Source organism: Nymphaea colorata, chromosome 2 (assembly GCF_008831285.2).
Source record: "Nymphaea colorata isolate Beijing-Zhang1983 chromosome 2, ASM883128v2, whole genome shotgun sequence".
Lineage (NCBI taxonomy): Eukaryota > Viridiplantae > Streptophyta > Magnoliopsida > Nymphaeales > Nymphaeaceae > Nymphaea > Nymphaea colorata.
The window spans coordinates 5,977,290-6,033,785 of NC_045139.1; the positions used below are offsets into that span (position 1 = coordinate 5,977,290).

General features: G+C 39.1%; 5 protein-coding genes across 13 annotated transcripts; 4 read left to right on the forward strand and 1 right to left on the reverse strand.

Moving 5' to 3' along the window:
* Positions 1–368: 368 nt before the first annotated feature.
* On the forward strand, positions 369–8,720 carry LOC116247959 (uncharacterized). Of its 4 annotated transcripts, XM_031620451.2 has the most exons (11): positions 369–914; positions 994–1,701; positions 1,780–2,063; positions 5,646–5,735; positions 5,838–6,077; positions 6,272–6,493; positions 6,565–6,808; positions 6,884–7,116; positions 7,212–7,342; positions 7,542–7,658; positions 8,309–8,720. In XM_031620451.2, exons 1-10 carry the CDS (start codon positions 629–631, stop codon positions 7,648–7,650), a joined length of 2,547 nt encoding a protein of 848 aa, XP_031476311.1. In that variant the 5' UTR covers positions 369–628; the 3' UTR covers positions 7,651–7,658; positions 8,309–8,720. The 4 variants fall into 4 exon arrangements, with proteins under 4 accessions (XP_031476311.1, XP_031476308.1, XP_031476309.1 ...); XM_031620448.2 differs by having other exon boundaries at positions 994–2,063; XM_031620449.2 differs by having other exon boundaries at positions 994–2,063; positions 7,545–7,658.
* Positions 8,721–9,810: 1,090 nt separating this feature from the next.
* LOC116248395 (ATP synthase delta chain, chloroplastic-like) lies at positions 9,811–10,887 on the forward strand. The gene has a single exon (XM_031621165.2). The coding sequence runs from the start codon at positions 9,884–9,886 to the stop codon at positions 10,601–10,603; it is 720 nt and encodes a 239-aa protein (XP_031477025.1). The 5' UTR covers positions 9,811–9,883; the 3' UTR covers positions 10,604–10,887.
* Positions 10,888–17,973: 7,086 nt separating this feature from the next.
* LOC116249231 (salt tolerance receptor-like cytoplasmic kinase 1) lies at positions 17,974–20,753 on the forward strand. The gene is made up of 2 exons (XM_031622443.2): positions 17,974–19,084; positions 19,698–20,753. Exons 1-2 carry the CDS (start codon positions 18,490–18,492, stop codon positions 20,387–20,389), a joined length of 1,287 nt encoding a protein of 428 aa, XP_031478303.1. The 5' UTR covers positions 17,974–18,489; the 3' UTR covers positions 20,390–20,753.
* Positions 20,754–24,239: 3,486 nt separating this feature from the next.
* On the reverse strand, positions 24,240–37,310 carry LOC116249122 (uncharacterized). 6 transcript variants are annotated; one of them, XM_031622264.2, is made up of 10 exons: positions 37,150–37,310; positions 35,310–35,939; positions 32,966–33,145; positions 32,248–32,646; positions 30,966–31,160; positions 29,124–29,453; positions 28,429–28,794; positions 27,299–27,679; positions 26,266–26,327; positions 24,240–25,031 (listed from the first exon to the last, which is right to left on the reverse strand). In XM_031622264.2, exons 2-10 carry the CDS (start codon positions 35,527–35,529, stop codon positions 24,597–24,599), a joined length of 2,568 nt encoding a protein of 855 aa, XP_031478124.1. In that variant the 5' UTR covers positions 35,530–35,939; positions 37,150–37,310; the 3' UTR covers positions 24,240–24,596. The 6 variants fall into 6 exon arrangements, with proteins under 6 accessions (XP_031478124.1, XP_031478125.1, XP_031478126.1 ...); XM_031622265.2 differs by having other exon boundaries at positions 35,310–35,943; XM_031622266.2 differs by having other exon boundaries at positions 32,248–32,637; positions 37,150–37,309.
* A 6,267-nt stretch (positions 37,311–43,577) lies between these two features.
* On the forward strand, positions 43,578–44,918 carry LOC116249138 (receptor-like protein kinase HERK 1). The gene has a single exon (XM_031622299.2). It carries the CDS (start codon positions 43,578–43,580, stop codon positions 44,916–44,918), a length of 1,341 nt encoding a protein of 446 aa, XP_031478159.2.
* The last annotated feature ends 11,578 nt before the right edge of the window (positions 44,919–56,496 follow it).

Here is a 56,496-nt window from a genome sequence, read left to right on the forward strand (position 1 = left end):
GGGATCTTAAGTCCCTTGCTGAAAGATCCCGAATATACAGTTCTTGCATCTTTACTATGGATGTGAAGCAGAACTAAAGATCTGTCAATTTGTTGAATAGCAAACCACTTAACTCTGAGATTCCAAAATCTGCCTATTGATAAAATCATGAATTTAGAGTGAGCACCACATGAATATACTCTTTGAATTTCAGATACGAAGGACCAAAATAGATTATATACCATGATATTGCATGCATAAACTGCTGTGACATATATTCTCAACAATGTACAAGGAACAAATAAGAATGGAAATAAGAATGAATGAAGTTAATGATACCAGAATATATTATATTAGGGCTGAGCCTGAACGGAGGGCCAAGATGCACGTTAGCAGCTTAGCTTAGCACTGTGGGGAGAGAGAGAGGGAGAGAAAGGTTTCTTTGCCCATCAAAAAACGAGAGAAAACACGAGAGGGGTTTCTTTTTATCCCCGAAGTGCAGGGAAGAAGGGCTTCTGAGTCCCTGAACGAGTTCCCGGCGAGCACCTTCTTTGTTGCCTCCGGCCTTTGGGCCCTTGGTATCATCGTTGCCCGCGTTCAGTCCCACTCTTTCCCGTCATTTGCCGCATTGCTGGCCACCGCCATAGCGATGCCACCAAAGAGGAAATCCGCCACCACCCCGAGCCCGAGGGTCGCAACGCGGGCTTCAACCAGATCCTCCGCCAGGAGGCAGAAGACGTCGCCGGCCGTGCCCCCGCCGGAGGAAGAGTCTCCCAAGATCGTCCCACTCTCCCCAGAGGCGGCCGAAAATCCGTCCCAACAATCGGCCACGCCGCCAAGGCAACCGCCTTCTTCCGAGCAACCCGACGTTGCCATCTGCGAAGTAACACCTCAGCCTAAGCAGTCGGAGGATGTCTCCCCGCTAGCTCAGCATGGTATTCACCTATGGCTGTGCGTGCGTGCGTGCGTGCGTGCGTGTGTGTGTGTGTGTCTGTGTGTGATAATCTTGTTTAGTTTTCGTCCCAGGTCTAGAAGAGGCGGAGCCGATTGAGGTGGTGAAACCCCAACCCGAAGCCGTTGGAGCTGCACAAGAGGTCGTTCTTGAAACTGTGGTTGTGGAAACAAAAATGGAAATTGTAGTAGAAGGAAATGAGGGAGGTCATGAACTGGGAAGCGTTAATCAGGACGAAGAAGAAGTTAAAGAAGGGACTAGAGAAGCTCAGCAGGAGGGAGATGGGAAGATGGAAGTAGAACAAGTGCAAGCGCAAGGCGAGAATAACGAAAGAGAAGAGACCCAAGGAGAAGTTGGGAATAGAGAAGAAGAGGCTGAAAATGATGGTATTGAAGATGTCGAGGTTGAAAGAGAGGGTAGGGATGGAGAAGTGGATGCTCAAGAAAAAGGGGCGGATGTTGAAGTAGAGTTTCAAGAAGAAGGTGGATATAAGGAAGCACAACAGGTCCGAGGAGAGGATGAGAAGAAAGAAGCAGAAGAGGTTGAAGGCGGGGTTGGAAATACAGAAGCAGAAGAGGTTCATGGAGAGGAAGGAAATGAAGAGACAGAAAAGGTTAAAGCTGTAGATAGAAATGAAGAAGAAAATGAAGAAGCGGCTAACAAAAGAGGACATGGGAATGGAGAAGTAGGGTTTGAGGAAAAAGCGGGGGGAGAAGAAGCAGTTGAAATGGACGGTGGGCAAGGAGAAGTAGATGGAGGAGAGGAAGCAGGTGTTGCTGAAGCAGGAGGAGGGACGGGTGGAGAAGAAGCGGTTGAAGGGGAGGGTGGGCATGGAGAAGAGGAAGCAGGTGATGCTGAAGCTGGAGAACGGGAAGGGGAGAGAGAGGCCGATGAAGCACCAGTGCCAATCGAGGACCGGAAGAAGCAGAAGGAGTATGAGGTATTCATTGGAGGACTTGACAAGGATGTGGTTGAAGATGACTTGAGGAAAGTCTTTTCCGACGTTGGGGAGGTTGTCGAGGTCCGGTTGGTGAAGAAATCTCAGTCCCAAAAGAACAAAGGTTTCGCCTTCGTGAGATTTGCTACTGTTGAACAAGCTAAAAAAGCAACAACTGAACTCAAGTCCCTTAAGGTTTTTTTTCCCCTTTGATTTGCCGTTTATACTAAATATATACTCCTATGTTAACATCGATAGACTAACTTGTACTATTTAACATTTGTCATTCTTAGATTCTAAGGCGGATGTTATTTGCTAAATGTTGGTCTGCATTTTGTTACTAATACTTACAAAATGATCTCTAGAAGCTTATATCCAATGAGTATGGCTCGAGGATTTATCAATCGATCTATTTATCTTGATTAAAACATTTGATCCTTGGCTGTAGTTTACTGCTTGTGTTCCTTTGTCTTAATCTTGACAAAGATGCAATCTAGTCTAAGGGTAGCAAAAGGGAAAAGTGCGTGGAAAAGGATTCCTCTTGGTCACAGTAGTCAGTAACAACTAAGATACATATCATGCAGGCGTTCTATCTCCTTTTTACAGCTGTCCTCAAATAATATGTACTAGGTTATCGATGAACTCTACTAACTACTGTGGTTTATATTTTCTTCCATGTCAGTTTCTCCCCATGTTAATTGCTGTTTCTTGCCTCTCCTGTTTCACGTAGTCTTATCATGTGTCTATTACATTATTTATTTTCCCTGGAAAACTATATATGCATATGTATGCTTTCCTTCAAGAAAGAAAAACAAGAAAAATGGATGACTGCGTATGAAAAGTATGTGTTACTGTTATCTAGTCCTCGTCTAGTTCACACCTGCAATTGGTGATCAAGAACAGCAGTTTCTTCTTTATACTGTTTTGGTTATGGTTCTAGTTCTCGGCACTAGGTTGGCAGGGGGTTGTTCTGTTAGGTTCAACTTCAGTTTGTCATATATATATATTTATCTATTTTTTGCTTCTTCACTAATAGTCTTAAAAACTTAAACGTACTATGTCATGTCTTTGCTTATCAACATGTAGATAGATGCTATGCCTTGTTCTGCTCTATACCCCAAGTCTCTGTTTGTTCGAATGAGCATAATTTGGTGACTCCCACTGTCATACATGAAAATGTACAATGTTTGGAGTTGACAGCCAGCATTCTTGAATGAAATCAGATAGAAATAATATATCTAACATGAACCTATTATACAGAAGCTTATTGGAAGTTATTGGGAGTTCTACATTCTAATAGGTTAGAGTCATATACTTGAAAACATAAAGGGTTACACTTAAGGGTAAGGTTTAAGCATGCTATAAATGTTTTCCTTTTACAAATAAATGAGGTATGGCATAACTAAGGCATATAGATTACATGATGTGGAGCAGGAAAGGTCCTTACTGTGAGATGCATAAATTCATGCAAGTGAAATATACTTTCTTCTGGGCGTACAAGAACTTAGCTTTTTATGGAAAAAATGGGGCCTTCCGTTTTGATTACTTCCCAAGCCAAGGGTTTGTTCATATGCTGATGTGCACAAGCAACAGTTACTGATGCCAAGTTTGATGTGTACCATACTCATTTAACTCAAATTATCTAGAAAAGGAGAAAACAAGATTGTGATAAATAATGAGATTGAGAGAAAAAAGGAAGTAAGTGGCTATTTTGTTTGCTGTAGCATCCTGTGGCCAATTCCCCATATGTGCATAGTGTGGTAAAGCCAAAAGGGGAGCTTTATTAGTTGGCATGGGATATCACACTTGGGATTATGTGATCTAACATGACTTTATGCATCACACTGTAAATCGAAAAGGAGAGCTTTATTAGTTGCAGGGGAGGTCATACTTGGGGTCTTGCTTATCTAAGAAGGCCTTAGTCCTGAAGTACAAAGCTTCACTTGGAGTGGTTTTGACACCAGGATAGCTTACTATGGAAAGGGACAATGTCTCTGCAACCACACACCCCATCCCGCCCAAAGGAAAAAAAGGAAGAAAAAATCTAACATGGGATAGAATCAGAAATTTTCCTCATCAATTCTGAAACGAGCACAGAAGAAGGCAGGTGAGAAAATAGATAAATTTAATGTTTCTTCAACTCAACCACCAAGATATTGAGGTACTTAGGATTCTGAAACCAGTTCTCCAAAATAAATTTTATTCGAAATTAAGTTTATAAAAGATGATAATTTATGAGTCTCATGCATGAAGCTGCATGGCCACAGAATGCACATATATGCTGCAGTGTACATAATTATATATATTCTAACAGAGGAAGGAGATAAAGGAGCTGTCAAGTCAATGTCTTGTTCCAACTTCCAAGCTTCAGTTGAGCAACTTATTTTGTGTGTGTATGTATGTGTGTGTGTGTGTGTGTGTGTGTGAGAGAGAGAGAGAGAGAGAGAGAGAGAGAGACCATAAATCTATCCACTTGGTTGGTCCTTTCATTTATTTCTTCATTGATCCTATTGAGAGACACCATAAATCTATCCACTTGGTAGGTTCTTCATCGATCCTATTGAAAACGAAATCTTTCTCTTATTTATGCTTAAAAAATTCAATGATTTAGTAGTAATAAAAAGTTATTAGCATCTCTATCCCCCTATCTAGGTAAAATTTGGGTTAAATATGATTCAATGGACTAAAAGAGGTGGAGGTCTATTAAGACTACAGTTAATATATGTGCTTATGGGACTCTCTCTCTCTCTCTCTCTTTCTCTCTCTCTCTCTACACACCCACACACTCTATAACTGGATCCTAACAATCAATTACTATGATAACTCAAACAGCTTCCTCTATCTCTCGCTTCTGAGAGGATTGTTTCAGTTGTCCCAAGCATCAGTTTTCCTTATCTAGTTTCCCTATACATATCCTCAATAACAATAGATATAAACAAGTCATGGATGGGAAGGTAAAACTAAAAGTATATGTTACATTTTGGATCTACATTGACCATTTTGTCAAGTTTAAATCTGTTATTTATCCTTGAAAATTATGGTTCTTATAAATGCACATTCTCTCTCTCTCTCTCTCTGTCATGCTCTTCATCTTTGACGGTTAATCAATGTGCATTCATGAAAAGTTTAAAATATTTTAGGATAATGAATTAGTACTGTTAAATTTTGCATTATCTATCAATGATCAATCAGATTTTAGTCATGGATGTAACGTGTGCTTTGATCTACCTTCCTTCTTTCCATATAACTTATAAATTATGGTTTTTAGTTTTTATCAAGTTAAGGCTTTTGTGGTTATTATGAATTATTAAGAAGCACAGAATTCTGTTGGTAAAGCTTTGAGGGGGTTTGCTTCACCAAGAGTTTCAGATTATTCGCTTTATGCGGTTACTTATGTTTACCTTCATGCATTTGAAGCATCGATTGTGAACTTTCAGATTATTTGGTCATATTGGATGCTCTATTAGAAACTATACTTTCACATGTTTGAAGCTTCGGTTTGTGAACTATGTTGGCCAGACCTCCCCACATGGTTTGTGTAAATCTAGGCCACTTGTAAAATGAAAGTTGCTCAACGGTCTCATGCTTCAGGTTCTGTTTGAAACCACTCTGTTCTATGGTCTATTGCTGGACATCTTCACATGGTGGTGTCAATATTGTCATATCTAGATCTTGAAATGTATTTCCAATTTTCCAGTTTATTCATGTTAGTGCAGCATTGTCTTTTTTGTTCGGTTGTTCTTGTTGGTTGTCTTAAGCAACAGATAAATTTTGCAGATTAATGGCAAGGTTTGTGGAGTAACAAGAAACAATGACAATGAAACACTGTATTTACGCAACATATGCAAAACATGGACCACATCTGATGTAGGTTTTCTCCTTCTCTCTGCATCTTTTATCCTACTTTATGGCTCGAGACTATTTTATGCTGAGTTCTCTATATGTAGCTAAAGTTTTTCTTTTATGCAGCTGCTTGAAAAACTTAAATCTTATGAAATTGAGAACCTTGTGGATGCTCACCTGATTGATGATCCTGATAATAAAGGGAAAAATAGAGGCTATGCATTTTTGGAATTCAGTACTCATATGGATGCAGTTTCTGCATGTACTAAACTACAGAAAAGAGGGATTTCTTTTGGAACAGATTCTCCTGCAGAAGTAGCTTTTGCAAAATCTGCTGTTCAGCCAGACGAGGAGGTTATGGCTCAGGTATTGCTTTTATTTTATTTTAAACTGCATGTCCTTTGGTATTACTTGCTCTTTAAGTGAGGCTATTTATATATGGAACTGTGGATTACAGAACATGCTATTTTCTTGCTGCTATGTTCTGTTCAGTCTCTCATCATCATATTTCTCTGAAGAAGTATACAGCTAGGGCATGATTTGATAAGTTGATGTTTCAGGTAAAATCTGTTTTCTTAGATGGATTGTCTGCTAACTGGGACGAGGAATATGTAAAGGAACAGCTTATGAAGTATGGTGAAATTGAAAAGGTTGAACTTGCTCGTGATATGCCTACTGCCAAGCGAAAAGATTTTGCTTTTGTTTGTTTTACAACACGAGATGCGGCATTGGCTTGTATAGATGGGGTTAACAAGGATGGTATTTGTAATGATGGTGACAAGGTAGGGCATTTATTGATCAACTGCAATGCATTTAATCTGCCTCTTTTCGTCACATTTTTGGTTTCTTCCAGGTAATGGTGAAGGCCTCACTCCGGAAACCTTTGCAGAACCGAAAGCCATCTGCAAGAGGTGGATGGAAGGGAGTTAGCAGAGTTCAGGAGGGACAAAGAAGAAACTACGCACCAGTAAGGTCCTCTGGTTATGGTGGACGTGGCCACTATTACACGGGAGAAAGAGGATACAGGAAAGAATTTCCTCCCTCTTCTGGAAGGGCTGGCTCATGGCAAGGAAGAGATTTTGAGAGGAGGGCACCAAGTACGTTCCCTTTTCTTAACAAAAGTTTTTTTGCTAGTTCAATCTACCAACTTGTGGATTGAATTATTTTTGCAGCATATCCATATGGTGGTGGCAGATCAAGACCTAGATATGTGGAAGAGAACAGACCTGAAAGGCACATGTCAGGTCGTCGGGAGGAATATCCTGCTCCATATCCTGGTTTTTCTTCTCAGAGGCAATACCCTGAAAATGCATATGGTCCTCACTATCAGCATTATGAGACCAGCATGCCAAGCGGACATGCATATCCACAACTTTCAGGATCTAAGCGACCTTACTCTGGTGTTGTAAGTTTGACAGAAAAAGATACTCTTTGCTGAAGTTTGTCTGCAATCTGCACGTCCTAATACTTTGGCTAAGGCCTTAAACTTGTCTTTTTTAGAGCGAAGAGGCATTATATGGAAGGCGTAATAGGGGGCGTGCAGATACAGGAGTGGAACCTGTTCAGCCTCAAGGGAGTATGTCACAGTCACAGTCACAGTCACAGTCACAGTCATACGGCTCATATCCCAGGTGCGCATTCAACTTGTTGCATCCCTTCACTCGTTTATCTGTCGTTAGAACAACTGCTTGATCAGCATAAACTGAACATAACATTCTCATCCCCATTTACCAAAGTTCTATCTTAGGTTATCTGAAATTTCTTTGGCCTTCGTTTGCAATTTTTTTTATGTTGTCAACTCTATTGTTTCTAAATCTATTGAGAACTCAGCAGGATTATTCCTGAGGATCATCATGCTTATGGAAATACAACCCAGAGTTATGGAAACCAGTCAAACCACTACTTGTCTGGAAGTGGCAACTCCAGATCATATTACTGAACTGCAAGGTTTGTCACATTGCTTCTCCCTTGCACCCCCATCCACAAAATTCATCTTTCTGTTACGTGCTTTCATGCTTGTTTGTTCGTCTCTTATTGTTTGTTCGTCTCTTATTAATTGTAAGCTAGTTAATATGATATAATGGTCAGTTTTGGTTGGCCATCTATTATGAACAAGGACGGCATCTTTTTGAAAAATAAAATCGGTCGATATTCACATTCACATTGATTGATGCCAACGGTTGCAGCATTGCACTAACTGGAGAAATTTTCCTGATTAAATTACTCTACATTTTTATGCAATGGCTAGTCTAAACGGCAAACGCAAGCCCACTGTAACTTTGCTTCAAAAGATGCTTCGTACCTTCTTTTGGACTAAAGAAATATCCGTCAAGAGCTGCGACCGGTGAAAAATGAATGTGGTAGAAACTGGTTGGCCACCAGTCGCTCCTAGCAATCACTGGCTATTGTTTTTTCTTTCAGTTCACTTCAGCGGCAATGAATCAGAGGCACTCCTTTAACTCAGATTGTCTGTGCTGTTCCTCGAGCTATATCTGAAGCTCCTCTGCATCTGTTGCCTTCATATTGTGCTTGAAGATTGCATCTGTTCTCAATTGATTCGGTATTGCCATATTCACCGTCGTCTTTGTTGGTTTCAGGACACTCTCATCATAGGGTTCATTTGGCAATCCGTTTGTGGCGTATCACATGCTATGGACGTTGTAATGAAGATGGAATCTTGAGCACCAGACGGGAGAAGGCATTATATGATTTATCAAACAGGAAGAATCCATCCACTCCTCAACTCCAATCTCGTGGTTCACATGGCTTGATCACATTCCACTGTTCAAAATTCTGTCTTCTATGACCTGCTTCTACTTCTTCCTTTTCTTGCTCCATGTCAACATATTTACAGTGGATGTCCGGTAGTTAAGATCAGTTTTGAGCTGTTATACATGAACAGTTGACCGCTGGTCCATGCGGATATGTTTCGTACATGGATGAGCTAGCGTGTGTGTTTTATGTGCGCATGTGATGACATCAGATTAATAATAACACTTTATTATACAATTAATTGTTCACATTTCTGTAAAAATGAACAAGGACACATGCAATTTAATGTATTTAAAAATATATATATATATATATAATACCCCTAGCATCAATGTCAAAAGCTGATTTTAAGGGCTCTTAAGATCCGTGAGGGTCGTTCCCTAACTGAGTTGCATAACCTATTTCCCTATCTCTTTGACAAAGTGTTGTGTGCATTAAGGCTTAATGATGGTACCAGTGCTGGTTCTGGAATTTTACCGTCAGGATCATCATGGCAATTTACCTCATAAAGAAGAATATAATGTATGACAATTCTCGAGGCAATGGCGCTAGCCCTCAAAATTCTGCAACCAAGATGGTTATTCAATAGCAAAGCCCCTCTCAAAATTCAGCCCTCGATGGCACCAAATTGTTTCAAAGCGGACGTTCTGTTTCAAAGTGGAAAATGGAAGGCCGTATTCATCGAAAATGGATGCTTCCTTTACAAGTGGTGTTATTGCTGATGAATCAATTACCAATGCAATCTCTCCGCCCTTCGAGGACGTAACCAATGCTTTGGACAATCTTTATTTCTTATGATCTTGTCGGGCTGTAAATTTGTTGTCAATAAAAAATCTGATCGGGTCAATGGTTCTAATGAACCCAAAGTTGCGATTGCCAACATGATATGTGAGCAGGTGAGGTTCAGAATCAAACAGGTTCCGTGTAAGAAAATATTTGTAAAATTATCATACGTCAAGATTGTGCTAGCTAAGAACGTGTAAGTGTAAGTGATTTCCTCCTGAGTTACCAGTTGGATACAACCTACAGATGACACTAGTTTGACGCTTGAACTTTGTACATGATATAAAGAATGTTTTTATTCTGGAGTAAAAATGATTTTTATGGATTGGTGTCGTTTTTCCAAGGTCTTCTACTTGGATTTATCAATAAAAATTTACTCTCTCTCTCTCTCTATATATATATATATATATAGAAATGAAGGCCTTGAAATTATATAACATGTGACCATAAGAGGAATTCGAGAGGCTGAAATTCATTGGTGACCTTATCACTTTTGCTGGCACGCGCATAACTCTGTGGCCATTATATCCTCAATACTAAAGCAACAAAAGTTCTAACTCCTAAGAACATCCACTTCTCCCTCGTTCAAACCAGGTGAGAGAGAGCAGAGGTCAACCATGGATGCCCTCCCGTCCTCCTCCACCCTGATAGGCACAGGTATTCGATCCTCAATCTTAGCTCCAAGACCTAATGAGCACACGGTAGTAAGCCTAAGGCCCTCAGCCTTTGTGTCACCCTCCTCTCACTTAGCTTCTACAGCTTCTTCTTTCCACACCAAGCCCTCCTCTGCCACCAGAGCAGCTCAACAACCGGTGAACAATTTCCCTCAATCTTCCTCTCAATATTTCTTACCAAGTGCTCGCGGAATCCACTGCCATAGAGCTGCCACCGGCTATGCCGCTGCCCTCGTCGATATTGCTCAACTGGACAATGCAATTGACAGGTTTGCAGATGATGTTTCCAGGCTCAGAGGCCTGCTTAGAAGCAGTGGACTGCATGCCATCTTGGTCGATCCCTCCATTGAAGGCCCGGCGAAGAAAGGTTTGGTGAGAGCGGTCGCCGGTCTCTCAGATCTTCACAAGCGTCTAGTCTTCTTCTTAAACATGATAATTGACAAGGGCAAGGTCGGTTTGGTGGGGGAAATTCTGAAGGAGTTTGAGAAGATTTATGATGAACTGAGTGGCACCATGGTTGTAATGGTTGCATCAAGGAAGAAACTGGAGGAGGAGGAGGCTCTAAAGATAGCACAAATGGTGCAGAGGAGGAATGGTGCAAAGAAGGTCAAGGTAAAGAATGTAGTAAATGAGATGCTCCATGAAGCTTATGCCGTCAACTAGGGACCTATAAAGGATTTATGGCTACACAATAAGCATTGGGGTTCCGCAACCACAATGATGGTCTTCATCAAATTGGAGTAGCTAAAAACACTTGTTTTCGATTTTGATCAAGTCATGATGCACGACTGCACGAGTGTTCATGTATGAAATGCTTACCAGATTGAGCTTTCTTATTCGATTTATCCTTTTATGCACAGTTAGTGTTACATTATTACAGGAAAGTTTGATCAGGCACATGATGATCAAGTTCTAATTTTATTGTCTTCCATTTGATGTTTCTTTAATCTAGATTATCAAGCTTTTAGGGAAAGTAGTAGATGTGGTAAGCGTTTTCTCGCCAATCCGATGACGGGTTTGCACGAGTGCTCTTAGCAAACAAGTACACACTTTATGTTGGCTAAACAGTGTCGACGTTGCTTCAAGGATCATTAGGCCGTGAAAATATTAAAAAAACTGACAATAAATAACACGTTTTAGCAAATCTTACAAGAAAATTATGACTCTACCTTCCAAAAACATCTCTCTCTATCTTTCTCTCCATTTTCACTAATATTAAATTGAAGCTCACAGAACTTCAAACCATTTTCAACACGTTGGTAGCCCTGCAACCGATGATTCAATACATTTATCTAATTCGTTTAATGTCTTTCTAAAGCCATGGTTTGTGTCCACATTGAAGCTTCCATGAAGTTTGTTGGTCGTACATGGATCGAAGCTTTATATATATATACTCTTTGCTACCAACCTCCAATAGCAGACAAGGCACCACAAAAGAAACCGTGTTCTCTATACCAACCAAAATGGTGCATATGATGGAGAACTTTGTCCTAGAGTGCTGCTGACTGGTAATAGACACGCCTATAATTATAAAAGCGTGATTTTGATTCTCACAAATATCAAATAGCAGACACAATGTTCCCACCAGAAATCCATACCAAACTTCAGATTTCATTCAGGGCCCCAATCTATATATGGATCCTAATCAAAAGAAATTAGTTCTTCAGGAGAGACAATTCCAAGGAAACCTCCTTCTAATATTTTTTATTTTTAGAGTTTCTAGATAATGAGGAAAACCGTCGGTGAATCGGTGCAGGTGTTTCAAGATAAGACCCATCATGATTCTCTTTCTTCCAAACGCCTCTGGATTTAGAATCAGTAGTTATTCAAATGAAGCAAGGGAAGAGAAGAGAAAAGCAAATTTAAAGGGAAAATTCCATGATGAACATCAGCAACTGATCACAAACTGTGTAAAAAAAGCACAAACTTGATGTCATACATTAAGGGATTTTCATGGCAAAGTGTGACTGGTGAAGTAGTTATCTACCCAATGCAGTTAGCACATCTATTCTTGGTGATGTATCACTGCATGTCAGATTCAAAGCATGACAAGAGGAGGTGCGTGAGTAATTTTGCAACCAGACGTGTCTAGGAGAAGTTTCTGGGAAGGATATGATGGGGGCCATGAAAAATTTCTTTGATAAAATGTCATGGCATCTGGAGACATCCCTTCCCATGTCTACCACATTTTTTTTTAAAAAAAAATTTGTCCTAATATGAGGTGAGAAATAAGACCAACCGAATCAAACAATTATTTTTAATTGGGCATGACAAATATTAATGTGCAAGACATTTTTTGCCTACCCTAACTTTGTTTGCTTGTTTATAAAGATATGTCGAGACATGACATGAAGAAGCAAGATCTTGTCCTTGCTTACCGAACCACGTATCTTTCAATCGATCGACCAGTTTGATACCACAATGGCCTCAAAAGAAATCGGTTCCCCAATATCTTCTAATTCATACTTGGTTAATAAGAACCGTCTCGCTTTTAAAAACAATGTTTACAATCTATTATTGTTGCTGGATGATATAGGGAAAGGTCAACGCTCTTCATGTTTATTAGATTTTATGTTCTTCTTCCCTCTGAGAGAGAGAGAGAGAGAGAGAGAGATCAGGTTATAATTCAAATGTCTCTGAGAATCTTATTGGTACACAAATTTGACACAAATAATTGTTTATCATCATCAGGCAATGTGTCGTCATATATATATATATATATATATATATATATATATATATATATATATATATATATATATATATATATATATATATCTAGAGAGAGAGAGTACACGTGCGGCAGTGGAAGTTCTAGATTTGGTTTTTTCAGTTTGAGGCTATTAAAACGAAAGTGAATATCACAGCTAACGTTGCCAACAAAATGCTAGAAGATGGTCCGGACGAGGTCCTTCTAGACCACTAAGAAAGAAAACTTGTTGATCTAGATTCAATAGGAAAAACAAGCTTCATTGGACCATTGTGTGTTCATAATTATTTGAGATTTTAAGTTGAAAACTGTGCAGTCAAGCAGAAACAGATTGAACATAATTGAAAACATACAAATCAGAGTAGATAGATTCAACCATGCATGATTGAAAAAAAATCAATCAACTCTTTGTTTGTGTTTTTTTACTTTTTCTTTACCATTGAAAATTTAATGCATTTTCACTTTATGGATCACAAAAAAGGCTATATATATATATATATATATATATATATATATATATATATATATATATATATATATATAGAGAGAGAGAGAGAGAGAGAGAGAGGCGTGTGTGGTTTTCAAGTTCAATTTTTCAGACGAACCATCTTCTCTGCTTCCGCAACAAAAGGGCCCCACCTTCCAGACAGAACAGCGGCAAATTTTAAAACTAAACATGGGAGAAATAGAGTGATTTTTCCTCACTCTAAAAAGAGAACAGATGACTGAGAGGTTTGGCGTTCAAAATTAAGAAGCTTCTCAGCATGTAAATGGCCAATGCTCATAAAGTTGGGCACCGACCGGGGTCGCCGGCAGATAACCCTAGGTTCGGGCTCGGAAAAAAGGGGCATCCGGCCTGCCCGGTTAGACCCGATAAGCTCGGATGGGCCTGTCGTTTTTTTTTAATATTTTTTATTACTATATATATATAAATATAATATTTTATTATGATTAATTACATTTATATATTATTTTATATTAAAATATATTTTAATTTAATCAGGTTGGACTCGGGTTTGAATGGTCGGACCAAACTCAGGCCCAAGTTTCGAGTGTGGGGCTAGCCTCGAGGTGTTGGGCCGGGCTCGACTCCTTATCGGGCAGGGCTGGGCCGGCCCGATGCCCAGGCTTAAATGCGCAAGCAAAGCATCTTGCAACTTGAGAACATTAATCCCCCCTAACTGAAAATCTTTAAATTGAATATACAAAGAATTATGGCAATGCAATTACTTCACAAATAGTAATTTAAGTTACAATCTCAAACATTTCATTTATGTTCTTATTTTTTTGAAATAAAAAGGAATTAAAATCAGAATCGTCCCTGTACATGCTATAGTCATTTTGTGTAATCCGGAAGACAAGTTCCAATACTTACTGTAATTTCTTTGTTCAAATTTCAGATAATAAACGGTTGTTATAAGAACCTTAGAACCAACTCTATGTTCTTGCTTTGATCTCTGTAAAACGGAGGACCTTCAACTTCTTCCGTATTTTCTTCCTTTTTTTTCTTTCAAAAAGCGGTAACAAAGACAAATAACTACCCTAGAGAGGCAAGACTCAAATGGGCCAGCTGGGATTAGGGGTGAACACGAGTTAAGTCGAGCCCGAGTTCAGTCGGCTCGAACTTGGCTTGACTAATGAAATCTCAAACTCAAGAATAGCTCAACAGAAGCAGCTCAAACTCGACTTGGCAGTTATGTGTTGAGCTCAAACTCAAATCGATTAAGACTCGAGCCCGACTCAGCAGTTCCATGTTGAGCTCTAACTCAGCTTGATTATTTAAACGAGTCGACTCATGAACTCGAGTTTGACTCGTTAAGAAAATGACTCGGCTCGAGCTCGTTCACAATCCGAGCTTTAACGAGTCAAATCAAGTAGCTCGAATCGTTGTTCACCCCTAGCTAGGATGCCATATGCATCGCCTCTTCAGTTCAATCCGCATGGTACTATGATTACATATCAAAAGAGAGTTTTTTTTTTTTTTTTTTTTAAGGAATGGGTGGGGGAAGGGAGAAGAATAAGTTTTTATGTATAAGCTGAAGCACAATAAAAATCTTACTACGTAGTACCGACACAGTTCTAGACCCTAGAGACAAAAAAAAGGTGGTGGGAGAGGCGGTTTTTTGTTCCGGCAATGGGATAATCCTTCTACTCACTCGAAAAGACAAGTTACTAAGGAAAAAAGTACTGAATGTGGGTGATAGGGAGCAAGATCTAAATGATAAGAGAGAGTTGCCTGGAGACCAGGAGCACCGACTAAAACCCATTCTAGGGTACCACTCCATGTCATTGTCCTTGATGCTACTACCAAATAATTAAGTTGCCATGTTCCATATGATTCCAAACCCAAACAACAAAGTTTTTTTTTTTAAAAAAGAAATCATGGAAAACAATGTGAATGTTATAATACATCTGGAAGATAAGAAAGCCCAAAACTGCTTAAGTTTCAATTTAATCAATAAATGAGTGGGGATCACAAAATTGGGTCGATGACACCGACTTCTAATGATGATTGATTGAATTGTGCCCTTTGCTTTATAAGAAATGTGCTTATAAATAGGATATCTACTATGGTAGCTTGAACTACAAATCTAGCATCTCAAAAGAAGAAAAAGCGGAAAGACTTTGGACCATGTTCAGTATAATTCATTGCTCGGTTGATACGTAAACTACTCATGCATTAAGTTGAGTTGGCCTTATTTAAACGACTCTTCTTAACCAATTCCATGTTCATGAATTTTGAGCAGTTGATGCTTTTGGTATTAATTTGAGGTTGGTGAATGATTTAAAAAACATTCTTATCATTTGATCCAACGGCATGATATTTAACTTCGAGGGCTTTAAATATAAACGCAAAATTCAAAATTTTGAACTAGTGAAAAATTGTGGAACAACATATATATTAAATAAAACGACTTGGAGTAGCCATATATATATATATATATATATAGATGCCTATCATATTCATGCAACTTAATTTACGACACAAGCCAATAAATGATGTTAAATGAGATGGAGATAATTCACCTTTCATTGTTGGTGTAAGATGTGAGTGAGCCAAGGGTTGGACCGCCACATGTGATTTATGACGACGATAACTTACTACAGAAAACTACAAACTTTATGAAGAGAAAATAAACGAAGTCCTGCATGTTAGTACGCAGCTCGTATAGGTGGGCCATTCTATCATATGTTAGATCCAAATGCAATAATATATTCATTAGGAAGATTTATTTACCATGTCGGCAAGCATGAATGCAATAACCAAACAATTCAAATTTCGTGGATGTGAGGACCGCTTAGAAGCCACAAAGCATACCAGATGCAACTTTTTAAACTAATATTAAATCACATTAAGAAACATCAACGTGTACCAGTTTTCTTTATAACCCTTGAAAGGTTAAATTTGTGTAAACCAAAAGACATCGTTATCTTGCTATAAGCACTTCCAATCTTGAAATTTGGGTTCCATTTTCATGTCTGAAGACAATGAATAAGAGAGTGCAGCTTGTGCATTGTATTTTGGACAACATAGGAAGTATTTAAATTAAGCCTAATAACAAATGAAACTACCCGACCTATTTCTAGGCTCAAACTCTTAGTTTGGTGGATCCCAACCAGCTTCTCCCTACAAGTTTCGGTTCTGACTCTCAAAAAGACTAAGAACTAGAACAATCATATATTTAATAACCCTATTTATAAGCTCTTAAAGATCCCTCACAATCTTCAATACGAGACTAATTTTTCGGAGTGTTACAATCCATCCCCCTTAAGACACATGCGTCCGCGCAAGTGTGATCTTAGTTCCGAGTTTTGAACCAGCTCTGATACTACTGAAACAACCCGACCCATTCCTCTAGTGGTTTCGGCTTCATTAAAAGGGCCGGAACCAAAACATCCATCTACTTAATAACCCCCTTTATAAGTCTTTGTGTGTAACTTCCTTCCTTCAATGGTGATATGTCCGAGTTGGGGGAGCAAAGAAAGTTTCCTCAAGTATTTCTAAACCTAAGAACTTTCTTTCATAAGTTAAACTAATCCCGTGATTAGCTATTAATTAAGCACCTGCTCTGCTAGTTGGCTCTCAACATCCTTCCATTACATCTTTCACTAATATCTCGAAGATTGCGCAGTACACATGCTTCCTACGTATAAAAAGAGCCTGGTTTGGTAAGTTAGCAAGCAACATTATTAGTATTTAATACCAGAATTTCACCTAATAGAACGTGTTATGAACTGTATAGAGTGGATGAGAAGGATGCGTTTGATTAGGTCTATTAATTGACTGCAGGCTGTATAACTCGAATCATTACCAAAAAGACTTTGTTAACAACCTAATCCCACTGTTCAACACATGCCATTCTCCAAAAGAGAAGCCATTCATAGGCGGCTAATCTGACTTCTTCCAAGGTAAGGAATGCTTGGTATAAAATATTTCCCACCAAGTGTTCAAACTCCGACTATTATAAGCCAAGTTGGTTTACTTTGTAACTCAAATGTCAAAAAAGAAGAGGAACCAAATTCTGAGCTTTCACCAGAAATAATAATAATAATAATTCTCCTGCCAGCAACCCCTCCCCACAAGCAAAGGAGAGAAAAGTAAAGCGCTTTTTTCTGAAAAGAGAATGAACGCACTTGCAGAAATTTTACTCAATCAGGATACTCTTGCCTCACATCTCGCAGCGCTACAGTTTTCAAGAACTTTCGTGCTCCGTTTTCTTCCAAAGAGTTGAAAACTTTTGAAGTGTTTAGTTCAAAGAAAAGGAGACATTATATTGTATTTTGGGTACACGAGAAATTTTCATTAAAGGCATTTATTTTGACAAACGGCAAAGTTTTTAGCATAACAGTGGTACATTTTTTTCTGTATGAACCTCTATATTTATGTACATGTTCTGAGTTCACGTGAACGAAGTAGCGTGTACCCATGGGATCTTTAACTGAAAAACCCTCATCTTCGTCCTCTCTGGCTATGGAGTTTTTAGAGCCAACAATGTGGATTCCAGATAAACACACTTGCATGGATTTTACTCAATCAGCATACTTGAATCCTCCGTCTGCTCCCTTGCTCTTCTTTTAGACAAAATGGGCAGATTCCACTCCCCCAAGCCACGCCCATTTTGGGTGCTTTTCTCTTTTCTGCGTGTGAGTCTGGAAACTCTACATTCAAAGCGGAAGCAAAGAAGAAAGAAAGAGAAAAAAAAAGGACATACCAACAAATTTTAGTGGAAAGAAAGTCAGAGAGAGGAAGATGGTGCGAGTATCATTATAAAAATGTGATAAAGAAATTAGAAGGAGAGAGAGTCTTTGGTGCAGGGGACACCCCACCCCAACAAATTTTAGAGAGAGAAAGAAGATGCCTCTGTTGTTAATGTTCACATTATTTTAAAAGGGAAACGTAGCGCCAGCTATGCCTAACAAACGCAGGGAGCTCTTCTCCCTCCCCTCTCCTTTTTCCTGTTGAAATAAAAGGAGGGAAAGCGAGAGGGCGACGGAGTGACAGAGGATCGATACCACGTTGACAACGAAGGGTGGGAGTGGGAGGACCAATCTAGAGAGAGAAAGAGGGAAGCAAGCCATACGTCGTCTTCAAGTACCCTCACACCATTAAATGACCTTCCTTTTGACGACGCCCTGCATCGGTAGTCAGCATCTGTGTGGGTTGGAGCTGTGAATTCCCTGGAGTCTCTCCCTCCTTCCCCACCACCACCAATTTTCCTCTCCTTCTCTCTTTCCCTCCATTTTTATCTTCTCCATTCCTCCTTTTTTGAACCCTCTTGCTTGAGATACACTCAGCTCAGTTACACCTGATAACAACAGGCAACTCCTCTCTCTATCTATGGCCCTCCCTCGGGCCGCCTTTGTCCATTTCTCGAGTTGCGCCTTCCTTCTCGTCTCCCTTTTCGCCCACTCCCTCGCATCAAACGAAGCCTTCCCACCGTCATCAAATACCGATAGAAGAAGAGCCCTCTTCGCTCGAGAAAGACTCCCCATCATCCTCGGCCTAATCTTCGGCTCCGTCTTCGTCGCCCTCACCGTCCTCATGGCCGTCTGCTTCATGCGCCTCAGGCGGAAGAAACCAGGGAACGGAAAGGACGCAGGGGACGAAGAGAAGGAGACCACGAAGAATGGGAAGACGGTGGGTTCCGAGGAGAGCGTCGTTGTCGTCGTCGTTCCTGCGAAATCGGGTTCGGAGGTGAAGAGAATGAGCTGGGCAGAAGTGCGGAGGATCACGGACGGATTCGCGTCGGCGGTAGGAGAGGGAGGGTTCAGCACCGTCTACCGCGCCCGCCTCGGCGGCTCCGGCCTCGGCGCGGCGAAGGTCATCAGAAGCAGCGAGCGGCTCAACAGAGAGTTCCGGCAGGAGCTGGACGTTCTCTTGCAGGTCCGCCACGACAACATTGTCAAGTTATTGGGTTACTGCGACGAAACAGGTTTGCCCCTTTCTTTCTGTCTCTGTCTCTGTCTGAACGATAAATCTCTTCATAGAACAGTTCTAGCCCCACTGGTTTTATCTGCCAAACTGCAAACTCTTTTACAAGAAAACGTAAAAAGGTCGAATTTTATTGATGAACAGTCTCCATTTTCTCAAGTTCAAAAAAAAAAGATTTTCAATAGGGAACGATCATACACAACTCCAGCTTCCACCTACAAATACGAATACAAGAAATCAAGAGTTTTTCCTTTTTTAATTTGAAGAGGAAAACGTGGACGAATACTGGAAATATTAACCATGAAGACGAAAGCAAAACTAACTCGCTTTTAAGGTGGAAGCCATGGCCGCTCTAGTTTAACTTGCTCCCAGGGCAAAGGTTCCGTAAAGAATCTTACTGATCAGTCGTAATTTACCACGCCCAAAACTCAAATAACTTGGTGCCTGGACATAAATTGCAGTGCTCCTAACCTCAACTTGCGTATTAAAAAGTCGGTCCGTCTTCTGAAAACTCCGACAATTGCTTAAAAGATCGTTTCAATTCCTGGCGTTCGATAATCTGATGCAGTTTAATCACTGAGAATTTCACTAATTTTACGCCATTGCTTTACCAGAGGAAGGAGTGCTGCTGTTCGAGTTGGCGGCCAACGGAAACTTGCACGAGAGGCTACACGGGAAGAAGGAAGGCGAGGTGCTGACGTGGCAGCAGAGGAAGTCGATCGCCGTCGGAGTGGCGCGGGCGATCGAGCACCTCCACGACGGCTGCGACTCCCCCGTCGTCCACTGCGACATCAAGTCGTCCAACGTTCTACTGGACGAGCGGCTCGCGCCCAAGCTCTGCGACTTCGGCTCCGCCAGGGTCGGTTTCTCCTCCACCGTGCTGCGGCCGACCGCCTCGCCGGTCATGGGATCGCCCGGCTACGTCGACCCCTACTATCTCCGAACGGGGCTCGCGTCCAAGAAGACCGACATCTACAGCTTCGGCGTGCTCCTCCTCGAGATCGTCACCGGGATCGAGCCCTTCTGCTCCGAGACGGAGCGGCTGCTCACCCGGGTTGTCGCTGACGTCGTCAGGGACCCAGCCAGGGCCCCGGAGATCGTTGACCCGCAGCTCACAGGGAGATTCGACCCGGAGGAGGCCCGGGCGGTCGTGTCGGTGGCCGCCTCGTGCCTGAGGGACCAACCCGCATTGAGGCCGTCCATGGCGGAAGTCGCGGCACTGCTCGCCGACAAGGCCACCGCCGCCTTCTCCGTCGCCGGGAAACTGTGTGGGCCGTCGGTGAAGGGGGAAGGCATGGAGCGGTGACGCAAGGAAGGAGCGCCCTGCCCTAGGCGCTTTTTTCGAAATGACTGTAATGTCCTTGTTCAGTGGTCAGTTGACGGGAACGTCCCTGCGTGGTGTACAGTTGGTGGAAGGGTGGGGACGTTTTTTGTCGGCTGCGTGACGATACGAGGGCAATTTGGGCAGTTTGTGATTATGGGGAAAGGAATTTTCAGTCTGTTGTGAAACGTTGTCCCTTTTTCGTTCTGAGGTGGTATGGTAGGGGGCTCTTCTGAAGTGCGGTTAATTTTTAATTTTTTTTTTTTTTTTTTTGGCACTCGTGAATTTTTTTCATTGGAACCAATCTTTTAGGCCTAATTGCAGGAACGAGCTTCGTTTCGCTAAATAATTGCACGCTTTGGACCGGACCGCTTTGGTGAAAAGGATCAAAATTTTAAAAGTTCGGCGATTGGAGAAGACGGTCCCTGGGATTTTCTGCTTTGTTTATATGGATCCCATCTTCATAACAATAAATAGCTCATAAACTTTTGTTCCAATTGAAAAGTATGATCAAATTCCTAGTGAATCAATATGCCAAACTTATTTATGGAATTGGACCAAATCAAAACATCTCACAATCATTGGGATCCATCTTCACTTTTGGATGATAAGGCTCAATTATTGGACGATTAATTATTAGCAAACCGCAGCCGGGGGGGGGGGGTCGACAATCAGACCGTTGATCATTAAAATTCTTTAATTAAGGGAGCCATATTTGCTGGGTTTTGACCTAGATGAGGCGGGTTGCCGTTCTACAATTTTCTTCACGTGCTATGACTTGTAAATAGGGTTGTCTACGTATCGGACCCCACTAAAGTTCGGTGGCCCATATCCGGTTGGTTACCTTTAAGAAGTGTAATTACGGGACCCAGATCCGGATCTTGCCGGATTTTTCCGGAGAAAATCCGTATTCGAGGCAAATTAAAGCGCCTTGTATCTGCTCCTCCTATTACAAGCAGAACCAACTCCATCAAACAAAAGAAACTCCAAAACTTGGATCCGAGCACTTAACCGGATCTACTTTTTCTAATCCAAAATCCGATTGGCCTCACCTGAGCCGTTCACAGTTTATATTTCATACTTCATTCCCTGCTTGCAATGACGGAATAATTGCTAAAGAAATTCTTTCGGTCCTCCTTTCCGTTGGGCTGACGAGATGGGAAAGGCCACATGGCTGCACAGCAAATTTTAGGCCGGTTTTAATTTTTTTTTTTTTGAGTTTTAGTGATGTCATAAATATTAAGTTTATTAAATTTCAATTAATTAAAGTTTTCATGTGGGAGAAGATGTGGCGAGAAAGAATTCGAAGGCAACGTCGGATGGAGCGTCGCATCGCTAATTGTGATATTTTTTCCTTATTTGTTTATTTCCCTCTTTCCAAAAATTTATGTGTTATCCTTTGGCAGCTTCAGGTCCGTTTCTGATTATGTCATCCGGCTGCCATATGTATATATATAGAGATGGAAAATGGGTTCAATTAGCCTCATTAGATTGATTTTTCCAACTTTATTTTTTCCTTTTCATAACTACTACTGTTTCTCTTTGATTAATAAATCCTAAAGAGGCAAGAGATTTGAAAATCCAGTTCTAAAAACTAAATTGGTTTCACTTATTTTTCTTTTACTTATTAGTTGAAATTATTAGTTGAAATCGTTGAAGGAGCGTAGCACAACTGGTTCTGGTCAGTATCTGGTAGGCAATCTATCCCTGTTTGGAGAGGCATGGGCGCGTTTATCCCTTATAAACAATGCGCAAGTGGAAGTGCATGACTCCCAAGTAGATGAAATTATGATGGGTACCTGTCATATGAGGAATGCTTAATGGGAAAGAGCTCTCGCTACGGTGCTTGTGTCACTGAAACTGTTGGAATGAAGACAATAATTGTTGCTGTAGTTCTACCTCACAATCAGAAACGAAGATTTCAATGGGCGAGGGCAATTCTCTGCGAGACCCTCAAGTGAGTGAATTAAAAATTTGACCGAGTCCATGAAAGCTTTCATGATTCGGTGGAATAGCATCTGAACGAGCGCCAAAACCAAACGCAATAAATGATGATGAAGCAGTGTCGTGTAAATGCCTGTGTAAATGTTCTGTTAAGAGTTCCTTTCACTGTTTGATTCTGTGTGTGCCAAGGAACGGAAAGATTGAAGAGGAGTCCAAAGGGGGATCATTTAATGCTGGCCATGATTCTCTTGGTTCATTGGGTGGTGAAAAATGAGGGGCCAAGTACTTGGTGCTCTGCCAATTCGAGTGAATCTGCCGAGTGAGTCCAACTCTGACAGAAGTCCAGCTGCAGAGACAGTCCTGCACCAAGAAGAAAGATAGATACCAACAAGTAAAAATGGAATTTATGAACTCCCAACATCCCTTCCCTCTCTCTCTTTAACTCAACTTGGCACCTATACAATCAATGCAGACCTGTCTTTTACACTCTTCCCGTTACAGCAAAAGTTAGATTGTCAGAATCTCTTTCTCTTCAAGCAAGTGGCCCTGTGACTACTCCTTTTTAGACGCTCATTCTTATCCCATTAGCTTTGTCCAGACACTAAAAAGCCATTTGTTTCACAGACATGTCAAATCTCTCTCTCCCCATCTCCCCATGAAGACATGAACTTGCTGAAAGGGGATATAGCAATTGCTTTTCTTTTTCTCTCTTTCTTTTCCCCCCGAAGTTGGGGATGCTGATTTCCTTCATAGCTCATGAAAGAAGGGTACCCTTGCCTTGTTGGTCCACCAACAAGGCTTAAGGATGTGAACCCTGAAGGTGAGGCCTCTTAGTTTATGAGAAGAAGCTCTCCATCTTAATTATCAGATCCATAATCATCCATGGCTCTGAGCTTTAAGAAGGGAGTTGGACACTTCTCCGGCATGTGAGGACACTTCTAGTGGTTGCTTACGTATGGACTGCAAATGGATCAGATCTGGCAAGTGGGTTTTGTCTTTTTTAGTTGGATTGAACTCGATTTATTGAACTTTGAATCATAATTTATGATTAGTGAGACAGAACTGGGATGAGCTGCCCCACTAGCCTGACCAAGTTTTGGACCACTTCCTTAACCCAGTAAAAATCAGATTCATACCCAACAACCTACCAGTCCCAGATCTCTCTAGTACCTAAAGAGGATTAGACCAAAGAATAACTGGGTCAAGACTTTGAGCTATAGGCTAGCCACTACAATCAGGTCAAAGCAAGAAGTTTCAGGCCAGCTAAACCCTAGTTTTTGAGTTTGAACGCCACACAAGATGTACAATCCCTTGCCGAAAGGAGAGCGGAGATTCGATTTGACGCCGAAACTTATGGATTTAGACTTTCATGTACTATCATTTACGACCCACCTAAAAGTTTCCCAACACCCTTATTTGCATCTAAAGCTTTCCCCTTCTGTTAAATATCTGATAACCAAGCAAAAGGCAACAAAACCTTATATCCACAAGTTGATCTCAGGGAGATTTCAACAAACTCAATATCCTAAAGTAAACTTCCTAATTGAGTTTCCCCGATTGAATATGGGGTGGAAAAAAAAAACTTGTTAATCGAAAAATGAACTTAAAGTTTTAGATCTGAGCCCTTTCTATAATTTCTCTTTTGATGTTCGATGAAAATAATGACTGCTTATTTTACATTAAGGTGCCAAACATCTGAAAGTCAAAGATATGCTCCAGTGTCAATAAACATTCTCTGTGTTAACTGAAAAACTAGCATAGTCTGTGCTGTTCGAAACTTGCATTTTCAGAAGAAATGAACCGAGGAAGTGCATATAATAAACCTACAACTGTTTCGTTATAGTAAGATAATAACAGCGAACGACTTATTAGACCAAATTCCAGCACCTCGTAAAGAATTAAAAGCTACTCCTCTGGATTGCTATCTTATAAAGAGAATATATATGACACAGATAGTGCTCAACCAATCATTGCAAAAAATGATACATCAAAAGAAAAGGAGAAAAAAAGAAAAGTAGTCTCATTCGCCGGATGAGGATAATCCTTGTAGCATAAATGCCCCCGGACAATAAAGAACTCTGGAACCGAATAATTGTGCCGATACCCGAAAGCTGAGGACAAATTCAGGGTAGAAGTTGTTCCCCCTTGGATAATTTTAATGCAAAGATGCGGGCATATGCATTATATAGTTTACCAACTCCATGCATAACGATCATCAAGTTGATGCCAATTGCCATCATGCCTTTGTTTATGAAACCCAATTCTCTGATGCTCTTCCAGTGGCTTCTAGGATCAAGGATGGATGGTAAAGCATATTCTGGCTTCCTGAAATCCAGCCTAACTGATCCAGCAGCTTCTTGACGTATACACCAACTACGTAGGATACCCCCGAAACAGCTACTCCAAGAGCAGCATAGTACATGATTTTCTTGATATAAGACCTGTCAGTGACCCGTGCCTTTCCTAAAGCAAGAATAAGGATGCAAAATAGAGAAGCAATGGCAACTGCTATAAGCTTGTAGTCTTTGTTGTCAGTTTCTCTGAAAGAGAAACCATATGTGACAGGTGCCACCAAACCAAAAATCATGTACGACACTATCACAATAATCGTGTTTCTCCAGAAATTCTGTGGCTGTCCTATTGACTCAGTATATCGAACAGTATCATTCTTCAATTCTAAGATCTGCAACCAAAAATTGACAAGAACCACGTAAAAATGTAGCGGTTGGAAAATACAAACTTGGCTTTTCTTTTGTATTTACTACAGATCTATTTGCTTTAGTTGTTAGCTGTCATGAGCTCTGTTACACCTGTAAAACAACATACATTAGCATGCCAAATTGGGGAAAGATAACAAGAAGTAACTCCTCTATACCCTTAGTCATACTGACACACTATTTTCATCTGCCAATGTGCATCAACTTTTGTCATCATCAATACCTACTTGTCTTACCATAAGATGTTCATTATAACAAATAAACATCATAGGTTGCAACGACACGTAGCATGGTGAAAAACTGCAGCATATGAGAAAACATGTTCATGGTTGATTTTGAGAAAGAAAGATGGAATATGTTCAGCAATAGGAGACTCACTTTCTCCAGCAAAGCATCCGTAGCAAAAGAAAGCCTTTTCAGAAGAAAGAGAACCAACCCAACTAATTCTCAAGGTGTGTCATTTACAAACAGAAGAACTGAACCAAGGAGGGCTTGGAATAAGGCACGACAGAAATTCTTACTAAGAGCATAAGTCCACTTTTTGCTGATCATGGTCAAGGGAATAGAGTAAATTAGTTTTAGACGAGTCTTCTCCCTTATCCTACTTCTATTGGCTTGGAATCGAAAATCCTATGCTGCTTAGCAGATTGCTTTTTACCTGCTGACTATATGATGTATATTTACTTTGTTTTCATATTATGCCATTGATATAGTTTTCATTTGAAGATTGACATTGTTGGAATAATGTATATACGTGAGCAAACATGTAAAGTACCATAGTAGATCTGTTGCATTACAATAAAGAGGCAGACCCCTGACTCCAAAAGAAAGGAAAGTTACAGGTTTTAGCTTATCCATCGACTAGTACAATGATTTTTAGGAACAAGAATTTGTAGGTTAGGACATTTGGCATTTTTGTAGAGGTAAAGTTTGCTTCTTGATCAACAAAAACTGACAAGAAAACGTTGCTCTAGAGACTTGCAATGATGATGCAAAACATGATTAAAAAAAAAAAAAAAAACTTCGGTTACAATAAGCACAAAAGAAATGTGCCTCTCGTGTGCAGGAAGACACTGATTTTATTTCGACTGTGGCACTATAATTAATCATCACATTAGAGGCTGATGTTGATGTTGCAACAGAAAACTTTGGGATTCTCATATTTGAATAAAATAAAACTTCAGGATGAGATATACTCACATTATGAGCAATGATAAATAATCCGCCAATCAAATTCGCCAACCCCAAGGCTACAATACTCACTGCAGTTCCATAAATTGATGAAGTTACATTAGAGAAAAGACAAAATATTAATAATAAAGAGCCAAAAAAAAGTGAAAATATGATCATGTGACGAAAATCATTCGTGCAATAAAATTACACAGTTGAAATGAAACAAGGTTAACCTTCATCGTATAAAATTGCCAATCTTAATGAATATTATTGCAATTTGTAAACTGTCTATGATGCAAATTCCTGCACTTTGGTATGTATAAGATGAAATGCAAGAAGAATTGTGCATTACTGGGAAGGAAATACCAGCCAGCAAGACAAGTGGTAAAGAACACATTCATATGTTGGACAAATTGAGTAGGAACATGATCCTACTCCATGAATGTAAGTTAAGATTTCACAATAAAAATGATCGCCATTTGTAGCATGGAAGTACTAATGAAAAGAAAATAATGGGAGAATCCAGAAGCGTGCTTTAGGAAATGTTCGAAAGAGTACGTGGTGAGAAAAAAGCTTGAGAGATGGCTGGCCTCTTTTTTCTGTTCCTTTTTTCAGTCATTCTGTTACAGAATCAGCATTCTGCAATAATAATTATCATTTGTTAAGCTCAAGTTTCATCTATCCTTTCATTATTATCAGCATACTTCTTGCCATAACTTATGCTAGGCATTTAGTCAAACAAAATTAAATTTCAATATTGGACAGAAACAGGGTGTCAGGAAAATGTTGGCTTTATGCCAATCAGGAGAAAGATACATATTTTTCATGGTTTACCTATTTGCTGCAGCAATATCACACTAAATGCTCCTGAACACCCATTACTGCTATGCATACACTTGCATCAGTAAAATGTGACCAATAAACTTCAATAGTATAAAAAGACAAACATCTAAACTTGGTAAAAAGACAAGCATGTCAAAACATCTAAACTTGGCAAGGTGCATAGATGCACACAGAAAATCAGCCAACAGTCCTACCCAAATAAGTGAGAGTTACTTACATGTACTAGCATCACCTCCAGCTGCTGAGGATGTCACCCCAAGACTTGTAATTGATTCAGTTAAGCCACCATAAACAATGGCTTTTAGTATGTCCCATCCATCTGTAATAAATGTTCTCTCGGACGTGATGTTTGTTTCAGCTATGTCACCCACTTGTGAGCTAATCTCAACTCTAGTCTCATTAGTTATAATGGGCATTGTAGACACCCTTTCATCCGACATTACAGGTAAAGCTTTTGTTGCTAAGGAAATCAAAAGACCATCTTTATTTTCAGGGACCTCGATATAAGTTTTTGATGTAGTAGCACTATTTTCCTGCATGACTTTTCCAGAATCACCAACTTCTTCAAACCTCTCAGTAGTTTTGGCAAGTGCAACTCCTACATCAATATTAACAGAATTATGAAATTAATAGTCTGACAGAGAAGGGCCACAAGAACTTCATGTCATCAACCAATAGTAACAGCTACTTGCAACAAAGTTTGTTTCTCATTTAAAATTGATGAATAAAAACACTGTGAAACACATGATTTTGAAGCTGTTCAGGTGCACAATCTCAAAGCTTTCATACTTGCAAGTGCATAAATTTTCAAAATTTGCTTTTTCCTATATAACTTTCATGTGAATATACAAGGACCAGGTACACACTAAAAATCGATCAAAGATTAAATAAAGATCAAAGAAGTTCCATGACATGTAAATCAATTATAGGATACAATGAGAAGTCCCCCAATAGAAAATTGCTATGAGTTAAAGGATACAACGAATGAATGACAATATTCAGGTTTTTATATATAATCATACGTCACACTTTTAGTGACCTAAAGTAAAGTATTGAGACACAAGCTATTCAATATCAAATAGCTCTCAGCATATCCATTTGAAGAAACCAACCATTCATTGTCAAGGGCATGAGAACAGAATTTGCAACAGCATCCAGTTTCCAATGAACTTGAACTAAATCACCTTTTGTTGGTGTTATTTATTTTTTTGCTCATATAGGGATGGAAGAAAGCACATACACAAAAGCAAACAAATAATAATACTACATCCAATTAATAAGTACTAAAAAAATTAACAAAACCTTGAATTTCTGTAATTGCTTTGGCAGAAGAATTGAGTGTTTTACCATGTGCACCAGAAGGATTGTTTGCTGCGTACTTAGTGATGTATGTCCCATCATTTTCTAAAATGCTGTTACTATCTGCTGCCCCAACATTTCCGTCTGGGGCCACACCTACATGCTGAGGATGCTGAAGACGAGCTAGTTCTGATTTTTCAATTCTCATAACTTTTTTTGGGTTCTCCTGTCTTGTACCTCCTTCAGGACCATGTGAATTAGATACAGTTGCAACATTCTCTGCAGCCACAAGAATTTGCTCAGACTGTTGAACCAAAAGCATGTCTGATTCATCAAGTACCATGATGTCTTTTTGGTTTTCTTGTTTTATCTGGTCTGTGGGAACCTGTGAATCTATTGAACCAACAATTTTCTCTGCAAAAAAAAGCACATAAAATTTGCCAACATCTGATAAGTGATCCAATAAATGTCAGTTCTCTCACATATCAGTGTATCTATCAACAGTGAAGCCAGAAAGTTTCCTTAGGATGGGAACAACAAAACATCAGAAACTAATGCAATAAGCTAACAAATACAAAAAATATTAAAATAGAGTTCTTTTTTTTTCCTGTTTGTATCCATGTCTTCTCACACACAAATACACACTTTCATACATAACACACACACACACACATATAAATAGTGGCAGAAGAATGAGTGATGCTTAACATGAACACGAGAAGGATTATTTGCTGAGTACTTACTGAGATCTTCCCCATAATTTACTAAAATGTTGCCACTATTTGCTGGCCCAACATTTGTCTCCGAGGCCACACCTATGCGCTGAGGATGCTGTTGATGAACTAGCTCTAGTTTTTCATGTACTGAAATTTCTTGCTGGTTCTCATGTCCCGCACCATCTTCAGGAACATGTAAATCAGATACAGTTTCAACTTTCCCCTCAGACGCAACAATATGCTGAGCCTGTTGCATGGCAAGCATGCCTGATTCATCAGATACCATGATTTCTTTTTGCTTATTTTGCTTTGTATGATCTGGGGGATCTTGTGAATCTATTGAACCAACCCTTCCCTCTGCAAAAAATGCATATGAAAATTGTCAACAATATCTTAAGTTCTTTACTGCTCCTTTTGAACACATGACATACGTATCAGGCTTATCAGCATATATAACACACACTCACACACACACACACACACATATATATATATATAGAGAGAGAGAGAGAGAGAGAGATTATTATATTTTAAATTTATGCATATCAATGTTTTACAACATTTTCTTGAAACAACCTGAAAATATCATGGGATTTACCTTTGTCAAGTTTTTCTTGGAATAGTCTTTAAAAAAAAAGCTTGTTCTTTTCAATGGAGAAAAATGATAATATAAGTATTTTAATAATATTGAGAAGCAAATTTTCTTAAGTTTTATTTTAAATCAAGCAGATATGAAATGTGTGTTTTTAAAGTTAATAATAAAGTGTACTCTTAAATCTTAACAATAAGCTAATACCTACTCTTAACAATATGCTAATATTAGCTTAAGGAGAACAACTAAAAATAAAAAGATGTCAAAAAAGGCACTACCTTAAATTTCTCCCATTCAACGTTAGAAATTTAAGGTTTTTTTTTGTTTTCCATTAACATTTGTTAACACCCATTAAAAATAGTGTAGTCGTTGGTGTCATTCCACACATATATGAAGTTATGAACAGATACATGTGTGCATGTGGTCACATAAAGACATAGGTATATAATATATACATAGGGCACCACGTCAATTTTACACCATTTGTTTTAGTCCCCTATTTTCCTTTTTAAACTGACAATGCAGATGTACTTATATAGTTGTAGTGGGAACTGGGTCCTACATTACCTTATTCTGGTACATAAATACTTAAAATAGTTCTCTTAAGGTTTTAAAAACGAGTTTGACCTGCACACAGGGAACCTGTGGAATTCAGGCCCAATGACACTTCATCTTCTACTTCTTCTTCTTTCACTTCAAGAAACAAGAAACTCTAATACACTGGTATTATGTGTTAGACAACAATTTGGGCTGCAAAAAAGCGGCCCAGGATGAAGAAAAAATTATAAAAGATACAAAGGAAATTACAGGAACACAGGATTGCGAAGAAACTACAGTAGGTGAAATGTGAGCAATAAAAGAATAACCTAAAATTAGGCCTAATTCGAAGAAGGACAGGACAAAAGCAATGGAAATCAAATACAGAGCCAGCAGAAACTGAACCAAACTAGAAAAGAAATTCACAGATGATGCCAAGGAAATCTTCACTAGGAAGAAGAAAAGAGAAGAAAATATACCTAAGGAATAAGTGAGACCCCAAGAATCTCAAGATAAAAATGCAGGATATAGAATTCTCATCTATACCATTGCCAAAGGTGTTATCTTTTCTAGATCCTCTGATATTACATGAGCAGAAAGATTTATGATTGTGTCAATCTTTGGATCCATGGAATTGAAAAGTCAAACTTGTCCAGTTAACATGAATTCCTGGGAAGGATTGCCAAGTTATGGCAAAAAAGAATACTTGAATTATTACTAGATTAAGAGTTGAACTCTACCTGGAACGTTGACATTAGCTTCTCTTTTTCCCCATTCTAAAAGGAAAGCTATACAGTTTGTATTCTTGTTGTCCTCTGCTTGAACAGTATCTTCCTTTGGTGTCAAAACAGTATTTTCCTTTTGCAAATCTTTTGAACTGATAGTATCACCATCTCTGCTTCGGAACATTTTGGATAATAACTCATAACCAGTTGCTGCAAGTCAAAAAAGTGTAAAACCATTAATATACGTCAGGATTTATTGAATCATTCACGTAACAAAGTGCAACTTTAGTTGCAGATAACAAGTCAATAGAACTAATTTTTACACTATGGGACGTGATAGATTTATAAGAACTATTTCATGCAGCAGGACATGATTCAAACTACAAACATATTAAAAGCACTGAAATTGCAGGGTTTGATAGACATTGAATAGCTAAGACTGCAAGATTTGACATGAAGGCATCAAACTTCCTAAGGACCTAGGCTTGAATCTGATTCAAGCGAACAAATACATAGAGCATAATCTAAAGAGTAGTATGACAAATAACGGAAAAACTAGTTTTACAGTCACAGACACGTTGAGAAAAAAAAATTTAGGACCCATTTAGAAACCAAACATAAAAATTCTGAGATTTAAGTACTTCATCTGTGTATCTTCCTTGTGAAAATAAGGGAAAAGTATATAATAGCGACCCCCTTCGTTTCTTCCATACTTAAGCTGTCATTCTCTTCATATAGTTCAGATATAGCAGTTAGGTTATTCTTGGAGCCCTGAAAATGTAGTACATATGAAGTCACTATTTCATTATTGCTGTGTCTCTAGTGCCATTGTGTCCCTTAATTCATACAATCATATAGCCCTCAGGTCATAGACTTTGAAATCATACTGAATGTCAATCTCAACTTGTAGCATAAATGCCAAGTTATATCAAAGAAGATTCAGATGGAATGACATCCTGGAACATTAAAACATAGCAGAAAAAGCCCACTGGTTTTCAAATACAGAGACTGTTACCTGTTTGGCATTAGATAATTAACCACATCAATTGGCTTGGTCAAGCAGATATTCTTGATAAGAGAGAAGTAATAGTGCAAGAGAAAAGTATGGGCAATAAATCCCTTCACACAGCTTTTGAAAATTAGTACTGCTCAAGTGAGTGTACCAAAGAGATTCCAGTACCATAATATTTTCCCAAATAAGAGAGAAATAATATAGCAACAGAAAAACATGAGCAGTGAATCACTTTACACAGCTTGTGAGTGTGAGTGCTGCTCAAAGGAGTCTAACAAAACATACCAGTACGAACAAATACGCATAAGCATTGCAAGCATCCAAATACTTCTGGTTCTGCATCAGCGCTTTGTTCAGCAAGATTATCATTAACAGCACCAGATAGATCAGCAACTTTTTCTCGCTTTGCATCAAGTGGATTCACCTGAACTATGCGTTTCCTTTTACGTAAGATAACCCTCCTCGTAATGCATGAGTTGCAATTAGGGCAAAATAGGTCATGTGTAGTTTGTTCTCTTAACACTTCATCAAGATTGACTTCTGCTCTTTCAGAATCCTCTTTTACCAAATCCTTGATTGGCATTGATTCAACTATTTCTTCAACTGTTGTTCTGTCTGTTTTGTGTCCACTGTGGGGTGTGAAGGCTCCTACTGTTCTGTCAAAAGATTTATCTCCTGCAGTAACTTGGTCAGATACTTCATATTATTGCCAGTGACACATTATAAAGTATAAACACATTTCAAGAGCAAAATGTATACTGCTGCATGTGTTTCACACTCTTAGAAAGAAAGGTATTTCATGACACAAGACTGATATTGGACGACAAAGAGCAGAAAAGAACTTAGATAATACACAGCCATGGTCTACTTATATGGGTCGTAGGAAAAAGTATATAACATTCATTAATACAGTAATTGTTTAGTTGATTCAATTTGCATACCACCACGAACATGCAGAGATTTCCAAATTAACCACAAGTAGGTCCATTTTGTAGACACTGACCTCGTTTTATTTGTAAATCGGAAAATAGTTTCTTCTTAGATAATGTTTGCTCAATCATCTCTCCATGGCTATGCTTGCTATGAATCGGAATATGATCTACCCATGGATGGATCTCAACACTATCTACTTCCGGGATGCCCATCTGGAGTGTCCACACACAGTGGCGACACTTCCACATGCCTTCAAAGACAGAAAATTCAGAAGTAACTGGGTGATCACCATCTCTGAAATGTTTCATTTATGCTTTAAGTTCCATGAAGTGAACAAAGAAAAGAAGATATAAGGTCTATTCACATGTGCCATTAGAAAAAAAGGTGTAGACTAGGCTGTCAAGAATGAATAATATGCTACGCACCTTTTTCCAGAGAAAATAGTGTGAAGAGCACAGAAGCCAGAAAGAGAAGTTGATTTAGTGGACTTAACGTAGCAGTAAGGGATTAACCAAAAAATAATTTATCGTAACTAAACAACAAAATGTAACCAAAGTTGAATCCATATCCTGCAGTGGCACTCCATACATAACTGATTGACTCCTTGTTCTACAGGTAGTGTAGATTAGAGAATCACTACATGTATTATAAAATCATGCTGAGACAGTTCACAAGCAAAAAGTTCTTGGATACTGAAAACTCCACAATGGCAAGGCCAAGAGGGATAAACGAGAAACTAATCGCAGGAGAGTTATATGCTCCAAGTTTCATTTAAAGTTAGCGGAATACAAGGGAAATATAAAAAAACATCCTAGAGTAAAAAAATGTGTTTCTATATCAATTGTATAGTTTAACTACAAATGGCTCGTAGTCTGTTCCAGGTTCTACATATACCAGAAAATATCAATGAACTAATTCTTGCTTATTTATGCCCATCCCATTTCAGGCAATCAGGGACATTGTTATTGCGTGGTGACAAGTTACTTGTTCCACTTACCATCAGACAACTATATATTCTGATGATATCGTTAATTTTCCATGATAAGTTGTGAATGAAAAGGTACATGAAGAACCAAAAAGCAGAGGTTCTTTTATGCGCATTATCTGAAATAATTTGTTTATGCCGTGAATGAGAAGGTTTTTGCGATAAATACTAATCAAATCAAACAGTTTCCATTTCGTATAATCAGGTGCATAATACCCCCAGAAACAGGCCGCTTTGAGAAGTCGTACAGCACTAGACATTTTTACCACCACATTAGATATTTTATTTTCAGTTGTTTTAGAGGCGAACTGATGATTCCCTGTTGCAGTTTTAACGTCTCAATAGGCTTCCGTGAATTGAGCAAGAGGCTCTTTCCTTATATGGTTTTGACAACCATGGGCAAGTGATGATGGAGAGGCACGTAACGTAAAAGACGTATGATTCACCTTTAGACACATTCCCACTACCAGAAAATAGAAGTGATAGAAGCACGCGACTTTCTTTTCCTGAACTACTTTATTCATTTTAGGGAGCCACAATTCCAGTGTTTTTAAGGAGCCACAAGATTTGCGTTCCATTCACTCAACATAGTATGTGTGTGTGTGTGTGTGTGTGTGTACATGAAAGACTGAACAGAGGAAAAAGTGGTTAATCAGAAGTTACAGAATAAAAAATCGTGTCAATTGCCAAAATTGAAACTTGATTGACTAGTTAGTCACTAGTTGCCTTTTCAAGGCTAATCCTACTAGTGACGTGGGACTAGTCGGCTGATCAGTAACTCAGCCATCTAGATTTTGAGTCTCAATGGTTCAATCAGATCCAAAGAAAAGACCTACTGAACGACCATTTTTTGCATCCACAGATTCCACACCTGTTTCCCGAACAAACCCAAAGCAGAAGCTACATTGAACTGCAAAATAGAATTCAGGTAATTCAGGAAGGCCTACAAATCTAGTCAAGCAAAAGGAGTTCATGATATCCTTCAAAACTAATGGACGCACAAGGATGCATTCGCGGCCTTTGGTAATGACATCCCACCGAGGCGACCCTATGAATTTCATAAAATTAGACACCCTTTAAACAGTGTAGATAGAGCAGCTTTAGAAAAGGCAGTAACAAACAGAGACAATGATGCCACACTTCTTCTCCGAAAGAAAATCCGTACCGTAATTTACAAGGACGGGAGAATTCCAACCGCCACGAGAAGCAGGGCCCATTTTCACCAACTATAAAGTTAAACGGTTCCCACAAAGAAGAGACGCACAAACATCAAAAGGATCTCAATCAAATTGTAGCTCGATCAAGTCTTTCCCACTACAAGGTGCCATTTTCAGAAAACCGATGTCATTCTTGACAGCGAACAGATAATGACAACGTAAAAACTTTCACAAAAGTGCTGAAATACCATGGTAGGCCAGTAGCTACTTACGTTCTTCATCATCAAAGTAAACCATGGGCTTCGCCACATCGTCGCCTCCTTCATGCTTCTCAATCTCTGGTTGAACAACAGGGACAACGTCATTCCTTAAGCCATTAAGTGTTCCATCCTTACTTTTGTGCTTCCGTATCAGAGGCGCCGTCTCCTCCACCTCCGTCTCTTCCTCTTCTTCCTCGACTCCGCGTGCGTAGACTAGAGGTTCCACTTCCATTACTGGAGATATTTCGGAGAAGAGCCTCAACTGCTGAAGGGGAGAACCAAGAAGGTCAATACAAGGGAGGGGCTCTCTCCGTCAGTATCCTCTTATGACTGTGGAGGCCGTCATCAAATAATGATGCTCGAGAGAAGGGAATTTAATGTAAGCCAATCACGGATTTTGAGGCATGCTTCTTCTCTGCCCGTCTAGTGCTTGGAGTCATTACAGGTTACAGGCGGATCCCACCAAACGATCTCTCATGCTTAGCATGGGTCCTGATTACCATACATGGTCTATGGTTCCAACAAGAGTTGATTGTGGGCTCCACTGGAGGCGGCGCGGCATGGTTGACTTCATCAATCTGATCTTGAAGGAGAAATAGATAACTGAACTCCATTGACAACCAAGAAGCTGCATTTGCCGTCCTATCTTGAACACCAAAAGCAGATTAATGGCTTTTTTTCTCCTTGAAGGTTAGCAAATAAATTTGGGGTGTTTCTATACATGATGGAGAGAGAGAGAGAGAGAGACAGGCGCTTGCATTTATTAATATATTCATGAGAGTAAATAAGCAAATAAATAAATAAGAAAATTTGAGTGGCAATTACATATGTTCAAAGGGCGCCCTATCAACTTGCGACCAGACAGATCCCGAGGCCTCAACGAGCAACTTCAATCTCATCTCGCCCTATTCATGGCAATTTATTATTTCACTTCATTTCCACATGATTTGCAGAAACCCATCTCCCAACATGTCAGATCCTCCAACTATTGTTCACATATTAAATGTCGAACATGGGCATCTTTTTTTCTTCAATTTTTTAACTGAACCCTGAACAACTCCTTTTTAATTTTTCCAATTGCACAACATTTTCAAGCTTTTGTCTTGTTCTCTTAATCAATCTGCTTGCTTTTTTCCATTTATCAAGCAAGAAGTCACTGATTATTAGTTTTTTGGTTGTTACATTTTATATATCGCCATTTCCCCTGTTCTTTCTTCTCCAACTTTATGACAACATAAGAATTTTTTCTGTTCTTATTTGACCACATTCTTCTTCCCGTTTGCTCGACTTGGGGAACCCCATGATTTTCAGTACCGAGACGAGGGAAAAAGAATTAATGACCCAGTTCACCACTTAGACTACGAATTTGAACAAGATTGAAACCGTTGCTTCAAATGGTCGCCAGCTTCGAATTGGCAAGACGGCAATCGATGCAGATACTGATAAGATCGAGAAAATAAAAAATTCCCCAGTCAAGCGGAAATACGGCATCCAAATTATGCATGAATGCGTTGATTGATCAGTAATGGATACGTGTAATCGCGGGATCAGGCGGGTGGATGGTTCGGTTGCCATTTTTCTGCAAACAACGTGGGTATCCTGCTCTATTTTATACACAGAACAAAGCAAAGACGGGAACACCGCCTGAGCTAAGCACGCTATCAGACGTTAGTCGACAACCAAAATGCAAGAGAACTTCAAAAGAATCTAAATCCCCTGGTAACACGGAATCTATAGAAATGTGGAAATGCCAGAAAACTTCCAAAAGAAAATTAGTTCCTTGATAACACGAAATCAGTAGAGAACAAATTAAGAAATGAATTATGTGTGACTGTGTAGAGACAAGTCTGACCTGAGAGTGAAATATCGAAGATAGAGAACAGCACATTGCTTCGGTGTAGCAATCGATTTCTAGCTTTGCAGACGAGACTCCATTCATTGCACATGGGTTCTCTTCATAAATGATGAAGACAGAGAGATATAAAGAGAGTGCGCCGTTTACCTGACTTGAAACAGCAGGTAGCTGACTTGTTTTTTTCTGGTTTTGTGTCTTAATTTTTCTAACAAAGAAACCTCTCTGATGAGGGTATAACCATTTGAGCTACCTGGTTCAAATTAGAACACCCCACCAAGAATACGCCCACTCTATCTCAACGCTGCGGAGCCACCAAACTCAAATTGAAAACTTCACAGGCTTCAATTTGTGAAGGATAACAGAAGTATGCAGAACTTGGAAATTTCTTTCAGTTATAGTCGGAATTATGTAGAAGGAAGACGGAAAGACACAAGAAATTCAACCCATTCCTAAGCTATTCAACATCAATCAAAATAAAAATACAGTAACAAGTGATGCTTCATACTTCAGATCCATGGATTAGACATGGAATTTGATTGACAAGTTTTGCCCATAAGACAAAGGCTCCGCATTAAACGTTTATGATCTCAAGTCCAATCCAAGATCTGCACTTGAAATCCTTATTTTAGTCTTTAGCATTAGCATGAAAGTCTAAAATAAAGTCATACCACCAAAAAAGTATTATGGACATTAATTCTTGACCTTCTGCATGTCGAAAAAAAACTTCTATCGACTTCCTGATTAACTGGACCAAGCTCTAGTTGGAGATAAACTTTTTTAGTAGTAAATTGCATTAAGTAGGACAGTTCGTCATGTTCGAAAATGTTTTCAATCTGATATAATATACACTCAATTGGTGCGCCATTGAACCAGTGCAGGCAGTATGACTGTACAGGTGTGTACTGGAACCAGTGTGGTTACCTAAAAGATCTGGAACAAGCAGCTGTGTGGGAATGTCACGAGTCACGGCCTACATAGCACCACATTTTCCCGAGGGAGGTGGGAAAACCCATTTCCAACGTCAAGCAACCCAAGGAGTTGGTGTAGAGGAGCAGCCTGTGTGTCTGCAACATGAGCCGCCTGAGTTTTCCTTCAAACTTGTTTAAGACATAATATATATATATGTGGTAAGCAATCCAGCCACCTGTCAATGGGAAAAGGCTCGGGGAAATGGGGCTGGAAAGAAAGTTGAAAAAGGCGGCCACTTTTTGTCTTGCATGGTGAATTGGTAATGGCGCCGTGGCTGGCACTCTTTTCGGACGACCACCGTTTTCCATGGAAATCAAACGCATCGTAGGGCTCTCTTTGTTTCATTGGTGGGAAGGGAACCACTTTCTATGCACTGTCCCCCACCTTGCTTGGAAGTTAGCATCAGAATATATAGAGGATGGAGCTGAGGGGATTGTGCGTCCTATTCCTCCATCTCAAAATTTTCTCATCCTGTTAGTTTGATGTTTATTGCATTTACTGGCGAATCTTAATCTAGATATGTTGCTCAATGCATGGAAGAAGCATGAAGATTTGATGCTTATATTGGAAAGTTAAGATCATCGACCATAAAATGCAGTGCGCACATTGGGTCTTCACGAACTTTCAAAAAATACATTTGAAAAATCTATACATGGATCTGTGAAGGGATTCCAAGGCTCCCATTTTCACACAAACACGTGATTGCATGAAAGATGGGCGTATGGAGTGGTGGACCCCTGTACCGTGCCGTTGATTGAGATCCAAATGGGCCGAATCTCCATACGGGGGCACTTGACTGTACCGAACCCAATCGGGTCCCAGTAATGTGCCAGTTTACATTAAATGCCACATAGATTCAGCACGTTGCTCGGTAGAGTTATTGTAAAAAAATGACATGTACACCCCAAGCAGAAACTGAAAATTACTTGGTCAATTTGGCACTGTGGTTGGATCATCAGCGGTTAAAGACGTCAATTGATTCAATTTCTATGGGCATCGATTTATGCATCCAAGTATGGTTTATATTATATATATATATATATATATATATCGAACCATCTATTCACTTATGAGGGTCGTCTCTTCATTATTTTTCTTTCAATCATTTATCTTTTTATCACGATCAACCAATAACTCGAGAGTCACCATCTACTGCTTTATAATAAAGAAATTGGTAGTTATGTGACACATAGTTGCAAGACCCATAAATTGGAATCAATGGTCGTTGGTCTTTTAAAGATGCAAATCTAAGAGAAAATCAAGAAAAAAAAAGTTGTTAATATTACATGACTAAAATATTTTAACTTTTTTTTTTTCTCTTTGATTTTTTCTCACCTTTATATCTTATCAAAATCAACGAACAAGATGATTCCTTATGGTTGTATTTGATAATCTCGGATTTTAGCATAAAAATGTATGTTTTGAAAGATCCTCAGTTTAAACAAATTGAAGATCTCAATAACATGGATTTAAAATCCACGGTACATGTTAAAAAAAAATGGATTTAAGGTCGGATAGGGGAGCGTTTGTTCTTAAATCCATAGATTTGAGATCATAGGATCTTGCATATTTGAGACACGACCACATATCACACGTGTAAATGTCATATATAAACACTTTAGGCGGCCACTCATGTCAAACACGACCATATAAGTCACACATGTAAAGGTCATATATGAACACTTTAGGTGGCCACCCATTTCAATTGACAATTGAAGTTGTTGGGTGGCATAGTTTGGATGGTTTTAGAATGTTGATGAGAAAAGTAATAAAAAAAGAAAATGTGAAAGGCATCTAATTGAAAACCATTCAACTTTTAAAGAGCCTTGGCTCAGGGCCCAAAGGCTAGTTCTTGATCTCTTTCAGCAACTTCGACGTGCTTGTGACAGATGAAGTCTTAAGTAAATTGAAGCATAGTAAGGATATCACTCATAAACACCGAAAGTAGGTCTATTACTCTTGAGAGATGGCATGAAGGGTGGGAGGTTCGACCCTTTTATTGAACATTATGATGAAATACTCATGTGCACCCAACAATCCATGAGCAGAAAAAAAAATTCTTGAGGTGAAAGCCCTACATAAAGGCCCATCTCAGCCACTTTTTTCTTAAAAAGCATGTAAGTGGAGGTTTTAGGTGGAAACCCTAGATCAAGCTTCAATTCAATCGCTCTGGTTGCGAGCAATGTGTAGCTAGAAATTTGTGGTTAAGGGGCACAAACATTAGAAATCTTAAATTTGAGGAGCGTCAATATACAACAAACTAGCTAAATTACATGGAGGAACCAATATGCAAAGAAAATCAATTATGGTGGTCTGTGTGAGCAGCTGCCCACACAAGCCCACACCTAGCTCAGCTCTTATCTATTTGATAGTGTTGCCCTCGTAAAGCATATAAGTTGGGGGTTTGCAGTGGATTTTCCTCCAAGTGACTAAATGGTTGATTCAATCCTTGCTGGGTTCCTCGTCATTGAATAAATATGTAGCATGAGCACATTAAACAAGATAAACAAACTTTAACTAGGGGTGGAGCTAGAAAAATCCGGCTAAACGGTACTAGGTATAACATTTTAAATTTTTAAGCACCAATATATAACCCAACAAAATTACCCTGAAATATCAATAAAAAAACAAAAACTTTTTTTTTTAGTCTGTGTGGGCAATTGCCCACACCTGCCTCCACCCTGGCTTTAACAGAACTGAGTTAAGGGGTACTCCAACATATAGCATAATACAGGACTACTTTGATGTAGACTGGTCCGAAGCAATGACGCCCTTCCAGGAGGAAGAACAGTGATGCAGAGCAGGAGAAGAAACCTATGTGAGCTTGTGTTCACTTTCCCTGAAACAGAAACTGTGTTTCCAGAAATTCATGGCTGGCCTATCGTCACAGTATATCCAATATCATCTTTTTCCAATTCAGCAGTCGGCAGAAAAATAAAGAAGAGGGACCAAGTAGTGAAGAATTGAAAAAAAGAAAGATACAATTTTATCGATGAGTACACATAAGATCCTCTGTCTTAAGATCCGCTGCCAGCAATGTACTTACTTTGGTAGTGACAAGTTCTGTCTCTAGAAAGCAGAAAATCATGTTAAAGACTAACAGACTATTGGAGGAAAGGGAAAAAGTGAACTGGATTTTGCACTGTAATTAAAACAGAAACTCATAAATTTGTCAAGCCCGTGGCCACAATGCTCATTTCATTTGCCAAATATCAGAAGACTGAATAAGAAGAACTACAAAATCTTGACGAGGTGAAATTAGAGCAGAGGCAGATAGAAGGAAAATGATCTCGATTGAAAAAAAAAAATCACTGCCATCCTTTTTTCACATACAAAAAATTTTCAGTCACTTTATTTCCAATGTTATCATACGTTATAGCATTTTTCTTGAAAAGAAAAGAAGCACGTATAATTGGAAAGTGAATAGCAGATCTACAGCAGCGCCAAGAAGAAAGATGACATTGACTTAGTAAAGAACAACTTGGTGAATAAGACATTGGCTTACCGTGTTAGAAGGGTTGGCAGAAGAGCCGTGTCACAAGTCAAGTCAAGATTGAAAGATGAAAGAAACTTCCGAAGACTGGTGGTCTCTGTTGATGTAGAATCAAAAGAATCTAGAAAAGTATATTGATAGAAGAGGCGGCTTAACCAATGATGCAGAATAAAGAAAAAATCTGGAAGAAATATTGATAAAAGAGATCATTTAGAGGGACTTATTCTTCGTCTACAATCTCAGAAGGAAGATTCAAGATAATGAGTTCCGAATCGAGTCCTTTCCGGCACTTGTCAAATAAGAACTTACCCTCGGCACTTAATGAAGCCCAGGAACTCCAGTTAGGTTGGGAATCAGGGACAGAGCCAAGATTTTGCCTTTGGAGGCCCAAACTGTCATGCGACACAACAAATATAATTTTTGAATATTTTTCGTGGAGCCAATACCTATTTTTCAAGAATTTTACAGGACCTAAACTCACATTTAAAAAAAAAATATGGGGTAAATTTTTAATTTTTCAAAATATAAGAGGGACCATAGCTCCGCTCCTTTTGTAAATATTATTTATGCTCTAGGAAGCAAGCTAAGATTGTAACTATTGTTCATAAATTTAACAATTACTCAAATGCTGGACATAAAATCACATTGTAATTTTTAAAACAAGATCACGGGTTCTCACAATATATGTTAGACTACGTATTCCAAAAACACAATGTTCTTATCAAATATGAAATATCTTTTAGATTCGAATTGATCACATCTTAGTGAATATGTCTCCCAAATCCTTCGCATTTTCAAGTGTCTCATAAACCAGAAAATATGAGCGTATAGTTTATGAGATTAAATACTTGTCAGAAACATTAACGTAAAACTACATTAAAATTAGAACCAGTTGTTCGCAATGATATTCTTTTCAAATGAAAGTGAAATGTTAGTAATGTTAGTGCGCCAGCAAATGGAAATTAAGAGATTAATGGATCGATGAAAGGTCAACAAGACGACTTGAAGGAAAACAGACGTCGAAGACGCGGCGGAGGAACTTAGTCAATAGATTTCACTTTTCACGCCCAATGCCAAAATCGGATGGTTCAGTCCAGTTGAAACCAGATATAACTCCAAATCTTTCCTATTTTCCACCAAAAAGATGGCAAAATAGAAAGACATTGATATAAAGATCCAATTCCTTTATGTTTAAAGGTTTACCATGTAAAGGTTGGAATCGGCCTCTCAAACAAATCGATGCACCATTCAATTAGTGCATCTCCAAGAGGATTCCAAAGCAATTCAAGTTTTATTGCAGAATTCAAATTTTCTTTTTAAGTTCACTTGCACTTAGTTTTGGTGTTAAGATAAAGACTGTTGATGTAAAAGTATACTTAAATTGGTTGCATTTGCTGCAAATCAATTCCAATTCATTGACCTATATAAGAATATCAATGTCAACGGCTCCTGATATCCAAGCCTACTATTCTTGGAAAATGTAAACTTACGTTCAATTTTGTATTCTCCTTCCCTCTCGAAAAAAGTGATTATTCATTCACATAATTATAAATAAAAGCTATTATTTTCATTTTGTTAAACATACGTGAAGTTGTAACTTGAGTTCTAAGGACGATTGATGAGCATAATATGAAATTCCTGATTTCATTAGGTATTAAAATATGACATTTTACAAATGCGAAAATATGTTTTCATGTTCGCAAGCAAAGGGGCCTAAATAATAAATGAACCTTCTTGGTGCCATACAGGTAACGTTGAGGGGTGGTGTTGGCTGGCTCCAACCGCGTTGTGGGTCCTCCCGTCGAACGCGTATTATCCCCGAAGCAGTCAAACTTCGCAAACTCTTGAAGACCTCTGAGAAATCCTGTTTTCTCCTCATTCTTCTCTTCAGGATCGATCGATTGACGGATCAAATTGATCAATCGATAGTTCAGCCTCAGGTGAAATGAAAACGAAGAAGACGATGCACCTCCTTCTCTGGCTTCTTTTACTGCAAATCTCCCTCTCCTCCTCCTCCCACTACATCCCTCCGGACAATTACCTCATTGACTGTGGCTCCCCCTCCGACTCCACCGTGGATGGCCGCTCCTTCTTCGCCGATCCCCACCGCACGACCGTCACCGTTCGGCCTCCGAGCTCCAAGATCTTCGCCAGGAACCAACGCCCATCTTCCGATTTGCCTCAGATCTACCACACGGCGAGAATTTTCACTTACCCATCTTCCTACGCGTTCGAGATACGGAGGAAGGGTACCCACATGGTCCGCCTTCACTTCTTCCCCTTCGAAGGCGACTACAATCTATCTTCTGCAGTTTTCAGCGTCCACGCGCTGGGGTTCTCGCTTCTGAACGAATTCTCCGTCGCCGCTCGCTCGTTGGTCGTCAAGGAGTACTTGGTTGATGTGAAGTCCGATCGGTTAGTCCTATGTTTCGTTCCTTCAATGGGATCTTATCTAGCTTTTGTGAATGCCATAGAAGTCGTCTCAATGCCTGATTCTCTCGTTCCTGAGATTGTTCACATGGATGGAAGACTTAACTATGACAATTTCTTATCGAACCAAGCTTTGGAAATTGTCCATAGGATCAATATGGGGGGTCCCAAAATCACGCCTTTGAATGATTCTCTCTGTAGAACATGGATTCCTGATGATGGTTATCTGAAAACGGTGTCTTCTGCAGAATCAAAATATTTCGGAGGACCAATCGTTTACCACATGACTCTGTCTAACGAGATTGCACCTGGTCGAGTCTATCGTTCTGCTCAAGTTCTAAGAGCAAATGAAGGGTCTAATATTACTTGGGTGTTCCCTGTGGATTTGGGGTACAAGTACTTCGTGAGGTTCCATTTCTGTGACATTGTGAGTTTGGCACTCAACCAACTCCATTTCAATGTTTATATCAATGGATGGTGTGCTTATAAGGAGCTTGATCTCTCCAACGTAACCAATGGTTTTCTAGCTTATCCATTTTACTCAGATTTCATAGTTGAGCCGAATGCTCGGAAGGAATTGAGAATCAGTGTAGGTGCTTTGGATGGGAATATGGTGGAAAAGAACGCTTTGCTGAATGGTTTGGAGATATGGAAGCTGAATAATTCGATGGCTAGTCTGGACGGCGAACCATCTTCTAGTTTTACGGCAATGGATGGATCGGGAATGAAGATGGGTGCTGCGATTGAGTTTTTTGGTGCCATTGTGTTGATTATGTTGGCAATCTTTCCTTTGGTGGTGATCTTGGTGAAGAGGATGAAAGCTAGGCGCCAAATTGGATGGACACGATTAGCTATTGATGGAGAGAAAGTATGAGAATATGAGAAGATTGTTGAATAGGAATCGCTTTCTTGATTCCAAGGTTCCTATGCTGCTGAATGTAATGGAGTTCAGCACCTTGGTTAAGAAACTAGTATCACTGCCTTTGCTGTTGTGTTGTGTAACTGATCCTAATGTAAAAATGTAAAGTTAGATAAGTGCCAGTAGCTGTTGAATTGGCGAGTTCAGAGCAAGATTATTGTGAGAAGCGGTTGCTAATTGCTTCAATGTTAGTGTATTCTGTAAGTTATCTGGTGTATTTTCTGTAGGATAGGACATCTGTGTGCAAGAATTTATAGTTATCAATTGGCTATTGAAAGTTGAAACACTTCCTATAGAAAAAACATGTTCATATTTCTCTTTGCTTCTCCAAAACTTTCTTCTGCAATTTGGTTTGTCATGGGCAACTTTGGAAGGATACTGTAGCCTCAAATGAACAGAAATGTTAAGATGTCTTATTTTCCTTCATAACTGATATGATTCATGTGCAACCTCCTGAGTTCAGTACCTGCCTTGAGCATTTTGTTCATATATTGGTTATTGCTGCCGTAATTAAGAACTGCCTTTGTGTGTCTCTGATGGCTTTTCCTTGATTTAATTGCCACAAGGTATGCTATTGGGGAATTGTACTTGTTAGATTCATGTTTGATATACTTTTAAGCTGCTGAACAAATATGTTGTCGTTTTACCTTGTTCATGAGAAAAAGCATGTTGTACAAATTGTTTTGCAACTTCAGAACTTGTTGTACATTGAAAGAACTTATTTCTTCTGTGGCAGGTTGACAAGTCTGCAATGCTTCTAGCTCAGAAACCTATTTTGAATACTTTTTCTTGTGTTGGTTACTCCAGCCATGATCTGTTTGTGCATGCAAGCTCTAACTTACTTTCCATACCTGTTTAATGTGTGGCTTCCAAGTTGTGGAAGGTGTCACCACTAATTTCTTAACAGCAAGTATCATGTCCTCTGTGGTTGAGTTTGAGCTACTTTTTTTTAGCATGGATTTTTAAGTTCAGCAAGGCTAGGAAAATCACCTGGTGTTGTGAGAATCACTTCATTTTGATATTGAGATAAAGAGTTATGGTATGAATAATAAACTAAACTGTCTAGGCAGCTCCGAGTAGCCATAGCAACAATCTAGATGGTCGTTGAAGACTTCCCAGATGTGCAATGTATCCAGCAGACTTCCCGCTGGTAAACATGAAGCGGGAACGACACCCTTTACTATTTCAAACTTTCTTAATTTTTAGTTGGAGCAACAATGCACGAATTGGTATGGGATATGTATCTTTAGTTCAGGTTCTCTGCGATTCGTAATTTTCAGCTAACTTTTCCATTCATTGTCATCTCAAGCACACTGTAATTGGTGTGTCTCGTATACACGTTTCTTTTTCTTGGTATTAGCATTTTGGACTCTCTTACTAAGCCCTAATCATGCTTGACAGTTTAATAACAGTGTATATACTAAGACCATTAACGCCCGTCCACATGGATGGGCTTCAGGAACGTATAAGAGAAATAATTAATTTTTGTTAATTGGTTTGGGTTTTTTTCTTCTTTATAGATAATGCATTGGTTCATGTTTTAGGTGTTGCTTCTAGGTTTTCAAGTTCATAACTTCCTCATGCTTACAACCAATATTTCATTATATTCATAGGATGCTTTTGACGAAAACAAAATTGTTTCATAAATTTCATAAAGGTCAAATGTTAACTAATTTCATATTTCAGATAAATCTCAGGAGCCGAATCTCTTCCCCAAATCGGGAAGGAGATAGAATGTCACTTATCAATAGTTATTATTTGCAAGTTGCCTTGGGCAAACATAAGGGCAATTTTAGAATTAAATAATAAATGTTTAAATGATGCTGAGAACTTGCATAATAAACATGTCGTTTAAAAAAATGTTAATAAGGAAGGGTACTGAACCCGACTACTCTTCTCTGCCTTTATGATTTTGAGATAAGAAAAATTGTCAGTGACCAAGAGTATTTTATCAGCCAACTTCTTTGTAAACGGTCAAAGCTTACAGATGTAAATATGTACCTAAGATGAAATCTTTAAGGAAACTAAGTGGTAGGGGAAAAATGTGGACCTTATGAAGTTCTTCAGCAGTCGAGATAGGTTGGGCTTTAATCTTGTCGCAGCTGTATATTTTAGTGAAGGAACAGTCTTACTCTCACGGTTCAGCATCTTTTTGTGCGAAGAATTGTATTCTTTTGTGTCTATTGATCATGTGAATTTATACGACAGCTTGGGCTCAAGAAAAAGCAAGATCCTTGTATTTCAATATTTGGAATTTGAAAAAGTTGCTGTTTCAGTTCATCATCAAGCATAATGATGATTTTTTCGGGGAATTTACAGTTTTAACAATAATAAATCTAGCTATTGGGGTGAGGAACCTGTGACAGTGCTTTGACAAGAATCTAGGCTTGTATTTCAGCAGTCTGCATTCTTATTTCTTGCATCTCTCAGAGGTCAAATGATAGTTTGAATGGCTGCCCATGAAAGCATGCTACATTTTCAATGTCATGGTAGTGGCAAGGTGATTCTAATGAACTCACGGACCGACATCTTACCATGCTTCATATTGTGCTAAAGTGCAATTTAGACATAAAAAAATGTTTTGGGGGAAAAAGGGTGCTGTTCTTTCTGTATATGGAAGCAATGCATCAGATGTAGTACTGGGGCTATAGTTTTTTAGAGCAATATTTTGCCAGTAAAAAGATTTGGTGATTTTTTTTCTTCATTTTGTTCTTCAAAAGATCAGATTTTTGAAGTCCCCTGAGTTAGGCTTCACACATTAGAGGGTGGCTGGAGAATGTCTTCCTCTTTCACTGCCCTTTCAAAACATAGTACAATCTCACCTAAGTCGATTATTCCCCTCCTCTCATTTTTTTCATGAAAAAGGAGGAGAAAAAGCCATGTCTGTAAGGCGCGTTTGGTAGCAGGAAAGCTATATTCCTTGGAACGCAGTGTTCCATGAATATGCCCATTGTTTGGGACGCATTTTCTGTTACCAAACGTCGGCGTAAGAATCCAACTATTTTGGCGTGGTGAAATCGTTTCCCCTGGTTATTTATTTTGCCATCTAACCAATGTTTAGCTTCGAAATAGCACCTAAATATTTAGGAAAGTGAACGCCTACAATATAGTTTTGGTTTTTTTTTTCTCTATACCAAATCAAAAAGGGATTAGATTTTCCCTGTATAGATTATCCAGATTTGAACTGCGTACATCCTTAGCTAGAGAAAAAAAACAGAGTTACTATTCCGTTTATTTCTCGAAGCTGAAAGCTGCTGAACAATACAGAATTTCAATTAAATTCAACACTTTGAGGAACAAATTAATCGAACAAGGATTAGAAGAGTTCACTTACTTTGAGGTCATATTCTTCATTATCAAGCGGGGGTGGAGCCAGAGTTTTCTGTCTAATGGGAAATTTTTAAATTTTAAGAGGCGACAACATGTAAATGAGAAAAATTCCCTTAAGGTGTCAATATGAAAATAAGAATTTTTTGTGGCTTCATGGAGCCAATTGCCCATCCGTTGCCCACACTTGCCTCCCTGCCTGTTATCAAGCCTTATTATGACCTTTATGAGCCCGCGCTTCTTCTTGTTCCACCAAGATTGATTAGAACTTTGGTTACTTGCTGGAAACGTTGCCCACACTTGCCTTCTTCATGCCTCAGGTAAATATGAAAACGTTTTCACTTGACAGTATAAACAGGATCAACATACAGTTTTCTCGTCACGAATCCTGCTTTCAAACGTTTCCTTCTGACAAAGGAAATCATGTTTTCTCGACCCCCCAAATCCTAATGCATTGTGAGCTTTCTTGTGTCTTTCTTCCTTCTCTTTTTCATTTTCTTTTCTTGGTATTATTGTAAGTGAGAGAGGGAGGGTCTCGTTTCTAACAAAATACTCTCGAAATCTCATGTGTTTCGATTATTGTGGAGGAACATAACCACATAAAAACGTAATCTCTACATGTTTGGCTTGCTAAATGAGGTCTTGAATCCACCGGAAAAAACTATATGCACCTGTTCAAGGTTGAAGGAGTTTAATTAAAGTTTCCATTTGCCGACACTGGTACTGTTCATCGCAGGAACAAATGGATATGGAGATCTCGATATAGTGGGAAATGGATGAGTCTTTGCTCTGGATAAATCCATCCGAAAAGGAGGAGCCAAGTCATGATAAGCACGCATCTCTTGGATCGACAAGTCGCGCGTCTAGAAAAATCAGTGATCTGTTTCGTCATCAATGATGTAATGGCTGAACCTTATCAAATCCATCACTAACTGTGAATCTACAGCAGCGGCACCGGGAGATTTCAATGGATCTTGCACATAAAGGCAGCTTGTACAAGAATACAAATTCAACCCAGGATATCAAAACAACGGCAACCATGGATAAATTGCTTAAAAGGCTTTCAAGCCTAAGATGTCTTTTAGCAGCAGAAACATTTTACGTTGTTGTGAGTGTTTCGTGGAGCAGAGATCTATGAAACAATAAAACAAGTGTTTTATAAATCTGTCCCAGCCTTTAACTCAAATTCATGAAACAGATTTGATGCTCGTCCTTCAGCATCGAACTCAATGATTGGATGCCCAACAACTAAAATGGCCCCGGTGACCTTCCCCAAGGAAAACGCTGTAAAAAATAGCCTCTGGAAGAAAACAGAAGACCCCATGAAGCCCACATGGGGGGCTTGTAAGGAGTCAACTGCTGATTTCAATGGTCGGCCGCAAGCATAGCCGCCGATCTAAAGGGGAAGGTTGGTGCAGTAGGTAAGGCTTCGTCTGTCAAAAAGACAGTCAAAGTAGAAAACTCAAGAGAATCATCCTCTCATATAGGCTTTGGGAGCAAGGTACTAGCTAAAACCATATGATAGTGCCCGGAGAAAAAACATCAGAAGCCGCAGAAGCTGGTAAAGATCAATGAGAAACGGACGGGGGACTTCTGATTGGATACTCTTATGCAATAAAAAGTGAGACACCTCTTCTTCAAACTCCCATCGTCATCTAAAAGAATTGCGTAGAAACTTCAACCTAATGTTAGATTCTCTCTCTCTCTCTCTCTCTCTCTCTCTCTTAGTTGCAATTGTGCGACTAAATGGTTGCTCCTGGATCTAGTAGCAGTATCTCTCCAGATTCGAAACAGGGTCGTCCACAGTAGTGTTGAGAAACAAACCAAGAAGCTCATGGCTCGAACTCAGGCTCATAAACCACTCTTCTGGTGGGTGAGCTAGAAGCACTGTATTGATAAGTTCGAAGCCCTCCTCAACTTGATGTCTTAGAAGAGCCCACAGCATACATGGAAACCACACAAAAATGCTCCCAAACTGGCCCTCCCCTACATAAAATTTCTGCTTCCAAACATTTAACATAATTGCTATTCTATCATTGGTAGGCTGGTCAATATTAAAACATCAATGTGGACATTCTTTCTCCCTGTACGTGCACTACATATACGAATCATGATGTCGACATGTTTTTTACTTATTTGTTATGTAAATACGTATTTTCATGGTATTATATATAACACGTATACATGTTATACTGCACGAAAAACTGGACGCGGACAGCCGATCAAATCCAAAGATGCACTAAAACAAAATTGGGGGACAAGCTGTCCCGCAAAGAAAGGGAGAAAAAGTCGCTTGTCCACCTAACCCAAAGGAAGAATGTCTCATGGTTGATATTGGAGGAGGAAGTATGTGAACACCTTCACCTCATCTGTCAAACTTCATGTTTGTTTGCTGTATGGTAACAAAGGGCTAGTTGTTGTAGACCAGCAATTCTCTTGGTGTCTGTTTGGGCACTCCACTCTCATTTCCAATGTTTGTGCTCTGCAAGGAGTAGTGAGTCCCTTTCCTCCTCATAAATTAAGTGTGTTAAAAGTGGTGTTTGGTTGGAAGAGCACACCACATGTGAGTCTACCGTCTCCGTCAATTAGTGTGTTACGCATCTATCGTTTGCAGTATAGTAGAATAACAACTATGAGAATCGAATTGATGACCAAACTTTCACCAGTCCACCAATCCAACCACCTACGCTATGTCCCTCTTATTGGCTCGATAGGTGGTGCAATCTATTCTCACCCTGACGACTAGTGTGATTTTGAAAATCCAGAAAAAGTATGGACACTTTTTTTTTTAATTGTTACCCAGAATTGAGGTGAATCGTCAAACAGATCTTTTATTTTAGAACTTGAGAATTAAATAAATGGATGGCCACTGATGTGGGGGGAAGGAACAAAGGGAACAGGTCACCAAACCTCAAGTCTGGAACACAATAATTAATCATTATGACGAAAGCCACCACTAACTCCTCCGATTTGATCTTTTTTTTTTTTTTAATGGCAAAGCAAAACCTTCCTCACCACCAGACCGAGCGTGCAATCAGGTCCGCGTCAAGCCACAACGCCCTCTTGACCGAGGCATTGACTCCTCGCATATAAATATAAATATACACAAAATTTTTAGTATTTTTAAACGGAATTATATGTGTACATTTATCGGGCACATATTTGGTCAACAGTTTTTCTTTTTTGCTTAGTTTTGCATGGTTGATTGTGATTTTCAGATTCGATAGGTCGTTCAAGAACATGAATCTGATAGGCGTTAAGTACATGTTTGTTTGCGGTTTGTTGACCATGTCCACAACCAACATATGTTAAAACTTTATATATAACATATGTTAAAATTATATATATATATATATATATATATATATATATTCGGAATTATTGTCTAGCTAGATGTGATCTTTCTATAACAAAGTCCAACTTTGGCGACTTTTGGCTGCACCTATTGGTCGGATTTTAAAATTAATGACCTGAACTTTTGGGCTTGTAAGAAAAACTTGATAATTTTTGTGAACAGACCTGAAAAGAACGTTTGTGTAGTTGATTTTGAAAAGTATTTAGAAAGACCAAAGTTGGTCGGGCCAGACAAATTTGGCGATGGTCCTACCACTATCTCAGATATATATCGAATCATGTCCAATTGCTCGGTTCGCTTGATGTCTGTGGAGACTTATACATCCCTCCACGTATTGTCGGGCGCAGATGTGTGACATTGAATACCACATAAAGGGTTCACTATCGTGGAGTTTGTCGATATATGATAAGGTCGATAAGTTTTATGTGATATTAAAAATATTAAGGTCATTTGGATCTTAAATCTGTGGATCTGAGATCCGCTAGGAACAACATACATCTTAAATCCATGTTTTTACATGAAGTGGAGATCCATAACAATTTGTCTCGGGAACAGACTCGTCGCGAAATTCTTTTCTGGCTCCGCCACTGATCATCGGCGTAATATGATAAAGTTCTGCGTGTAACCATAATGGTAAAAACTGATTGTCATCAAATTTTACTTTGTTAGAAATGTAGCTAACTACATTACATAAAAAAAAGATATCCCCAAGAACAATGAAATATGTGAAGGACATGAAGAGTAGTTGGGCTAGATTCATGGGTTTGTTGTGATGCATGTAATGTGTTTCTTGCAACCAACCCAACAAGTGGTTGAGTTTTTAAGTGTTTGTCCTGGTGGGTCTCTGTTGGTTGCAACTTGCAAAGCCAAAAAGCTGTTCACCTAATGTGCATAGATTGAGTAAATTTTCTTTTTTCTTTTTTTTTGCCTATATTTGATTGTTTTCATGCTCATTCCCCCTTCCTTCTTTATGAGGAATTTCCATGTGAGCTTCATAAAATCTAAATGCTTCCCTTGTTGCTCATTTCATAAGCCACATTGAATTATTTCCAACAACTTTCAGATATCTCAGAAAAAAAAAAAGCTTTGCTTTTATTCTTTTTCCTTTCAGCTTGTGGCTTTTTATGATTTTGGTTAAATTACATGCAGGTGCTCAACGTGGGGTGGGCTTATATTTAGAGGTCTTGGTTTTCAAAGAGTTTAGGAAAAAATTCTTTTGTCAATCTATTAAAAAAATTGCCCCAACAAGGTTAGGATCTAACATAAATAATTAAGGGTTCTAGGATAGTTGGCCAGACCAGTAACTCATAGAAGGCCGATCTCTGGTTCGATTCCCATGAACATCAACCTCGTGCACAAGTGAATGCAGCTCTAGACAATGGGCCTGGGATGACTATTTGCGAATATTGACATATTTCAAGCACCTATAGGTGATTTTCTTTTTTTTCTCTCTTAATTCTTTTGGCTGTTTGCTACTTGAAAGATTCAATATCATTGTTATTTTATCAGTTTACAATATAAAACTCTTAAAAGTAGGTGTTAGATGAGACAATACATTAATTAGTAGCAACCAGAAAGCCATGCCCATGAACAAGTCCACAAAAAATTAATGTCATTTTCTATTCATAACTAAATCTCCCAGTGGGATTTTCTTTTCCCCTCCCAACAAACCTGACATATCAGTGAATGGGACATAAAATCATGCAGTATTTGGGATATTTGGTCCCACTTCACTCGCCCCCTAGTGGGTCCGCGCATACTTTCTATTTCAATTAAAGCAAAAATTTCTTGAAAAAGGAAAAGATGGTACTCCAAAAAGAAAAATATTGTCAAAAACTGCTTGCAGTTTTAACATCAAGTCATATTAACAAAGTTTGATTTGGTTCTTTTGTACAGAAAAGCTGAAGCCAAAAGGACAAAAAGATTTAGAGAAAGCAATAGCATGTAGAGTAGCATCATTCACACTTTCTCCTCATCAATCTCGGTTTTGGATCCATTTTGAGGTCATACGAAGATTAAATGGATTAAACCCATTAAATACCTTGTGAACCTAGTTAATGATTCCATGAAGGTTTCTTTGTTTGATTCGGATATGTTCAGATTTCGGATCCAAATGTGAAGGAAGAAAAGCTTATACGGTATCTGAATCTGAATCCCCAATTGCGTTGAATCCAATCAAAATTCAACTTTCAAATACACAACTGAAACTGAATCTACTCGTTAAACACACACTCAAATCCAAACCGCATTATTATCACATTAAAACAACCGACTTTCAAAATGCATGAATACTTAGTATGGGATATTTGTTTGAAACTGGATCAGAATGTGAATCCAAATCCAATCAAATCTTTATTTAGATCTAAATTTGATCAGATGTCATTTTTTAAACCAGAATGCGATCTCATTTCATAAAGGTATTATTTTTTTCCATATTCAACAAATTTGAAATCATGAGTTTTTTAGATACCTGATCTGAATCCGATTCATTGACAGTAAAGTTACGATTTGGTTCGCAAAGTGCATTTAAAGGGTCATACCGTTGCTCATTAAAAGTTACTGCTAAAACAAGCAACATTATTGCTTTAGTTTGAAAAAAATCGGTTGGCAAATACAAGGCGTAAAAGCTTATAAAAGCATACTTAACTGAAAACCAAACATCGGCCACAGTTCATAATGGATCCAATATCTTGTAACAGAACCCGAACCGGTTGGTATCCCAAAGGGGGGACGCACGAGCCAAACCGCTTTTTGGCGTTTAGAAGAGATAAGTTTTCCTTTTCCCCCCGTTTGACTCCGTTTGCTTATTTTATGGTGTGGATTTATTCTTCTGAGGATAATCTCCGGGTCTCGTGATACGCACCTTCTCATTTATAAAGAGAGAGATTTTCGATTTGGGACCAACTTTCTCTAGTTATCCCAAAAAGAGACCCAATCTGGCAATCACATTCAAGTTGAACAAGTTATTTTTATCATGGCAACAAATAAGATGCTTAAAATTGAAGTATATTTCTTTTGTTAGGATCTGAGCAAAGAGCATGGTTGTTTGATAAGGACAAATAAATAGATGACGTGAGGTGCACGTAATTTGAAACGGATACGGGTCCACCAGATGGTTTGCAAATATTCGACCCGAAGTTTCATAAAGTAGTAGCTCCCACATTTTGGACGACAGCTGGTAGTGGCCTCCTTTTTCTCTGCTTTCACGCGGAAATTCCCCACAAGCCCAGCAAATTCGTCTTCGTAGTCATGGAGCGGGTCCAAGTTTTCTAAAATACCAGACAAGGGGCCCTCTAGTTTGTTAATTTTTGAATATGCATCAAACTTATTTTGGATGCTTGAGACCTTTTGCTTCATCATCTTAGTGGCACTTGGAAGCAGAAATCGTGGATTAAAATCACTTTTATGCGAGTTTTGATGGCCCACCGTGTTTGATGGGGAAGCTGTGGTTGGGACAAAATATCCTTCTTAGACATTTTTCTTCACCATTCACACAAGTAGTTGAGGGTTGGGAACCGTGAGGGAATATTCTAAGGAGGTAAACCCTCTCTAACATTCCACAGCTATGAGAATTTCACTTTTAGAAACCTCAAGTTGTAAAAGGAACCAGTTAAAACCTTAATGTACCTTAGTTTCAGGCTAAAACTCCTCTAAAACTATAATTTAAAGAATCTAAGCACGTTACTGATTGGTTCAATTTGATCCTTAGTCATGATCTCCCATCTCTAAGTCTCCCAAAAAATAATCTAATATCTTCCGTTACTTACGTCAATAAAAAAAAATATTCATAGGGGAAGTCAGCAAATTGGATTACAAGCAGCCAAACGACCAAAATATTTCTATATAAAGGCAAAGGTAAAATACAAAAATGAATTATAAAATTACCAAAATGCCCATTTGATGAATGGGACATGTTTCCTATGTTATCAACATAACAAGAAAAGCCTACTCAAATCCAGAGCGGAGCAGGTTGTGTGTTCTTCAAAGTATTCGCCAAAAAAAAAAAAGTTCTTACTCACATGAGCATAATAGATGAAAAGAAAGGGAATTAGTTTGGGATTTCGGGTTTGTGTAGGCCGTCGGGAGGAATTTTTTTGCTTATTTCTCAAACTTTACTTTTAAGTTGGTGAAGAATAAAAAATTGGAAAAAATAAAAAATAAACAAAAAAAAAAGAAGGAAAGAAGACTCGTGGAACGTTCATAAAGCAAGAGGTGGTTGCGAAGCGAGCAGCACGTTGAATTTTCTCGCTTAAGGTTATTTTGGGTATTTTGCAAAATTTCAGTACGATCTTTGACTCCGTTGTGCTCTTGGACGGCTTCCTTCTTCATCGAACCGTTGGGGAAGAACGGTTTTTACGTTAACACCCTCGTACAGAATGAGAATTTACTACCATAAGTCGGCGAGCACATAAGGACGCATGGACAAAAGAAGGAAAGGACAATCGGCTTTGACTTCTGGGCACCGTATAGTTCGCACGACCGGATATCACGGGGGTTTCCTACGAAATTTTGCGTAGATTACAGGGGCGATTTGGGTCAAAATTATTCTCTCTCTCACACTAAAAGTTAAGACAAGACGTCCTTTTTCCTGCATTAAATCTCTGGCCCTCGACATCGTCGCAAATGACCATCATATCCCTCTCGTCGATTTATTAGTCAGCAACGTTTTAATTTTTTTTTATGTTAACGGTCTAAGGAGTTCAGCTCGTAGCCTCAAACCGGTTTGACCATGCTAGCCCGGATGAGCCCACTTGAACTTGGTTCTGGACAAGGCTCGAGCACGCAACTAGGTTCAGCTGGTAGCCTCACTTTTAGTAGGTTTTCCATCATCTCCTTTGCGTGATGCCTTGA

Excerpts from the sequence above, each read along its gene's own strand:
- LOC116247959 (XM_031620448.2), top strand. The coding sequence starts at position 629 with ATGCCACCAAAGAGGAAATCCGCCACCACCCCGAGCCCGAGGGTCGCA. Across the intron at positions 2,064-5,645 it reads CTGAACTCAAGTCCCTTAAG|ATTAATGGCAAGGTTTGTGG; the intron begins GTTTTTTTTCCC and ends TAAATTTTGCAG. Across the intron at positions 7,343-7,541 it reads TCATACGGCTCATATCCCAG|CAGGATTATTCCTGAGGATC; the intron begins GTGCGCATTCAA and ends TTGAGAACTCAG.
- LOC116248395 (XM_031621165.2), top strand. The coding sequence starts at position 9,884 with ATGGATGCCCTCCCGTCCTCCTCCACCCTGATAGGCACAGGTATTCGA.
- LOC116249231 (XM_031622443.2), top strand. The coding sequence starts at position 18,490 with ATGGCCCTCCCTCGGGCCGCCTTTGTCCATTTCTCGAGTTGCGCCTTC. Across the intron at positions 19,085-19,697 it reads GGGTTACTGCGACGAAACAG|AGGAAGGAGTGCTGCTGTTC; the intron begins GTTTGCCCCTTT and ends TTGCTTTACCAG.
- LOC116249122 (XM_031622264.2), bottom strand. The coding sequence starts at position 35,529 with ATGGAAGTGGAACCTCTAGTCTACGCACGCGGAGTCGAGGAAGAAGAG. Across the intron at positions 32,647-32,965 it reads CGATTTACAAATAAAACGAG|TTACTGCAGGAGATAAATCT; the intron begins GTCAGTGTCTAC and ends TATCTGACCAAG. Across the intron at positions 27,680-28,428 it reads CAATCCTTCTGGTGCACATG|GAGTTGCACTTGCCAAAACT; the intron begins GTAAAACACTCA and ends ATATTGATGTAG.
- LOC116249138 (XM_031622299.2), top strand. The coding sequence starts at position 43,578 with ATGCACCTCCTTCTCTGGCTTCTTTTACTGCAAATCTCCCTCTCCTCC.